Below are 60948 nucleotides of genomic sequence, written 5' to 3'. Positions count from 1 at the left end.
AGTTCAACTCTATCTTCCCATCTGTACACTTTTATGAAAGCAGTCCTCTCGTCCATGTCTCACCACAATTCACACCTGTTTTTCTTCTTGAGGTCTTCACACATACACATCCCCTTCTCCCTCTCTATTCTCTCACTCCTTTGTGCTGTCAACCAGGAAGGCAAATGTAATCAACTAATCAACAGAGAATGCTGTGGTGCTGTGTGTGGAAAGCTCTGGTCATGGCTGGGGATGGGCCACAGAACCGGGTGTGGGCTCTCCGTCCCCGCTGGAGCTCCGACTGAGGGTCAAGGTCTTGCCTCTCAAACACCTTTAAATAGTGCTCTCTGCCCCCGCTCTCTTTGTTTTTTAAGAAAGCTGATGTTGCCGTGGTCCATTTTAATCGCTAAGCATTCTCTAGTCCATTTCTTTAGCCTGATTCCTCAGTGTTAACTTCTTCTTGTCTCTTTGACAACTGTGGTAGACGCCCCCAGAGCATGTTAGAGAGGGAAGTAGAGTCCAGTAATCAACCCCAAGAATGTCATTCTGAAAGTAAAGTACATTAGAACAGGTTACGCTTTTAGTTTTTTACTTCATTGAAGGGCTTTCATTTTGATTTTTGTCTTAGTTCTGAACAAAAAATTATTCTATCAAGTGAAATGGCTATACTATAGTAGCAAACAGAGTTAATAGCGTGTAAACAACTGTGGGATTGGCGAGAAATTCACTGAAAGAAAAAGAGAGCTGTAAGTCCTAGTGTGGTTTAAATGTAAAGCGGATAATTATCCGCTGTAATGAAGAATATGACTATCCGGGCTAAAGAGTGAAATCCAGCAGAAATTCCGTCAGCAACGGAGCAATCCCGGAAGTGGAACGTCGTGGATATAGACGACAGAGCCCCAAGCTCCCAGGAGCCACATTCTAATTAATAATGTGAACTATTACTGCAGGTTCTGTTGTGGTTGTGTATACTTCTGTTGGGGTTGTTTAGATTTCGGTTTCCTGTTTGTATGTTTCGGTTCCTGTATTTCCCTATTGATTGTTTATGTTTCTGTACTGTGGGTTTTGTTTCCTGTTGATCGTGTATGTTTCGGTGATGTGTTTCCTTTTCCTGTTTTATTTTGGTAGTCTGGTTTTCTGTCTTGTCTTGTCTAGTTTTACTTCCTGTGTTTTCCCGCCTGTCTGATTTTTGCCCCGCCCTTATGTGTTTCACCTGTTGTATCACCTGTTCCTTGTTTGCTCGTTACCTTTTGTATTTAGCCTCTGTGTTGCCTTTGTTTTGTGTCAGATCATTGTGTTTGTTCCTGTCATTTCTTCCCATGTCAGTTTGAGTCAAGTTCTGTGCTTCCTGGATTTCCTACTACCTTTGTTTTTTGGATTCCCCGTTCCTGTTTTTCTGTTCATTCTGGAAGAAGTTTTTGCCTGCAGCACTCAGGACTCTTTCTGTTGATTTGTACTTTGTGTGGAATAAACCCTCCTGCTCAACCCACTTCTGCCTCCTCTCTGCTTTTTACGGTGGCCGGGAAGTGCAATGCAACATTACAAAGAATGAAACACTTTTACAAAGCTCGAGACAAATTTACATTTTGGAAAACAAATTTACATTTTGGAAAACAAATTTACATTTTGGAAAACAAAATAACATTTTAGAAAACAAATTTACATTTTGGAAAACAAAATAACATTTTAGAAAACAAATTTACATTTTGGAAAACAAAATAACATTTTCGAAAACAAATTTACGTTTTAGAAAACAAATTTACATTTTGGAAAACAAAATAACATTTTCGAAAAAAATTTACATTTTAGAAAACAAATTTACATTTTGGAAAACAAAATAACATTTTCGAAAACAAATTTACGTTTTAGAAAACAAATTTACATTTTGGAAAACAAAATAACATTTTAGAAAACAAATTTACATTTTCGAAAACAAATTTACATTTTCGAAAACAAATTTACATTTTAGAAAACAAATTAACAAGATGCAAAACACTTTTACCAGTCCCGAAACAAATTTACAAATGACAGATTCTTCACGGAAAGGAAATGTTACCACATACATACGGAAGTGATGAGGTGTTGTTGGTGGCGCGCGTCAATTTGTGTTGTTGTGAGTGAGTATATGGCGTCGAATGAAGTTTATGGTGACTTTACGTGTGGTGTTTGGTTTTATATGGCGATGCGGACCTGACGGAAACATTGGAAAAACAGGGGAACTATCGACAGCCGCGGCGATCGAGGCTACAGCAGGGGGCAGCTGAGTCCGTCTGCAGCTGCAGGACCTGGAGCTCACTGCCCATTCCTGGGAGCCAAAACCGACACCCGCAGCGCTGGAGACCCAGGCCGTATTGCTGGGCCCGCTGGAGGGAAGGGAAGCCCGGAGAATCAGATCCAGGACTAACGGAGCGCGGACTGTCACAGCCTGCTGAAGTTTAAATCACAGGTTTCCTAAAGGGAGTCTGGCGGGACTCGGACTGTGGACGGCCGAAACACGACTTAAAGTCTCGTTAAATAAATAAATACATGCAGAAATAAATGAATCATTAGTGGGGGAGTGAGCCTGAACATTTCGTCTGTTTAAACTTCACTTTGAAGCAGAACCTCTTAGTTCAGAAGGGTGAAGTTTCCGTTTGTACTCATATCTGTGAACTGATTATAATAAATATTCTTTGTATTAACACATTAATTAGTCTCTTTGTCTTTTTGTTTAAAAAACAAGAACATCGCATGAGATTTGTGACGATTTATAGTGATTTTATTTCCGTTAGACCTTTGCCTACATTAACTGCTGATGCATTAGGGCGGCCCATAGACAGTATATAAGGCAGTGCCTCCCTGTTCCAAGATGGCGGCTCTATTGACGCGATTCGATCCATAACTGCCGTAGTCAAAGCGACATGTATACAAAAACTCATCACTTCCGGTATGGTACATTCCCTTTCCGTGAAGAATCTGTCATTTGTAAATTTGTTTCGGGACTGGTAAAAGTGTTTTGCATCTTGTTAATTTGTTTCGAAAATGTAAATTTGTTTTCGAAATGTTATTTTTTGTTTTCCAAAATGTAAATTTGTTTTCTAAAATGTAAATTTGTTTTCCGAAAATGTTATTTTGTTTTCCAAAATGTAAATTTGTTTCTAAAATGTTATTTTGTTTTCCAAAATGTAAATTTGTTTTCTAAAATGTTATTTTGTTTTCCAAAATGTAAATTTGTTTTCCAAAATGTAAATTTGTTTTCTAAAATGTAAATTTGTTTTCTAAAATGTTATTTTGTTTTCCAAAATGTAAATTTGTTTTCTAAAATGTTATTTTGTTTTCCAAAATGTAAATTTGTTTTCCAAAATGTTATTTTGTTTTCCAAAATGTAAATTTGTTTTCCAAAATGTTATTTTGTTTTCCAAAATGTAAATTTGTTTTCCAAAATGTAAAAGTGTTTCATTCTTTGTAATGTTGCATTGCACTTCCCGGCCACCGTAGCTTTTGGGTCCTCAACTTCTCTGAATCATAAGAGGTTCACAGTATTCAACATTTGAATATGAAAAGATAAAAGGAAACTGTGTACTTACAGTCCCTGGAAGAAGTGAGGCAGGCCTATGAGGAAACCGCCATGATCACACAGCCAATTCCAATCATCCTGGGACGATGGAGCTTAGCACCAAAGTAGCTCACAAAGGCTACTACCAACAGGTTACCTGTAAAGGTCAAAATAATTACAAAATAACTATGAATGAATTATTCCTCAAAGAAATAGTGAAAATACACATTCAGTTTCTTATATAGAGTAAGATCATTAGACTTGTGTAAATGTGAAGCTAAAGTCAGTAAGCATAGCTTAGCATAAAGTCTGGCCTGGCTCTGTCTAACAGCAACAACATCCACTAACCAGCACCTATAAAGCTCACTAATTAACATTTTACATCTGGGTTTCATACAAAAACTAGTCTCCATCTCCAGACCTTCCTCCACAGCGCTGCGGAGGAGGGTCTTGCTAGTCTACACAGCATTTCGGGATGAGAGGAAAAACCTGTTCTGGTTTATTGGCATTTCTTTAAACCAATGACGATCGGTGCCTCTGCTAAATAGCCTCGGAAAGGAACTTGTTTTGGTGGAACGTGCTCGTTCAAAGGATGTTTTAGTTGTGCAACAGTAAACTCAGATTGGACAGTCAGGCTAGCTGTCTGGATTTACCCTGCAGAGACCTGAGGAGCAGTTAACCATAGTCCTAATAAATCCATCGGAGTTTAGAATGCCAACACAAAAAGGAAGGTGACAGACATCCGGCTGAAATGAGGGAAATCCGGTCGAATTTACGGCGGCACCTGAACAATCCCGGAAATGAAACGTCAATATTATAGACTATACAAAACCCAATCCATTAAGTGTTTTTTTTTTTTTTATAAAAGCTGCACATACCCATTTCGAAGCTGCCATCTCTAACCCCTATGAGGGAGCTGGGGACATTAAAGCGCCTCTCAATCTGGGTGATGGAGCTCTTCATATAGGCTCCACCAAAGGCTTTGGAAAAGAATACAAATGCCAGAGAGGCCAGGAAAAGAGATATTTTCCTTATTAGGTTTAGTTAAAAGGGTTATCTATGGGGCCATTATTGTAGCAAAACTATTTGCAAATGTGTGTGGAGAGTTGAGTAACCATCTCAATCCATTTTTTAAATATGGAAATGTGAAAAATACAGACAAGTCATCGGTTACAACTCAGTAGGCATCTCAATCGACTTTTGCTACACTTCTGTCATGGCAGAGATCTACACATCGTTTTGTCTACACATTTACAAATCACAGTACACTTGTCAATCTGAATAAAGAATTTGGATTTTTTTTTTAGACATTTGTAAGAGGCTTTTGAATGACTGTATTAACAGACTCCTCCTCCCATGATGGATTAGGATCACACACACAAGACCTACAGTACTTCATACCTTCTTTCAACATTGATTGGATTTACTTTTATTTAGATTAGATTGGTTTGAATGTAATTAATGTAAAACATGTTTGATTCTTATCTTCATTTTGACATCATGATAGACAAAGATTTATTGATACAATATAAAGTCTGGGTTGTGGAGAAATGTTTAGTGAAATCTTAAATCTTTCTTTGCGTTACCAGTAAATCATACTTGTGTGTGCAGCCGACCAGCCGTAACCTTACCACAAAGATATTAGAGATTTAAAGGGATTCACACTGAGCTATAGGTCATAGACTATTCTGTTAATTTGTTACAAGAACAGATGAGGCTCCACAGGTACACAAAATTTAATTTCCGCCACAGTAATAAATCAATGTTATCAACCTATATTAATTGCTAAATTTTTTCATATGATCACAAAGCATGTAATAAACTATCACCTTATTAACAAAGTGAACCAATAAAAAATCAACTCACTAATGTAGGCCCCTGCAACCATTTTTCTTCTTAAAAAGCACTTTACTGATTCTCAAATTTCATTTCAAAATCTCACATTTTATCGGATCAAGAGAAAAATTAGGCTTTTTTTTTGTTAATGCTTTCCCCTCATCAGGTGCACCATTTGTCTTTCACAGATAATACTGACAGAGAAATGAAATACCAAGACAACTGGGTAAAGAAAATCTTTACAATGAGATTTTAAAACTAGGCACAATCACATATCCATTTGTGTTCACAAACGTGGATTTAAAAGATTAAGGCTGTACATGAAGTAGTGAGTGATATTCCCTGACAATTTTAAATACTAAGTAAGGGTAACATGTTACCGACCTTGAAGTTGGAGCAGCAAGCTGTGTTTTTATAGACTCTACACTCACGATGCTGCCGTTTGCTCAACGGAAAGGAATTAGAAAAATACACCGCCAAAGGACCTGCAGAAAGACACCAAGATTATGAGCATTCATCTGATTTTATCAAATCGATTTCTTCAAAATATACATGTCAAAATGAACTACTTTCTTTCTTAACGTTTTCTTCTTTCTTCAGTTAAATAAGGTAACTGGTTAACTGGTAACTGGTCAGTGTGTGTAGCAGTGTGAAGTTATAATTATAATTATTATAATTATTGTCAAAGTTTTTATAAAAGTAATTGTGTGCACATCCCACCTTCTGGCAGGTGCAGGACAAATGAAAAATACTAAAGTGAAAAAACGTAATGTCCGCAACACTGCTTTAAACTCCCATATTTATTACAAAAGCAACGTTTCGACCCTGGTGGGTCCTCTTCAGGCAAATGGTGGACACATTTGATGAAGGGATATATGTAGGCCTTACAATCAGCTGACCCACCATATGACTTCAATTAGTTTGATTAGGTCTAAATAGCCCCACTAAGTTTAAAGCAGTGTTGCAGACATTACATTTTCTTCACTTTAGTTATAAGAATTGTCCCTAACCTGTCATACTAGAAGCTTAGAATTTAAGATTTGTTACAAACTTTACATTGTTAGTCATTTTTCTGATCACAATACTGACAATTTACCAGTAATTTACACTGAAACACAGGTAAATAGTACAATATTTCCTCAGTGCATCTTAAAAAAAGACCTTACTGTAGAGTTAGAAGGGAAAAAACAGAAAAAGTATTTACCTGAGATGAGGCAGTGGTAAAGTAGCGACTACAAACTTTGGTGATGAGAAATGTATTTGGTTTATTTGATAGGAAACAGATTCAGTATTTGCTTCAGTTGAAGGACAGATGGATTTTTCATTAAAATTGAATACATTTGATTTGGAAATCTAAAGGATACATTACAAAATGTTCAATGTTCAGTACAAGCTGTCCGTACTGTCAGGTTAGCCTTAAGCTGCTTCCAAACTGACCAGACTGCTGACCGTTGACAGAAAAGCAAGTCGAAATGATCAGTCTCCCCGTGTTGGTCCAAAAAGTGCCACAGAACACACCAAAAAGACGAGACGAGACGTAATACATCTCTATAACAGCAGGCGGCGCTAATCTGTATTGTTGCCCAAGAAATGAAAACCGGCAGTTGATAGGACGAATGCGTCACATGGGTTTGTTTTCTAATTCAAAGCCAGACTGTCATGGCGGCCGTTGAGAATACGATCTCATATTGTACTAAAATAGTTCACTGAAACATGTTTCTGAAAACATTTTAAGTGAGAAATAGGCCATGCAGTTGCTGAATCTGTCTTCATTTCAGCTCAACAAAGGTCAGTTTAAAAGATTTTCGTCAGATTTTGAGAGAGACTAGTCACCTCATTCCGCTCCCCATTTCCGGGTGAGTCCCGACTACCCTGTCTCCGACTAAACGTGTCAGGTCGGCCAAAATGAACGCCGACAGCCCCCCAAACTGACGACGGCACGGGACACACCAAACAGATTCGAGTCACTGACCTCGCCAGACGGTCCAACGGCCGCTAATCGGCCCTGTGTGTCAGCACCTTTACAAGGAAAATGACATGTTGTAAGCCATGCTAGGTCTACCGTAGAAGTTATGGGCTAAAATTGGGAAATTGTCAACTATGTTACCTTTCAACTACAGGGCTACGCATTTCGGTCTTTTGTCACGCACTCCCGCCACACATTGTATTTCTCACGCGTAAAAATTATTTATAATAAATTCAATATGCCGCAGCGCCCAACATTTCTCTGGCTGCGCCGCTCTCACTATGGAACCGGCAGGAATCAAACGCGTCTGGCCGTTTTACAGTTGTGCAGAGGCTCCACGCAGAGCTCTTGCAGTAGTCTACATAAGTGGCCTGATGTTTATGCTTGTGCGCTGGTGTGTGATTCGAGCCACATGTGTGTGTGGGGGGAGTGTGTGGTAGAGGGAGAAGTGAGAGAGTGACAGCGATTATCTTTGGAGCAAGTACCGACTCTAGAGTCCTAGTGAGAGAAACAAAGTGTCTCCTCCTGTTCTTTCTGACCACGGCGGGAAATCTGTAGCAGGAAAAGTTAACCCTCTCCTTGATTTCATGTTGTTTATGGAGAAATAGAACCAGGAAACGAGTCAGGGGAAATGCAACGCTACCAAGGCCATAGACCGTGACCAAGCCACGGTAGCTTACATTTTTAATGTCTAAATCGAGCCTGCCACTTATCAGCCAAACAAAAAAAAGAAAGGGGCTACACAATAGCCAATCAGAAAATAGCACTATTTTATCTGGGTAAGATTTAATGCAGCAACCAATGAAAAAAAAGCAAAGCATACAGACACTTCCCTAAACATTCGCTCATTCAGAGACCAGAGACCCAAACGGGGCTCTGTGTCTGTCAGAAGGTCTGAGATCTACCGTATCAGCAGAGCAATCACGTAACAGACTATGGTGCAGGTAGATTATTTTCTGAAATATATTGACTATTATAACTTTATTTTTCTCAAAGTATCATGACTCCTCCAAAACTCAGATAAAAGAGATATTTTGAACGTGCACAAAGTTTTGAACATGAGCAGAAATCTTGCTCTAACAAATCATATTACAGTCCAGGGGTTTATTAATTCATTAAAATGAATTAATGTGACAAGGTGTCACTCTTGCTTGTCTTCAAAACTTGAAAGCCCTGCAACTAGGTTACCCAGAAGTTCCAACTTATCATGAGTAAAATACTTTTTTCTTAATGTGAAATTTATCCTCAATTTAAGCTGCCCACCTGTAATCGTATGACTCAGGATGGATGTGTAAACCAGGTCCAAGTTGGGTTTAATACTACACCGAAAGAAGACACATACTTGTATGCATATTTGGTTTATTTGATTGGAAACAGATGTAGTAATTGCTTTAAATACAGAAAAAAGCATGTTCAATTGGAGGGATTTTCGATTAGTAATCCATTAAATTTGAATACATTAGATTTTGATTTGGAAATCTAAAGGATACCTCCAGTCTGAGCTGGCAGTACTTTTCAGCCCAGTATGCTGCAGGCTCGGCACTCACAGCTGGTGATGTGCTTGTAGGTGTAGGGTCTGATCGTGCGGTCAGAGCACTGCAGAGTCGCTGGTCTCTTCTCTGAGCTCGACTCCTGACAGCATACGCACTTCTGCTCCACCTGCAGCTCACTGTGTAACAACACGACACTGTTGCAATGAGCCAAGGCACGGGGGGTGGGGGGGGAGAGAGACAAGATGTGTTATTGTAATTTCACCAAGGCAAGGCAAGGCAATTTTATTTATATAGCACATTTCAACAACAGGTTAATTCAAAGTGATTTACATAAAAAATTACAGAGCAATTAAAAACAAATAAAAGATGTAAAATAGATAAAATACGAGAATAAAATTCACAGTGCAGTATAAGACATGAAAGAAAGGGAACATCAAAAAGAAACGTCTTCAGCCTTGCTTTAAAAGAACTGAGAGTTGCGGCGGACCTGCAGTTTTCTGGGAGGTTGTTCCAGATATGTGGTTAAAATTAAGGAAAGTCTGAGTCAAGGCATAGGTGGAGTAGGGAGGGAAGATGGAGGAGAGAGAGGGAGTGAGACAGACAGAGGCAGGAATAGAGATGTGTTATTGTGTCCTTAACCAGAGTTCAAATTCAGGAAAGTCTCTAAAATCGACATGGGAGTCCTCAGTACGAACACTAAAAACCTCAAAATGTGTTAATTGCTATTCATAAGTGACAGGGATATATTTCTTACCTGGGCTGAGACACACATTGGCCCTGACACACAGGTATCTGCATGACGGTGGTACAGTTGTCTACGGTAACACTGATACTGGTCACCTTCGGAGCACACCTCTGGTTACCTGGAGTCAGGGGAAATTAATACGGGTGGCAATGTAATGTGTGGGAGCAAAACACTTGGGAAAATGTGAAGATGCCGTTTTCCTCTTTATTAAGTTAAGACTTGACTTACATGTAAAGCAGCAGTGTTGATCATCCCAAATTCTGTCCTCCTGATGAATAGATCACAACAGCTAAATGTTAAATGTTTGTTGTTCTACCTATTCTTTACACACTTAACTATGGCTTGGTTCTAGTGTATCAGCTTTTGATCACTTTTCATATGGTTTACCATCCCCTTAACCTTTTACATTTCATTATATAGCCCGTGTAGCAAAAATGATTTTTTTCCCACACCCGATAAATATGAATGAAAAACTTGTTTTAGCTGGTAGGAATTGCAGTAATACACGAGTTATGACTGCAGAATAAGGCTTGTAAGATGTTACAGTTATGAGTTTTAAGCAACAGCAGGGGGTGTGCAGTACCTCCTGACACTCTACTGTGGGACAGACTCTAGTCTCAGTCTGAATACCCTCTATGCTGCAGTTATATGACATGCAGGGATGGGCAGCATCCGTCCATCTGTCTCCAACCTACACACACAATGACAGATATCATGACAAGACACAACAGTACAATGATTCATTCCAATGTAAAGTCTGCAAATGTGTTTTTTTTCCATCTAAGGGAGAAGAAACACCTGCCTTTACTGTTAGAAGATTAGACACAACATACCTTGTATGTTTTTCCATGATAACTGCACGTCTTCTCAACTGAAAAATGAATGGTGGCAGAATCAAGTGAGGAAAAGAAAGTCTCTGAGATTAAACCAATTATTGTAAAGTATTATGACGTACTAGTGCTTACCACAAATCTGATCACCACAGCAAGAGGTGTTTACCAGCACAGCATTGGGGCTACAGGAGGGAACAGGCACAGGAGGTTTTGGAACACACTTCTCTGTGCGAGTCTGGTTGTTGCATGTACACATATTACAGCCGGACTGCCATACCTCACCAGGCTGGAAGACAGGTATAGAAATACTTTTTCAATCTAGAATCCAATCTAGAGTCAGAGATTTTACTATTTCGGCACTGATGAGACAAAGATACACACCAGTTTGGGCTCACCGAGTGGTCCTTTACAATCTGATGGAAGAGCCACAAACTCTACATTAACACTAGTTATGACAACATATGTCTATGTGTGAGTGTCAGCCTTATAGGCCATGTTACTCACAGGCACAGTCAGACACACAGATGTCAGAGTGATTTCCTGCCCTGAAGAGGCCGCTAGGACAAAAACAGCCTGCCTCGTTTTTCTCGAGGGAGGCTCCTGGATATTTTCTCCTGTATAGCCAAATAGGAAGACAAATAGAAATGGTGGAACGCTTGACAGGGGAACATTTAAGGGTGTAAGGGTGTCATTTAGTAAAAGTAAACTTTGCAAACCCTCCATCGCAGAAGTCATCCAGCTTGTTATGACATTCTCTGTAAGCCAATCCTTTTGGACATGTCACATCTGAAACATGAACAAGAACAAGTTATCATTGACATTTTTAATCAAAACATCATTACAGGTCCATAAAAGACAAATGTGTGAAAAAACATTAAAAGATACTGTACGTACCACAGCCTCCATCAGTCAGTCGTCTCCAGTCAATACAGAAACCAGCCTTCTTGCATTCATCAACAGCTTGTTCTAGTGAAGAGCAAGGACCATTTCTGCATGAATCAAACTCACAGTTCTTCTTTTTAGCGGTCAGATTCATGTACCTGCTGCACTTTGAAAAGACTCTGGGGAAACAGAATAGGATAGATTGTAAGTCAATAGTTAAAGAATATACCAATATACAACGTACAACAACTCAAAACATACACAGACAGACAGACAGCCAAGGTTAAACACCACTGAATATACAAGAAACAATATAGAACACTAGCATATGTTTTCTAGGGTGGTACTAGTTGGTAGCTGGGTCACTACTAAGCGGTTGCTTGGAGGTTGTTAAGCTGTAGCTTGGGTGTATGGGGTGACTCTGGGTGCTTGCTAATATGTGTCTGCATTAGTCACAGAAGTAGCTCTTAAGTAAAGGAGAAGATTTGTGCCTCTCTTTCATGATATACAGTGTGAGCAAACACACCGATTCTCAATTCTACCACCAATTCCCTAAAGAGGTGTGTGTAGCTTACGGGTGGTCTAGCAGATCGCATAGTCTGCTCGCAGTGCAGGGGGTTGGAGGGGATGGGGTAGGGGGTACATAGGTACAAGGTATGTCCCTTGGTGCAGAAGCACAGGCTGGCTTCAGCGGGTCAGCATACACCCAGTCAGAGGCCGTCTTATCACAGCAGCTGTCTTTCTCGATCTGCCCTCCTTTACGGATGCATGATCCACCACCACATACACCTGGAGAGAAGATGGATAGCTGCAATCTGATGTCTAACATACACATATACATTTGAATTGATATAAACACTCTATATACAGCTTTTAGCCACATTTAGCACATTTTTATGTTTCTCTGGCCCACATGTAGGCCATATAAACTGTATGCAGACATTCCAGCAAACAATCCTCAAACATGCAGCATATATGCTATCTAAAAATAACAGAAAGTGGCTGGTGAAAAAAAGTAGGGGTAAAATGTGAGCAAGCAAATTGGGTCACAGACAACAAGTTTCTTTGGGATTAGGGTTTCTTTCTGCCCTCTAGTGGTCAGAAAGTGTTTAACACAGCTTTAAGCTAAACATACTGTTTGGCTTTTTTAGCCTATAAGCTCATTGCAGCATATTTTAAAGGGTTTTTGCATTAACTGAAACTCTACACACAAACACCTACTGTTAAAATGGATATACAATATGCACTTCACCACACACATGGACCATCTCTTTTAATCCATTACCCACCACATTGTCCCTGGGTGTTGTTGAGGAAGTGCTCCATAGCCAGACTGACCACCAGGGTATAAAACGGACTGAGGGAGACATAAGAGCGGACCTCTGGGATGTAGATTGACACTATGTACCTCGTGGTCTCAAACTTCAACCCATGCTCCTCATATGGCGGCTCAATGGTTACGTTGTTCAGAGTGGCCTAGGGCAGATTTCATCAATAGCAAACCAACTTGCTCATCCTTTCAATAGAGTATAATATTCTTAAATAGAGCTTAAGTAAAAAAACATTCTTTATCAAAGATAATGATTATCAGCATCTTTGTAGCCAAATAGAAAATCTATTGTTTAAGGAGGAATGGTGACATAACATACTATAAATAAATACAGTTGTATTGTATCTTACCTGTACTTTAAACATATCGGGAAGGATACTGAGTGTAGCTATGTTGTTCTGATATTTCAGGATGATGCCTTTAGCACAGGAGCCTTGGAGGCCCTGCACACAGTAGAAGTTGTCCACAGCAATGGTCAGATTATGACGTGGGGACTGCTCCTCCACCAGGATGTAGGTGCAATCGTTCAGGAAATCAAAGGTTACACCTTGGAAAGAGATGTAGTGGGGATCTCCATATAGCTCACAGCGACCTAGAGAGGGTAAGAGGTGATTTTAGTAGGTATGGACAGAAAAAGAGAAATCTATTTAAAAAAGGATTAGCCACGTCAGCAGCATGGCTCTAGGGATGGCCTTTTTGGTCGGTAAATTCACCACTTTCGTCAGGACTACAATATCTTAACAACTATTGGATGGATTGCCATTAAATTTAGTATATACTGTACATTCATGTTTCCCAAAGGATTCATTGTAATGACCTTGGTGATCCCTTACTTTATCTCTAGTACAATCATCTGATCAAATTTTACATTTGTCCGATACATCATTACCCAACACCTGCGAAACATTCCCATTAGCCTCAACTGTACGCTGTGGTTCATGCTGAGTGGCAAAAGTTAAACAAAGATGGTGACCATAGTAAACATTACCTGCTAAACATTAGCATGTTAATGTTGTCAATGTCAGCATGTTAGCATCAGCATGTTGATGTTAGCATTTAGTTCAAAGCACCGATGTCCCAAAGTACAGCCACACAGAGGGTGGCATTATAAGGAGATACGTACGTCAGTGCGGATTGGTTTAAGGGAATTGGGAGCAAGATTACTTGATGATCTTGCAGCACTTTTAACTCTAGAATAAAATACCCTGCCTAACCACACACAATAAACACTCATATATTCAGTAGATATGAAGAGGCAAATATTGAACATAAAAAAAGATGAAGGAGGGATAAATGAGGGCTAACAAGAGAAGTGGCAGAGAGAACAAGGACACACTTACAGTCACACTTCCATGTTTCACAGCATCCATCTGAGACTCTTGTGCGCTGGCCTCTGGGGCAGTTTGGAATTGAAGAATTTGGACAAACCACCGAAGTCAACTCTATCTTCCCATCTGTACACTTTTTATGAAAGCAGTCCTCTGTCCATGTCTCACCACAATTCCACTGTTTTTTCTTCTTGAGGTCTTCACACATACACACTTGTGGAGAGGATGATGGGTTGCTTGTAGTGGGAGTAGGGTTGGTGATGGGTGTAAGTGTAGTGGTGGTAGGTGTAGTGGTGGTAGGTGTAGTGGTGTAAGGTGTAGTGGTGGTAGGTGTAGTGGTGTAAGGTATAGTGGTGGTAGGTGTAGTGGTGGTAGGTGTAGTGGTGTAAGGTGTAGTGGTGGTAGTTGTAGGGGTGGTAGGTGTAGTGGTGGTAGGTGTAGTGGTGTAAGGTGTAGTGGTGGTAGGTGTAGTGGTGGGAGTGGTGGTAGGTGTAGTAGTGGTAGTGGTGGTAGGTGTAGTGGTGTAAGGTGTAGTGGTGGTAGTGGTGGTAGGTGTAGTGGTGTAAGGTGTAGTGGTGGTAGTGGTGGTAGGTGTAGTGGTGTAAGATGTAGTGGTGGTAGGTGTAGTGGTGCTAGGTGTAGTGGTGTAAGGTGTAGTGGTGGTAGGTGTAGTGGTGGTAGGTGTAGTGGTGGGAGTGGTGGTAGGTGTAGTAGTGGTAGTGGTGGTAGGTGTAGTGGTGGTAGGTGTAGTGGTGTAAGGTGTAGTGGTGGTAGTGGTGGTAGGTGTAGTGGTGTAGGTGTAGTGGTGGTAGGTGTAGTGGTGGTAGGTGTAGTGGTGGTAGGTGTAGTGGTGGTAGGTGTAGTGGTGGAAGGTGTAGTGGTGGTAGTGATGGTAGGTGTAGTGGTGGGAGTGATGGTAGGTGTAGTGGTGGGAGTGGTGGTAGGTGTAGTGGTGCTAGGTGTAGTGGTGGTAGGTGTAGTGTCGGTAGTTGTAGTGGTGGGTGTGGTGGTAGGTGTAGTGTCGGTAGTTGTAGTGGTGGGAGTGGTGGTAGGTGTAGTAGTGGTAGTGGTGGTAGTTGTAGTGGTGGTAGGGGTGTAGTGGTGTAAGGTGTAGTGGTGGTAGGTGTAGTGGTGGGAGTGGTGGTAGGTGTAGTAGTGGTAGTGGTGGTAGGTGTAGTGGTGTAAGGTGTAGTGGTGGTAGTGGTGGTAGGTGTAGTGGTGTTAGGTGTAGTGGTGGTAGGTGTAGTGGTGGAAGGTGTAGTGGTGGTAGTGATGGTAGGTGTAGTGGTGGGAGTGGTGGTAGGTGTAGTGGTGCTAGGTGTAGTGGTGGTAGGTGTAGTGTGGGGTAGTTGTAGTGGTGGGAGTGGTGGTAGGTGTAGTAGTGGTAGTGGTGGTAGTTGTAGTGGTGGTAGGTGTAGTGGTGTAAGGTGTAGTGGTGGTAGGTGTAGTGGTGGGAGTGGTGGTAGGTGTAGTAGTTGTAGTGGTGGTAGGTGTAGTGGTGTGGGTGGTGGTGGTAGTGGTGGTAGGTGTAGTGGTGTAAGGTGTAGTGGTGGTGTGTAGTGGTGGTAGGTGTAGTGGTGGTGTTAGTGGTAGGTGTGTGGTAGGGTGGTGGTGGTGTAGTGGTGCTAGGTGTAGTGGTGGTAGGTGTAGTGTGGTAGTTGTAGTGGTGGTAGGTGTAGTGGTGTAAGGTGTAGTGGTGGTAGGTGTAGTGGTGGTAGGTGTAGTGGTGTAAGGTGTAGTGGTGGTAGGTGTAGTGGTGGGAGTGGTGGTAGGTGTAGTAGTGGTAGTGGTGGTAGGTGTAGTGGTGTAAGGTGTAGTGGTGGTAGGTGTAGTGGTGGGAGTGGTGGTAGGTGTAGTAGTGGTAGTGGTGGTGGTGTTAGGTGTAGTGGTGGTAGGTGTAGTGGTGGGAGTGGTGGTAGGTGTAGTAGTGGTAGTGGTGGTGGGTGTAGTGGTGTAAGGTGTAGTGGTGGTAGTGGTGGTAGGTGTAGTGGTGTAAGGTGTAGTGGTGGTAGGTGTAGTGGTGTAAGGTGTAGTGGTGGTAGGTGTAGTGATGGGAGTGGTGGAAGGTGTAGTAGTGGTAGTGGTGGTAGGTGTAGTGGTGGTAGTGGTGTAAGGTGTAGTGGTGGTAGGTGTAGTGGTGCTAGGTGTAGTGGTGGTAGGTGTAGTGGTGTAAGGTGTAGTGGTGGTAGGTGTAGTGGTGGGAGTGGTGGTAGGTGTAGTAGTGGTGGAAGTGGTGGTAGGTGTAGTGGTGTAAGGTGTAGTGGTGGTAGGTGTAGTGGTGGAAGGTGTAGTGGCGGTAGGTGTAGTGGTGTAAGGTGTAGTGGTGGTAGGTGTAGTGGTGGAAGGTGTAGTGGTGGTAGGTGTAGTGGTGGTAGGTGGGGTGGAAGGTGTAGTAGTGGTAGTGGTGGTAGGTTGTTAGTTAGGGTAGTGTGTGGTAGGTGTAGTGGTGCTAGGTGTAGTGGTGGTAGGTGTAGTGTCGGTAGTTGTAGTGGTGGGAGTGGTGGTAGGTGTAGTAGTGGTAGTGGTGGTAGTTGTAGTGGTGGTAGGTGTAGTGGTGTAAGGTGTAGTGGTGGTAGGTGTAGTGGTGCTAGGTGTAGTGGTGGTAGGTGTAGTGGTGTAAGGTGTAGTGGTGGTAGTGGTGGTAGGTGTAGTGATGTAAGGTGTAGTGGTGGTAGCTGTAGTGGTGGTAGGTGTAGTGGTGGGAGTGGTGGTAGGTGTAGTAGTGGTGGAAGTGGTGGTAGGTGTAGTGGTGCTAGGTGTAATGGTGGGAGTGGTGGTAGATGTAGTGTCGGTAGATGTAGTGGTGGTAGGTGTAGTGTCGGTAGATGTAGTGGTGGTAGGTGTAGTGGTGGTAGGTGTAGTGTCGGTAGATGTAGTGGTGGTAGGTGTAGTGGTGGTAGGTGTAGTGGTGGGAGTGGTGGTAGGTTCTGTGTAGACACAAAATATACTTTTAATTTAAAACATTTAAAAAGCTAATTGCCAGAAAACCCCATTTAATATTTGTGTATTACTGCCTGGCAATAGATGCATGCAGTAGTAAATGTAGAGGTATAATTCATACTTACGACATTTTATTGATCCATTTTCACAGCGGCTAACAAGGATAACATAAGAGAGTCAGAAATATCAAACTATCAATGTACCAGTAATCTTCTAAAATAATATTTTTATCATATTGGTTACAATGAAAATGTACATATTTAGACATACCGGTACTGTATATACATTATGAATGGCCTAACTTACCACTTTATAGAGTGTATCATCACCGCTGCCCCAGGCTGAATGACAGTGTCATTAAAATAACAGGTGCAGTTCCTCAATTTAGTGCATTCACCAGTATTTTCATCATAGTATGGCACTTCTTTTGAACATCTGGGGTAGCAACCTTTCAAGAATAAACAAAATGTGTTCTTTATGGTTGCAAATGGATTACTAAACACTGACTAGAAAAAAACATTCAATAGATATCAAAATTTTGAAGATTTCATTTAAATGCCAGGTTTGTGTGCAATACTGCCAAAATTAGACACAAAATAATTTACATTAGGACATTATTTTGAATACAACTGAAAAAGTCTGGTTACCTTCCAACTTGTGATTGATGTAGTTGTCTTTGCCACAGGTTAGCATCTCACCACATGCTTCATAGTGCCAGCTACACTGGCCTTGCTCGTTGTAGAAGTCACAGTAGACGGCTAAGGTTTAAATTATCCCAAGTTAAATTGTTAAAGTTTATGTTTTGCAAACATCCAATAATAATTGACACTTTTCATCATATGAATTGTTGGCTATATTGATTGATTATTTATGTGTCTTGCACAGTGTCAGTCCTCTGCATAATGACAAAGAAATATTTTAATATTAATAAAACATTATGTAAAAATATATAAAGTATGTGAAATACTAGTGAAAAGAAACTTCGATATTTACTTTCAAATTGTCTGACTGTAATGTACTGTGTGTGTCAAGATATTGAAATCTTTAGCACAAAAGTAAACTTAACGGAGAGGTGATGCATCTTTAGCATTCTTAGCATAAGCCTCGAAAAAAGTGAGTTTTGCCTCGTGACGTGACAATTTAGGATCAAGACTCAAGTGACTAGTGCTGATCTAATCTATGTTCTTTTTTAAGGATTTAAGTTTAAAATTGTTATTAAATGTCACATTACTGTTACCTCCCTCCCATCTGAAAAACTATGGCTTTTATAGTTAAGTTTAAACTAATGTTAGTAAGGGGGGAAAAGGGTCTTAACTTACGGCACAAATCAGGTGTCCTCCATTTTACACACACATTGTGGTCGCTGCAGGCCTCTGCGTAGGCTGCCACAGCTGTGCAGAAGCCCAGAAACTTTCCTTCAAACTCACAGGTCTCTTAAGGGGCCCCCCACAAAGAGTTGTAGTAGGGGTGTGGCTCCCCCTGGGGGTTGGAAAAAAAACCAAAAAAAAGGTTAAGCTCTCTTAAAGGGTATTACTAAAGATATAGCTACTCTGGATGGTATTGCCCTGGCCTCCAGCACTACTGTCAGAAATTTAGGAGTTATTTTTGATCAGGATATATCCTTCAACGCCCACTAAAAAACAAACCTCAAGAACAGCCTTTTTCCATCTTCGTAACATTGCCAAAATTAGGAATATCCTGTCTCAAAACGATGCTGAAAAACTAGTCCATGCATTCGTTACTTCTAGACTAGACTACTGCAATTCCTTATTATCAGGTTGCTCAAATAAGTCCCTTAAGACTCTCCAGCTGATCCAGAATGCTGCAGCACGTGTTCTGAACGAGAACTAAGAGAAGAGATCATATTTCTCCTGTATTGGCTTCTCTGCACTGGCTTCCTGTGAAATCTAGGATCGAATTTAAAATCCTCCTCCTGACTTACAAAGCTCTAAATGGTCAAGCACCATCATACCTAGAAGAGCTCTTAGTACCTTATTGTCCTAGTAGAGCACTACGCTCCCAGAATGCGGAGCTACTTGTGGTTCCTAAAGTCTCTAAAAGTAGACTGGGGGCCAGAGCCTTCAGCTATCAGGCTCCGCTCCTGAGGAACCAGCTCCCACTTTGGGTTCGAGGGGCAGACACCGTCACCACATTTAAGAGTAAACTGAAAACCCTCCTCTTTGATAAAGCTTATAGTTAGGGAGTGAGGAGTTGCAGCGTCCACCTAACCCGGCCCACCTGCTTCTCTTCGTAGTCATCAGTTTTATTTATTATATAATTAATAATATAGCGAGAGTAGAGGGAGGCAGGCCAGTACAGCCCGATCCGGTTGGGGAGAGTTCTAGTCTGACCAGGCACCTCTCTTTAACCTGCCTCTCTTAGTTATGCTATTATAATTCTAGACTGCCGGGGAAGCTCCTTCCTTCCTATGACACACTGAGCTGCTCTCTCATCTCTACTTGTTACTTTTGTATGTATCCTGTCCTAGAAATGCTTGTTACTAATCTAGCTCTGGGGAGTTTACTCCCCGGAGTCCTTATGTTTCTTCTTCTTTCTTCTTCTTTCACATTCTCTGCAATTCCCGGCCGCATCCTGCTGCGTCCTGCTGCATCCTGCTGCATCCTGCTGCATCCGCCGCATCCACCCATGCTCTGCAGCGCCACGTTACATCCCGCAACGCCCTGCTGTGATGTTCCTATGCACAGAGTAGTCAGGATCGGTATAGGAGACTGCACTACTCAGTATGACACGTTGTGCCCTGCTATGACATGAACTTCCCACGACTTCGCCAAGTCACTGTTCCATTATCTTTAATGTGACTATTATTGCCAGTGTTCATACACACCCCAACCGCGCCCAGACACATCGCCCCACCAAGAGCTCTCGGTCTCGCCGGGTTTTCTTCCTAAAAGGGAGTTTTTCCTTGCCACTGTCGCAATAGCCACTGCTAATGCTTGCTCTTGAGGGAATTACTGTAATTGTTGGGGTTTTGGAATTTATAGAGTGTGGTCTAGACCTACTCTATCTGTAAAGTGTCTCGAGATAACTCTTGTTATGATTTGATACTATAAATAAAATTGAATTGAATTACTGTACGTGTTGGTAGCATGATAAATATGTAAAATGCATACTTTTAAGTGGCAATCTTTGAATGTGTCTCCTGTAATGATCATACAGCGCCGCTGGGCCCAGGCTAAGCAGTAAGAGTTGCGGTCACATGGAAATATCTCTTTGGTCACATCAGAGCAAGGGGGTGTGGCGGCTTTCCAGCTGTTACCAAATGCCAGGGGACTGGACACCACTAAAAGAATAAATTCTTGTGTTATTTTGACCACCATGACAAAAGTAAAAGTCCGTCATAAAACAAAGAGAAGACCCATTTACCTGCTGAGCCACTTATCTGTAGGTCATTCATCTCGTTGAAGTCAAAATTCCCACAGAGGCCGCACACTCTGTTCTGCAGGAGAGAGGGTTAAAAAGTTCAGAAATTACACTTAAAGTTAAAGGAAGTGCTGACTGGATGGATCTATCAGCGATGATCAATGCTGAAACATAATGTTTTGTGATACTGCCAAAGTCGGACAGTTTCAAGCAAAAAGACATTAAGCAATTGAACAAAATGTGGATTTTAGATTTTTTTTTTAAGCGCCCATATTATTATTTTCAGGTTCATAACTGTATTTTAAGGTTGTACCAGAATAGGTTTACATGGTTTAATTTTCAAAAAACACCATATTGTTGTTGTACTGAACAGCTCTCTCTCACTGCTGCAGATCCTCTTTTCACCTGGTTTCTGTTTTAGCTACAGAGTGAGACCTCTTTTCATCTTCTTCTTCTGTACTATCTTTGATTGCACTCGCACATGCGCAGTAGCTCAGATGTAGAGCATGTCAGCTAGCTAACTCTAGAGACAGTAAAAGAAAAATGTTTCTTCAACTTTGGTCAGTTACCATAGATATATACACTAGATGTCGCCTTGACTACGGCAGTTCATTGGAACGAATGCGTCAACAGAGCCGCCATCTTGGAACAGGGGAGTCACTCCTCTTTAATGCATCAGCGTCAATGTAGGTAAAGGTCTAACGAAATAAAATCACCATAAATCGTCATGAATGCGATTTTCTAGTTTTTGTGGTTCGTTCCAAAGGTCAGACATGTATTTATGATCGAGTCCAGAGAAAATTTATCTTTTGATATTAATATAATCTACTTTGTTCAAAATGTAATGCCTAGTGCCTGTAAGCCTATGTTTATAGTCCCATTCTTCCACTTGATACTGCTTCCACTTAAGTAAACTAAAAGATGAACTATCGACTACAAAACAAAGAGACTAATTAATGTGTTAATACAAAGAATATTTATTATGATCGGTTCACAGATCTGATTCCAAACGGAAACTTCACCCTTCTGAACTAAGAGTTTCTGCTTCAAAGTGAAGTTTAAACAGACTGAAATGTCCAGGCTCACTCCTCCACTATTTATTTCTGTATGTATTTATGCGTTAAATATAATTTTAACGGGCACTGAGCTCCAGATCCTGCAGCCGCAGACGGTCTCTGTTGCCCCGCTGTAGTTTCTCTCTGTCCGCCTGCCGCCGGCAAACTTAGTGGAACTTCCTGCCGATATCGACATACAGTTCGTACTGGACTACGTGTAAGATCCCGATCACCACTCTGTCTTTGGCTGGTCCGATCTGGATCAGCGGGGACCGGCGCAGCAGCGAGGCGAAGCTGTGTTTTTGCCCGGGGGAAGAGACGCTGCGGCCAGCCACGGAGCTCTCCGCCTCCCGCTGCCGCCGGAGCTCAGATTGCTGGTCGAAGGCGGCATATATATATCATAAAACACATTGTCACCTGTTAGATGTTATCTCTTGCAGTTTGTTCTTTTCATTTCCTCTATCAAACATCAATAAGCAGTACTAAAGTCCAGCATCTTTAGCGTTGATCTGAATGCGGGAAAACTTCGGACCCCTGTTCCAAGATGGCGGCGGTTTTGACGTATGCTTAGAATCTCAAGGAGACATCTAGTGTATATATCTATGGTCAGTTACAAGGCAGGATTAGCTGGGAGACTTCTAAATGAGGGCGCACATGTAAGTAGTTCTTTTGTAGATTATGGTGAACTTGTGTGTGTTGTAGCAGTGCTTTGCTATTGAGAACGACGTAGCATGCTAGCGTTAGCGTTAGCGGCTAATTAGCGACGACTAACGCCTCTGCTGGTTGTGGTTATAGCTCTTTCGGACTGTGACATCACAGTCCGAGGCCGATTTTGAACAGCTCACTAGGAGACTGAAGGCAGGACACATTCAGAAACCGTATCTCACTCAAAACAGCATGGATGGATTTTTTTTCAAAGTTTGTATGTGTGTGGAAGCACCAGAGACACAAAAGAACACCCCAAATCCCAGAAAAAGTGTTTTTTTCATAATATGGGCACTTTAAAATCACCTTATGTTGAGTAGTTTCTAATATTAATGTATACTGAGGATCAAAGTGTGTAATCACAAGTGATACATTAACCACTACATTTTAAAATCACTTACCCTCCAGTTTTCATGCAGCTCTATGGTGATCCGGGTGTGTTTGTCCCAGATGAGAGTTATCCCTCTGCTTGGCACTGAGATTATGATGTAGAGTCCCACAGTGTGTGTGGAGTAAAGTGAATGGTCCTGCAGAGTCCAGCCTTCATGATGGCGTCTGGTCACCTTCATGTCACTCAGTGTCAGGGTGACCTTGCCCTTTTAGGACAACACAGGTACAACTCATTATGAGGAAAAAAAATTTAATTGATAAAGGAGAAGTTACCAGACTTTACTGATTCTATTGATCTGCCATAAAATCCAGCATATATTTATTCTTTAATGATGACTGAATGATCCGAGTATGTAACAACTTATTTGACTCGTAAAATGTGTGAAGATGAAAATGAATGAATAGAGGAATGGATATTACAGTCAGATGATAAACATGTGGACAATAGCTCAGGGTCTTAGTGAAGAAAAATGTGAATCCCAGAAAGAGTCGTCCACCTGCAGGTTGAGGACGATAGAGCGAGAGCAGGTAAGCGCCTCATCACAGCAGGGGACACTCTCCACTCTGACAGAGAAGGTGCCGTTTCTAGTTCCACAGTCATCCTGAAATAAAAAGATCACAGTTAGAAAGATATGGTCAACTTTATCTTTTTTTTTAAATGCCCTGTAGTATTTTGTTGATATACTGTGTCCTTTACTGTGTCTGTGATGCATTGGAGGCCAAGGCTTCAGCAAAGAAACATGTGAGCAGTGGATTTTGTTTCCACTTTCATGTTTGGTCTCACCTCTACAAGTGTGTACTGACATTGTCCATCATAGCGGTACCATTTGGAGTCAAAGGTCTGGTAGTGTCCATTTCCGTAAACTTGACACTTCCCAGGACATGGCTCGTCTTTGCAGTCCCACTGACCCTGACCACAGACACTGCAAGATAGAGTGATGTAAGCCGTTCAGTCAGCCTCTGCATCATGGCTTTATTAGCTTTTCAAGGAAAAAAAGACTTTTTGAGTTAACAAATAAGAAAGCAGCAATAATGCAGGCGTTACCATGTTTTACAGTTGGTTTTGACATGCTGTCCTGCACTGAATACTTTGCCACTGTACACACAGGTGCAGTTGTGCAGAGAAACACAGTTTCCACGGTGATCTTCGTACTGTTATTTGGGCAGTAACAGCCACTCTCACAGTTCATTGTGGCATACTGGAAATCACACCAAAAGAAAATCTTTTAGCTCAAGGAAATGTTTTACCCTCCATCACAATTAAAGGAAACCTGTTTTGGACAAAGGGGATAGTTTACGGATGCAATTCGCTGACAGGAAGTTTATGTAAAAATTTAAATGACAGATTTCAGAAGTAGTTGCTCTCAAAAAAAAAAGCATCACATAACCACAAAAATATGTTAAGTCATAATATATTCTATAACAATACAAGAATAAGCAAGCAGTGTACATAATTATATATATATCTGTTGACCTACCATTGGTTTGCTGAGACTGTCACAGGTTTTCTGAGCTGTGTTAACAACATTCTTGGAGCAATGAACACAAACCTTCCCATTTCTGCACCCTGGTGCAAACAATCATGAAATTAAAACATTATGATAGAGTTAAAAGGATTTTTTATTACCATAATTCTGGGTGAATTTCCAACAATGGAGCAAATGTAACGAAGGATCAGTATAATTTAGATATGTTTATGATAAAGGAATATGTATTTATATTTACCACAATCCTGAGAACATTTCAGTTCTCCATTCTCACAGACACTGCAATAGACACAGCATTTGGTTACAGATATAAAAGATATACAACAAGTATGTGTACATCACGGGGGTTTACTACACAATTGAGCATACTATAACAGCATTGGGAAGATTTAATTAGGGGCGGAGCAGTGAGTAATAGCCTCAGCCACTGGGAAAGTAAACTACAGATGTAAAATGTTAAGATAAATAGTATTCAAGCATTTTAAGTGTCCGTAATCTGTACTTAGATGGTCAGCTACCACTGTATCGACTGTCGACTAACAACAGGACCTCGAGAGTTATGCGCAGTAGTGACAATTGCACTCTGCCTTTGGGGAACAGGTGTCTCCTTGGTTCAGGTGAGTTCCCGCTGGACAGCCACAGCCCTCCACAAGAGCGTCTTCCAGCCCACAGCGAGGGTCAGGGCCAGACAGGGAACGGCATGTGTGGTTGCAGGCTTGCATGTTGTAGGAGAATACTTGGTTCTTCTCACATTTCAATGCTGCAACACAATATTGTGATTAGCGTTAAATATGCCACTGATTTGTATTACTACTAGTATTAATATGTGACATTTTCATCAACAAACTTCCACTCTTGGCAATTGTAACACGGTTGTTGATTCAACCTAGCTGTACCTAATCATGCTTTTATCATTATCGCAAAAGTGAAAAAATAACAAGAGAATTGTTTTCAGTGGACTGTGAACAATAAAGTGGGACGATGCAGACAGAATAAATTGTATATTTATCAAAGTTGAACTCACTGCAGTTGGTGGCTCTCCTCCAGTCACCAATTACAACACCCAGATTGGCACAGGCTTTGGCATAGCTGCCCAGGGCAACACACAAGCACTGCGTCAGACTGCTGCCACAGTTACATGTTCTTTGGATGCAAGCCTGAAAATAATTTTCTTTTTGTTAACAAGTCGCACATTGATATGTCAATGACAGTTAATTGTTAAAAATGACAAAACTTATTAAAGGTTAAGTTCAGTGCAAGTCTTACCGTGTGGTAGTGATCAATTGGGATATAACCATGGCATGGAGCAAATGCTCCAGTTGGGTTGTTCAACACAGAGCACTTTTCATCAGCAAATATTTCTGAAAAAACACATATTGAGATCCGAGATCATGAAACATGTTTGTTTTACCTTGTATTTAAAGATATAGTGCCTAGTTTCTGTCACCCCCATGAGGAATTCAAAGTAATGACAACAAAACTGTCAGCGTGTCCACATGATACAAGCCCCCAGGTGCAAGTAGGTGCAAACTAATTAGCAAATTCCAGTGTTTTAATTCCAAAGTGTAATATATTTTTTCATGTTTGATTTTTTTTAGAGAAATAAAACATTATGTATGAATTTATACACATATTTCTAACATTTTAAAGTAACATTTTTATTATTAATTGGTACCATTGTCTTTGTTGATGCAGGTGGTGGGTATGTTCACCGGACAGTCACCCACACTCCAGGACTGAGCAAAAGGTTGAGCCGAGTTCTCGATGATCCTGCTGCTGGTGGTGAAGTCGTCTGTGGTGTCACTGTTGTCGTTTCCACAAAGACCTGAATGACAGACCGACTATGATTAACCATGCCAGAGCATATAGACGTTTTTTTTGGGTAATTTCTTAGCCACGATGGAATTGAATCCCAAAGAATGTCGATGTCAATATATTTAGATTTGTTAGTGGACTGAGATCCTAACCTGAGATCGCCTCTGTGTGGTTTCTGGGTGGGGTAATGTACAGCTGGATTTCAGGAGACATCTGGACTTGGATCTTCATACCAAAGGATGTGTGGACCTGGACATACATGGAGGACTGCCAGAAAACCAGAGCGTGATCTGACAGGTGACAGAGTGGTAAGTGATTGGGTGAGTGGAGACATATAACATATTTCAAATTAAGGTCCAGTCAACGGATGCAATGGACAACAATTCTTCCCATTTTGTATTTTTCTTACCAGACTGATGAAGTTCAGTGATCTTCTCCTCTCCGAATTTAACCATGTTGTCTGAAAACATATACATGTCCTGCAAATCCAAAAAAGAAATACATTAGCATTTAGTGACTGTACATAACTGTTGCTTGACATTTGTTTGACAGAACTTATTGTTTTAATGGGGTGATAGAATGCAAAACCGATTTTACCTTGTCATAGTTGAATAATGACAGTTTAGTGGGTAACTAGGACATACATAGAACCTCTAAATCCCTTTGACACCTCTTTCCTCTGCAAATCTCACAATTTGAAACTGCCTCTGAAAACGGGCAAATCTCAACGAGCCGCCTAGTTGACTTCAACTCGCCGGCTCCTCCTCATTTGGCTCTAGTCTCTCTCTTTGTCACGCCCCAACATTTACATAGGCTACACAACTGACCTCAGATCAGCTAGTCTTCTGAATCTAGGTCGTGCAGATCTCAGAAATTGTATACATTGTTCTTCTGCTATTTTACCATTCAATTCACTTCAGATACTTTTTTATGCGAGAAATCAACTATGTAGAGGTCAAATATGGGCCGTTTTACAAAAATCTGTATATTTGCAAATTTTGTCCGACTGTGTGTCGGAGTTCAGCGGCCGGTGCTGCCTGTGTTGCTGCCTCGCCGCCTGGCCTGCCTTCCTTCATTGACCCCGGCCTGCTGTGAGCTCCATTGAGCTCTGTCACGGCTGGCAGCCCACGGCACTCCATACCCACGCAAAGTCACCGTTTTTTGGGTGAATGGACTACCAAATGGCGCTGCCTGGACAGAGCTCCAGGGCCTGCAGCTCTCCTCTTCCTGATAAATGCCCGTGTGTGCGTTGAGTGAGAGCGCGGTCAGCGAGCTTGTTACGCCAGCAATCTCTTACCACGGGTTCCAGTTAATCTTATAATGTGTGTAATTATAATGTGTTGAGTTATTTAAACAAACGATCGGTGAAATAAACGCCAGTCTCATTGATAGATGGATGGAGCTCTATCAATGAGAGCTAGCTAGCCTCCTCTTAGAATTCCTCTGAAATTCGCAAAAAATTATAAAATTGAAATCGGACACCATTGTTAGCTTTATAAGACCTTGCGGTAGAGGTTATATAAGTGGCGTGACGAAATTCAAACTGTAAATATACTCTATTACGCCAAAAATGAAGCTAACTAGCCGCAATCTGTAAACATAGGATTGAAGGGACAGTTGCAGCTAATGAAACCCCTAGCTAGTGTTCACAAAAAATCATTAAATTGAAATCTGACACCATAGTTAGCTTTATAAGACCTTGGGGTAGAGGTTATATAAGTGGCGTGACGAAATTCAAACTGTAAATATACTCTAATTACGCCAAAATGAAGCTAACTATCCGTGATTTGTAGCTACACATAGCTAGGATTTAAGGGACAGTCGCAGCTAACAAAACCCCTAGTGTTCATAAAAAAGTCATTAAATTGAAATCTGACACCATTGTTAGCTTTATAAGACATTGGGGTAGATGTTATATAAGTGGCGTGACGAAATTCAAACTGTAAATATACTATAGTTATGCCGAAAGTGTAGCTAGCTAGCCGCAAATCTTTTCCCATTGTATTGAATTGGACATATAGCTAGCTAGCTGCTCCTCCTAACAAAACGCCTAACGTTAAAAAAAATGCCTTACACTGAAAACAGACACAACGTTAGCTTTGTAAGACCTTGGGATAGCTGTGCTATAAGTGCCGTGACAAAATTGTGTAAATATATTATAGTTATGCCGCAGCCGGCCGCGGAGTCCCAGTAGTGCAGTGTAATCCACAAAGGGTGACTTTGCCCTGGGTATGGAGCCCAGCAGGCTGCCGCTTTCTCGTCAGACTGTGTGGAGCTCCTAAAGTCCGACACGTCTTTCCAAGTTCGCAATTAGCCATCAATTTTTGTAAAACGGCCCATATTTGAGATTTATATAGTTGATTTCTCGCATAAAAAAGTCTCAGAAGTGAATTTGGTAAAAAAACATTTGCAGTGTCTGGAATATGAGATTCTGTCGCGTCTCTAATGTGTGTGTATGGGGATTCACTCAACCAATAAGCGTGCAGCTCATCTAAATATTCATGAGCATACCATATTTGGAAAAAAAGCTCTTGTTACAAATAGGGCCAAAACACAATGATGCCTAAGGGCCAATAAAATATCAACCAGGCCATTTTCAGCCCAACCAATGTTACATACCCCATTAGGAGACCATAAGGAACAGTGTGAAATACCCGATGTAATCATTCTATCACCCCTTTAAATTCAACTCTCAAAGACTTGTACCTGAGAAAGCAGAAGAGTGACTGTTTCCAGAAAGGGTGCCTTATCAGAAAATTTGATTGTTATCGTCCAGTTGAGACCCTTAAAGAATAATTTAAAAAAAAACAGTGAGTATGATAAAAAAGACAACATTGGTTAATGTTATATAGAGGGGTAGTGGGAATAATATTCACCTGTGAAGCCACATATGTACATTTACCGGGGAGGGCATATTGTTTGCCATCAAATGTTCTCACAAACTGCCCTTCAATGAGACATCTGGTGGGGCAGTTGTTTTCAGAGCATTTCCATTTCCCACTGTCACACATACTGTGGAAAGAAACAAGGATGAAATGTAAATCAAAAACTTCAAATAGGATAATTATATTGATCCCAGATGGAAATTTGCAATTCATGGATATTCAGTAGGTTTTTCCACTGACTTACCATGACTGACACTTGGATGTGCGCACGTCTCCGGGTGAGTATCTCCTACCAGCAAAGACACAGGGGCAGCTGGACACACTCACACAGCTGAAGCCATCTGCGTGATCATTAAGCACCTTGCCTACAACACAAATTAATATACCTTTTATTATTTGGCTCACGCAAGCAAAAAAAAAGCAAAAATGAAACAACATGTGAAGAGCTACATGATGAAGTCAGGCAGTGCTCACCCTCTGGGCAGACACAGGAGCTGGTGAGTTCTTGTTTGGAGAATCCAGGGTTTGGATTTGAGCAGCTGGGAACAAAGGCCGCGCCCTGTTCCACATAAACCAGGTCTCCTGAACAACTTGGTTCCGCTGCATTAACCCACAGAAACATGCTCATCAAGTGTCCAAACATGAATTTGAGCCAAACAATTTGAAGATCTTTAAAATCTAGTTTTAAAGAGCACCTACCACATTTGGTTAAACTTCTCCATATATTCCAGATGTAGCTGTTGTTTCCACACTGTTGGACAACTTCACTGAAGAAAGCACAGCCGATGTATTTGCTCATTTCATAGCCGTAAATGTTCTCTTCACAGAGGAGGTATTATATTGAGGTGCCATGCCTTGCAGACATTCGAAGGTGTTGGAAACAAACTGCTGGCATACCTACAAATATCATCAGAGAAACCAACTGAACATCTGGAACTAGGACGTACATTGTATGGTGTGAGTGTTCAAACTATTTTATGTTTAAACACATTGCCTCACAAAAACGTAAATTTACTAAAAAAAGTTTGCAGTATGACATTTGTGACACAATATTTTGGCATTACAGTATGTTTTTGGATTGTCTCTAGTGTATTTAATTCATATCCTGTGTTCTTCTTTCCAATGAGTGAAAAAAATCCAAAGAAAGTACATACAGAGGAGCAGTACCAAAATTCACTTGGTTGTGTTTGAAATCGTAACACTTAGTTGTTGCAACAGTTAACTTACTGGATTCAGAGTGGACACAGGATCTCGGGTTTGACATGTGTCCTCAGGAAGGACGCTCTCCTTAATCAACTGCTTCTTGTCACCTGATTTCATGACAATTGTACATTCTTAGAGCAAACTGTACGCAAACAAATATCAAAGGTTTGCATAAACATAATGTGTGCATTTGTATAATCAGCTATAGTAGAAAAACTCACATTAGCATTAATTTTACACTTATGGTATCACTTTACTTTTGAAATGTTCTCTTTTTTTAATTTAACATCACAAACAGCTAAACAAAAGCTTACCAATTCCATAGAAAACTCATGTATTGACTATTATAATCACTATTTGTACTACTGCTGCTACCACCAACACTATGTTTGCTGCTACTACTAAAAGATTTTCTGCTAATGTTACTATTTCTATAATACAATCTTGCTATCAATTCTAGTAGTTTAACCATCATACCTGGGACGTTGTTTCCACACAGTCCAGTCATGTCGGTGCTCAGCTCCTGCTCTAGCTCCACCTTAACAACAAGTATAAAAAAGATAAAAGGCTTCAGTGGGTGAAGGTACTGCTCGGCAGTACCAAACCAGTACCAATTACTAATTATTATTATATATTATATGGGATATGGGATATGGATGATGTGTTCATGCATCTGTGTGCCTGTGTTTATGCTCTTGTGTGTGTCTACTGTATGTTGTCAACTCACCCGCAAAGAGTCTATTCCTCCCGGTACATTGTGCCAGGTGACAGACAGAGGGAGCAGCAAGCTCTTCAGTTTAGTGTAGATGCCGTAGTGAAAGATGTGCTGGTAGGTGTGGTCGTATGGAAGGGAAACACTGTCAACAAATAAACATACAGAGATACTGTATCAGTAGGGATACAACTAGTTACATATTAAGTATTACAATGTCCACCTATTCACCTTGCAGAATTGTTGCAACACTCTTTATGTTTTCATTTAACTTAACTATGAGAGGCAAACTATTAATAATGCAGTGGCCCAGAGTCATATGGAGGAAATATTTATTCATAATTCAAATTGAAAGTCCAAAGAGAAATTGAAAGTCCAAAGAGAAAACAAAGCAAGATCAAATTAAAAGTCTCAGAAGTGAATTTAGTGGTGAAAAAGCAGATGAAAATTGTAAAAAGTTTCCAGTTGTTTGCTGCTGCTACTACTGCAAACTCCCGATCTAGATTATAGAATCGATAGCTTTTATAAATTTCCATCTGCTTTTTCACCACTAAATTCACTTCTGATACTTTTTTATGCGATAAATTAACTGTGTAGAGTTTGAATATGGGCAGTTTTACAAACGTTGATGGCCAACTGCACATTTTCTCCGATGTTGTCAGAAGCTTCAGTCTGACGGGAAAGCCAGCTGGTGGCGACCGGGATCGCCTCCCTGCTGGCCGGCCAGTGATGCTCACAGACACCGCTGACAGCTGGAAGTCTGAAAAAGTACACGGGCTGTACAAAAGGCCGTCAATCAGGAGTGATTGTTGTGAGTAGGCTACAAGTTGGAGAATAGCGCGGACACGCACCTCACACCGCGCGCACCACCCGGAGAAAAAAGTGAAAGAAAGAAAAAGGAGAGGTCGCCGTTCGGACGATGACTATCCGGTTGAGATTGTGTGTGTGTGCGTCCTCGAAATCTGTTTCTACTGTTGCTTAATTAAATAAAACATCAAAAGAGAAAAGTTGTCTGAGTCTGTGTTTTAAACAGACACACCTGGGGCGAAGTTGGGAACCAGAATCAGCTTTAAATCCAGTCCTAATCTAGTCCTCACTAACACGGGCCCAATTATAGTAACTACATGAAAACTTCACTGTTGTTGCATGAAATGTCGTTTGTGTTTAGCCTACATCATCATTTTCTATCATGTGAAATAAGAGGCCATCAAGCCTGAAGCCGCAGACAGATGCTCCCCAGCAGTCAGCTCCCCCTGCTGTTCATAAGGTGCCTCTGCACCCCTTTCGTTTCAGACCCTCCCACCAGCCTTTGGGCCACGCCTCCTCATTTACATTGACATGTGTCAAGTCCAAATGAAAAGGCAATGTTAAATGGAAATTGAAATGCCAAATATTAAATGAAAATTAAAAGCCAATGTTAAATTGAAATTCAAAAGCCAAATATTAAATGAAAGTTAAAAGCCAATGTTAAATTGAAATTCAAAAGCCAAAGCCAAATGGAAAATTAAAAAAAAAAATATATATTTTTTTTTAATTTGATCTTGCTTTGTTTTCTCTTTGAACTTTCAATTTCTCTTTGGACTTTCAATTTGAATTATGAATACATATTTCCTCCATAGAGTCAAAGCCAATAATCAACTAACAATAATCACATTTAGAATGCATAAAACCACATGGATGTTTGGCTAAGTATAAATGTAATCTACTTTAAGTGAATGAGTTGTGCTTTTTGGCAAAATACTCACCTGCGGCATTCTCATACTTTTACTCTAAGTGTGGCTGATTTAGTCTTTATCCAGCTCCTTTCTGATCATGGATATGTAATGTGATATAGCAAATCATTTGTGGTTTGATTATAAAATGTGTCTGTGTCCTTGAGCGGAATAAAAACAAGTGTGAAGTGAAGTGAATAATGTGATTTATTTTTTTTAGATTATACATTGAGTGTATCAAACTAGATCAAACTGATTCATCATTTGGTTTTCTATGTGGCTGCGGTGCTCTTGTAATGAAGCTGCATCACCTTTTCTTCTCCACCAGGATGCTCCCATTCTGCACAACAGTCCTGACTTTGTTGATTATGATCTCAACATGGACCAGCAGCCCGTTGTCACCACGCCGTGTGGTGATATCACATTCCACCCGGTTGTGGGTGAAACGGGTTAGGGTGAATGGGCAGTTGGAGCGAACATAGAAACTTGAACCGCTGAAAGGCTGGACGACCCCGCTGCCAAATGTCCTGCAAGTGTCTAATCACAATGTACTGATTAATACTAGACGATGGCTCAAGACATGACTGAATTCAATAACGAAGCAATACATACATTTATGTGATTATGCTATTTAAAATAAGTGCTCTTCCAGTAAAGAAAATGTGTTCCCTCTAGAGCAGAGGTTAATTTTATTTTAACAGGAACTTTATACCTATACCTTTATATGTCATGCTTTCCACGTTGAGGCTTTGCTTACAATCTCTTCCAACAAACATTTATAGTACCTTGATATATAAGATAGTATACAGTATACTATACTATAGAAGCCTAGAAATCTAGTCACACCCTAGCAGCAGCAAATGTAATTTGCAGCCAGGGTCAGTCTAGCAACTCTCCATTGGCTTGTGAGCAGAAAAAAAAAAAAATTCTGGTCAAGCCAATCACATCGTGTATCGAGCAGGTGGGCGGGCTTGACATGAGGACGGCAGAGTTGCGACGGTTCCGTGTGAATTCCCTGCTAAGAAGATGTCTGCTGCTGCTGGCAAACAGCGAATGAGATTTGATTTTTGAACAGTGAATGAGATTTTTGATAAATCATCCATAATGTGGATACAATGACTAAGTGGTTCAAGGCAAATAATGGAAAAGCTGGAACAGTCTGGTAAGTTCAGAAAATTACATCACTTTACTGTGATGCAGGCATTAAAACCAATAAAAGATATGTCATATTAGGATATTACGATATCCCAAATCTAAGACAATATCTACTCTCATATCACGATATCGATATAATATGGATATATTGTACTATTCTATCCAAGGATGGTGTCAGACTAACATAAAACATTAATACATTCACATACACAAGCCACATACATGCCCTTCCAGTGTAGAAAACGTGATAAAGTGCCCTCTAGGGTGCCCATGTCCCAACAATTCAGAACTCAATAATGAAATCTAATAGCTTTGAATTTCTTTTTGATGATGCTTTTCGTAAATTTTTTATACTGAACAGTGAATTTTATTCTTGTATTTCATATCGTATAAAATTATAATACGGAACTGTAAATTTTCTTTTGGGATTTTTATTCTCGTATTAATTGTTATACTGAACTATGATTTTTATTTATGTATGTTATATGGTATTACATTTGTATTCGTTAATATTTTTATTCTTATTTTTAATCCCTATTTTGCTTTTTGTTTTTTAATGTTTGATGTTTTGTGTAAAGCACTTTGAGTTGCCTTGTGCTGAAATGTGCTGTATAAATAAAATTGCCTTGCTTTGCATTGAATTACTTTTGTATTATTCCTCCAATCATGAAAAACAAAGCAAATTCACTTTTTGTTTATTAAAGTGCATTATAAGATTTTTGAGAGTACCACTTTAAAATGAATGTGCTACATGATCAACTATTATTTCAGGTCTATACCTCACATATCACGTTACAGTACAACATGCAGTGTAATTAGCTTGTGCCTAATCAATATATATATATATATATATTAAGAAATATAATAGAATAAATACTATTGGATAAAATAAAACAAATAAAATAAAAAAATATACAGCCCATTCATATAACATAATAATGAAGTTAAAAATGTATCCGTATAATTAACTGATCTGATAACTGAAGAGTGATTGATTCACGTATACTCACATTTCTTAGCTTCTGATGTTGTCACCGATTCCCCTGGGCTTAAAACTAGGAGAGAAATACTGAGTCAAAGTGGAATTAAACATGATTCATAATATCAGTGTAAAAATAATTAACTAATTATATTATTGGACTATTGAGTGGTACTAAGTGGTTTAATCTGCAACAGTGCATCATATTTTATACGATCATCGTAAATTTTGTGTAAACTCTAAATTTGTAAAGCAACTATTAACTGAAGCTGTCATATACTGTAAATGTAGTTAAGTAAAAAGAACAAATTTCTGTTTTTGAATTGTACGGCAGCAGCATGAAATTGACAAGTACCCAAAATGTGTACATAAGTACAGGTTTGGAGTAAAATGTACTTTTTTTTATTTCACCACTTCATGTTACACTGATGCACATCATTTTTTCCAACTCCAGACTGGTTTAAGAAAATAAAGATAAAAATAGTGAAAACAAGCATGAAAAACAACATATAATTTTATACAATATGGCAAATTTTAAAATACTGCATCTTAATCATTTTGCTGTTAATGCTGCTAAAATTCAGTAGTAGTTTTTTTTTTGGACATATTGTAGCATTTCGATTTTGAAATATTCTTGTTCCCTGGCTTTTTCTGATTAGAAGAATTAAATAGTAGTCCAATGATTAAATAAACATTTGCATGGTACCTGAGGCCAGTGAAAAGCAGAATGCCAGCATCCATCGCTGTGAGGTCATGCTGCCTGATGCTCTCGCTGTGAAACCAGGAGGAACTGCACAAACAGTCCACCAAATGGCTTATATATGCAGTGTCCATACGCACACACCCCACCCTGTACCAGGATCTAGATATAAAAAAAAATAACTAAACATTACTTGGTAATTCAGCAGAAATGTTTGCCTAGGATCTGGTGTCAATCAGGCTACAGAAATGTGGAAATTATCACAAAATGCTGAAAAATGAATGAATTCCAAGTATATCCTGCTTATCATATTGCATTTACAGTTTTAATTTGTCTATTTCATGCAAAAATCCCTCTATTTACTCCCGTGGGAAATTGTGAGTGTGTGAAAGAGATAGGTGAGGATGGATGCAGAAACACATTACAGAAGACTCAACATGAACTGCTAAAGAGAGTTTGAAACTTAAGCCTGTTCTTTTACAGTAATCCTTTATACCTCTTGTTTTCTGTCAGAAATGTTAGAATCCGTGTCATTATCTCACACATAATAGGTGAAATAAGAATTCCTGTATCATGAACAAAGAGGTGCTGCCTTTAGCAAACACTGATGAACTAGACCTTGTCCAGATGAACAAAATGATAAATGTGCATGAACCAGGATGTAGTTAGTTGTTTTTCAGTTTGACAGCTGAGGGAGAGTACCCCATGATGTTTGAAGACCTGCAGCTAGATTTCTTTTCATGCAAAGATTAGACTTGGAACTGCAAACTGAGTTAAAAAGCTTCTTAACCTATATCAGTGAGGTGGTAAACGGATGAAGTGGCTTATCAACACATCAGCAGGCTTTATTAAAGCCGAGCTTTATCACCCTAACCCTCCACCCGTCAATTGAGATATTTTGAGCCAATTAAATTGTGTGTAGATATTATTTGTACTAATGTGTACTTTCACTGCATGTAACTAAACTGTAACTAAAATAAGATAAGATTAACCTTTATTGATCCAAAGAGAGGACATTTTATTTAAATAAAAGGTATATGAAAAGAAATATGGACACGGTAAAGTGACAGTGGCACAGTATAGTTAAAGTTACAGTAGTGAAAGTCTGTTACCAGACTGATGACATGATTCAATGATGGCACTTAGTGTTTGTCTGTATTAAATATGTAATATCACTGTAATATAGAATATGACACACAAATCAGAAGAAGAACATATTAACATAATATAGTATAATATGATAAATTATGACAGATAGTGGCCTTGCCAAATAGTGGTTACCATCCCAGATAACAAACAGTCACTTAAATCAACATTCCACTGAACTCTGATGTTGATTTTGCGAGCGGGTGATGTTGATTCAGCATAATTTTGCATCCTCTTTTAATACTGAAACAATGTTGAAATCCTGTCCATAGATCAACAGACTTTCAATGGTATTTCAATTATCAGGAATATTGAAACAATGTTGAAATTTCAACTGAACTAAGGATCACCGTGATTTCAATGGAATTTCAATCGTTATTAAGCCATAGGAAATGATTGCTCGGTATATGAAAATGTAATTCCCTAAATTAAATAGCCTATAATGAATATCCTGCTTTATCTACAGCCAGGATGTTAAAATGTGATGGAACATTTGAAAGCTTGTATGCCTATAACCTAGCCTAAAACACTGACCACACCACACTATTTAAGGTAAAAACTAATTCATTTTATTAGCCTCTTATTTCATTATTTGTCATCTTTAGCCTATTTACAGTTCATGGTCCTCTGACGTCCGACCAGTTTGTCGTCCAGTCCCTCCCGCCCGGTCTGGCGCATAGCGCAGCCACTTTTGCACAGCCTGGCCAAAAGTAAATTGGGTGATGGCAGCTGACGGCATGTATGCACACTTGGAAACAAATTCAGTAGCCTAGGCCTAGGATTTTTCAATGATCGGATAAGGCAATTTGTCCAGTGTTGTAGGCTAGCCCAGTGGTTCCCAACCTGGGGTCCTGGCACCCCTCAAGGGGGCGGCAAAGATCATAGGGGGTGCGCAAGTACAAACACATTACAACACCATTAGAGCAACAAATACAGTCATATTGTTGGGTTTTAAAAAGTTAAAACAATGCTTGAGTTATAAAAACAATGTACTTTTTGGTTTAAATGTAGGCCTACTTTATGTACCCTGCTGCTATCTAATCAACTGAGTAGCCTTAGTTAACGTTTGACTGCCTCATTCCAACCCAAACTTCTAAAGTGTTGTTAATTACATCAAAACTAGAGCTGCACTGATATCAACTTTCTAGGCCGATTCCGATTTCCAATTTTCTTTGAGTTAGGCCAGCCGATACCGATTTTAGCCGATTCCGATTTCATTTTTTCTTACCCCTTTACAGCACATAAAAATATGTATTTTCTATCTTTTTTTTATTAGAACATTTTGCACAGAACATAGAAACGTTTTTGAACAGATAATGGATCACTATAAAATAGAACTATATAAATTACTCCTGGGGTGGGAAATTCACACACATCTAAAGTCATCCATTTCCTTCTTTTCACATCCAATATCCAACTAAAAAAAAGTGATTTTGGTTTTTGGTGTCGTTCCTCCACGCCCTACTTTCTCCTTGCAGGTGTTGCATATTGCAAACTTGTTATCTTCTGCACACACGCTGAAGAATTCCCAAACAGCTGACATGTTGCAGGTTAATTCACGAGGTTCCCTACATGTGCGAGAATAGCGCGGACACGCGCTTCACACCGCGAGCGGTTACGCGCGACACACGGCGGGAAAGTTGAGAGAAAGGAAAACCATGCGTTCATGGACATCGGAAAAAAACAAATTTCCAGTGAAAACGTCACCATTCACGTAACGTCCTGTGGGAATCAGAGGTGGGAAACTCGGGCTGAATTTTGATAACCGAGTTTCCCAGTTGGTGACGTGTTGTTGACAACTGACGTTTGATGGAGGCGACTTTGGTTCACTGAACATATTTCAATGACAATAAACTGTTTATTGTGGACAAATGTACGGTGGCCCTGAGAGGCCACAGCACACAACAATAAGACAACACGTGCAAATAAACCACAGCACGCACTAATAAGACAACACGTGCAAATAAGACAACACGTGCAAATAAGACAACACGCAAATAAGACAACACGCACTAATAAGACAACACGTGCAAATAAGACAACACGCACTAATAAGACAACACGTGCAAATAAGACAACACCTGCAAATAAAAACAAGCCACACATAGACAACACGTGCTAATAAACCACAGCACGCACTAATAAGACAACACGTGGAAATAAGACAACACGTGCAAATAAGACAACACGTGCAAATAAGACAACACGCACTAATAAGACAACACGTGCAAATAAGACAACACCTGCAAATAAGACAACACGTGCAAATAAACCACAGCACGCACTAATAAGACAACACATGCAAATAGCCCACACCACAACGGAAGTGTTTCCAGGGGACACTTTTAAGTGATGCACATGTGCCTCAACCATTGGCTTTGCGGTACATAGACAGACCAACAACAGGACAATTTTAACAATTTTCGCCATTTTTATTCATCACTAAATTCACTTCTGAATACGTTTTAGCGGGGAAATGAACTCTTTAGATTTCGAATATAGGCAGTCTTGCGAAAATCGTTGCCGAATTGACAATTTGTTTCAAAGTTTTCGGAATTGAGAGCTCCATAAAGTGACGCGACAGCCAGCTCGCCTGCCGGGCGTGCTCGTCGCTCAGTCCTGCTCAGAGTCCCCGCTCTAAGATGGAGGTCTCTCAGACCACTCTCGTAAATAAGAGGCTTTTATTTCGCCGTTGATGGATTATTTGTTTAAGTATCACAACACATGTCCATTTTAAGAGTAACCTGTGGTTAGCTGCATTTTCGAGTTAAACTCCACAGCGGCTACAGCTTTAACAACTTGCTGGCCGGCCGTCCACACACACACACACACACACACACACACACACACACACACACACACACACACACACACACACACACACACACACACCGATACATAATAATAAAATACTGAGCACCCTACATGTGCCAGACTACCAGTAGGTTACGTGCCAGTTTAACTACTACTCTCCAATCTTATCTGTATTTGTGAGAAGTGGCGCTGTCCTGAGTTGAAAGCCTATTTTATGGCTTTATTATCGAGTTAATAGGTGTGTGTGTTCGCGTCGGCCACTGGCCATTTCCTAACGTTCTGAAATGCAAACAATTTTTTCTTTTTTTTTTTGGAAGGCGTCGCCCACTTTTGGAAAACATAAATCCACCTCATGCAGACACACACACACACACACAAAAAAAAAAAAAAACACACACAGCCCAAGCGCAATGAACACGATGCGGGAGACTTGTTTAAATTATGACATAGGCTATATACATTAGATTTGGTATTTAGCTCATACGTTTTTTGTTGGTGTATTTGTCTTCTGATTTATTAGAAGTTGAGTTTCAGTCTGTATGATAAATGAACAGTTGTACATAAAGTGGTAACATGCTATGACATGTTATGTAGACTAAAGGGGAGACACCAACCTTTATTATTTGAATTGCTAATTTCCATCTGTTGTCCCTAGGCATTTACAGTGCACTACAATAATATATAAATGATAATTCCACATAACACTAATAGGGACACCTAGGACACGCCAGTGCATAGGCCTACTTCTTTTTATAATTTAAACTGACATAAACTAATACACTAATACTAGTAGGGATCGCGTTCCACTCTTTTGAATAAGTTAGGGGTGTTAGAGCTAAACCATAAACAATAAAATTAAAGCTAATAATAATTTAATTAATAATAAATAATTTAAACAATTCTCCTGAAGAGAAACGGGTATCTCTCCCCCCCCCCCCCCGCGCTATGGCTGTGTGTGTGTATGTGTGTGTGTGTGTGTGTGTGTGTGTGTGTGTGTGTGTGTGTGTGTGACGCGGGCCCGCAAGGTTGTTTAAAGCCTGCAAGCGCTTGTGGAGTTTAACTCCGAAAATGCAGCTAACCACAGGTTACTCTTAAAATGGACATGTGTTGTGATACTTAAACAAATAATCCATCAGGCGGAAATAAAAGCCTCTTATTTACGAGAGTGGTCTGAGAGACCTCCATCTTAGAGCGGGGACTCTGAGCAGGACTGTCTGAGCGACGAGCTAGCGCCCCGGCAGGCGCTAGCTGGCTGTCGCGTCACTTTATGGAGCTTCTCAATTCCGAAAACTTTGAAACAAATTGTCAATTCGGCAAAGATTTTCGAAGACTGCCTATATTCGAAATCTAAAGAGTTCATTTCTGCCTAAATGTATATTCAGAAGTGAATTTAGTGATGAATAAAATGGCGAAAATTGTTAAAATTGTCCTGTTGTTGGTCTGTCTATGTACCGGAAGAACCAATGGTTGAGGCCATGTGCATCACCTAAAAGTGTCCCCTGGAAACACTTCCGTTGTGGTGTGGGCTATTTGCCGTGTTGTCTTATTAGTGCGTGCTGTGGTTTATTTGCCGCGTGTTGTCTTATTTGCCGTGTTGTCTTATTTGCACGTGTTGTCTTATTTGCACGTGTTGTCTTATTAGTGCGTGTTGTCTTATTTGCACGTGTTGTCTTATTTGCACGTGTTGTCTTATTTGCACGTGTTGTCTTATTAGTGCGTGCTGTGGTTTATTTGCACGTGTTGTCTTATTTGCACGTGTTGTCTTATTGTTGCGTGCTGTGGCCTCTCAGGGCCACCGTACAAATGCCTCTGCCAAGAAACATACAGACATAACATGTTTAAAATTATTCATAAATAGGCACATGTATAAAAAAAAAAAAACCTTATCCGTGTCTTTTGTTCGTTGTCCTGCAGATAACATAAACAAACACCTGGCGATGTGCTGTTTGGATGCTTGCATAAGAAAACAGCAGCAAATCTTCTGTTATTGCGGCCTCCATATTTTCACACACCTGATGCTCTAGGCTACGGCCAACCGTTGGTGGCAGTCATGGAAAAAGTTGTTATGCCAAACGCAAATATAACAGAAGGAGAAGAACACGCATCCCGACCACTGTCTATGATCCCGACCATGTGAACGCTCCCAGTCGGAAAAACAACGTAACCACGGGGGCGGTGCCTGTTATTCCGAGGTGACCTGAATGCACCAATAGAGACTGTCCTGTCGCGTCCGTGTGTGCGTGCGTGCGTACTTGAGAATGGTTAACTCATATAAGTTATGTTGTTAGTTACTTGTAGCCAGGGGCGATTCCAGGATCTGACCTTTGAGGGGGCTCAGCCCTAATGAAAAGTTGATAGCAGTTAAGCTTTAAACCCTTAAATCATGACTTCTGGTAAGTTTTGGGGAAAGAAATAGACAGATTGAGACATGCAATTATGACAAGCTATCAACAGATTCAAGGCATCTGCTGTGAAAAAAGATGGCAACTACAAAGCATGATTATTGCAGCACACATACCCAGGGGCGTCGGACTGGGGGGAAAAAGGGGACTGAGTACCCAGGGCCCTCATGTGAGGAGGGCCCAAAAAGATGCTAGAATGAATAGCTGTAGATGCAGGGAGGGGCCCATAGAAAATGGCTATCTACAGGGCCCAGAATTTTGAGCTACTTGCACATACCTTGAACTGGTAAAATAAGCCTTAACATATTTTTAGACAGGATTATTCATGGTTTTTTTCTGCTGTTAATTTTCAACTTTTTCATTTACATCATTGATAGAAACTGATATGGTTATAAAGCTAAATTATGCATAATCTAATAATGCCTCTGAACCAGATGGGGAAAATCCAACATCTCTTTTTCTTGAGAGCCTAGTCTTCCATGAAATGCATATGTAAATATAATGTGAATGGAATATTTAAAATGTTTTTGCCCATATATGTCCACTTTCTCACCTGGTTCTTCCAGGTCCCTCTCTTTGTCCACTCTCTCTCCATCCTCCTCTCTCCCTCCCACTGTCATATCACTGACAATCACATACAAAACATTTTGTAATACATTTTCTCTACAGCTATTCATTCTAGCATCATTTTGGGCCCTCCTCACATGAGGGCCCTGGGTACTCAGTCCCCTTTTTCCCCCCAGTCCGACGCCCCTGGGTATGTGTGCTGCAATAATCATGCTTTGTAGTTGCCATCTTTTTTCACAGCAGATGCCTTGAATCTGTTGATAGTTTGTCATAATTGCATGTCTCAATCTATTTTCCCCAAAACTCATATATATATATATATATATATATATATATATATATATATATATATATACACACACATATCTTATAGGCTACCTAGCCATTTTCTCACCTTGTTCATCTTGCTCTCTCTGCCCTTCTCCCTCTCTATTCTCTTCAGTCCTTTGTGCTGTCAACCAGAAGGCAAATGTAATCAACAGAGAATGCATTGTGTAGGCTACCAAAGGTTATACATTCACCTATTTATAACATATGTGAATATGGGGTTGCTGTTCAGTGCAGTGGGATAATGTTAAAGGCTTATCTTATAATTTCTCACCTGATCCTGGCTGTTTTCTTTAAAAAAAAAAATAGCCTATGATTGTAGCATTGACCGGCATGATGATCGGCATATGTCAGACTGAACTGCCGGTCGCCGGTCACCAGCCGATCTATCGGTGCATCTCTAATCCAAACCAAACAATTAACGAAAGAAGAATTACAAAGAGGAAAGTTTAGAAGTTTTTCAAGGATACTGAAAATTAACCATGGTCGTAAATACAGTGTTCCAGGCTGTAGGCCTACAGGGAATGCTATGAAGGTAAATATTGTGCAAAAGGTGAGAGCTTGTAGAATGCAATGTGAGAAATGCAGAACAAAAAATCTGAACTTGTATGTTAAAATTTGCACTAGTAAAAAAAAATATATATATATATATAATTGGGGAATGGGGAAAGCAGGGTTTTTTATCGCCAGGTCTGTCCGGCTTACTTATGTAGCATGGAAGCTTGGTGGAATAGCAAGCTAGCGTTAACTAACTAGCTAACTAACCAACCAGCCCGCTTCTAAATAAATACCTTTTAATTATCTTAACAGTTTTTAACAGTCAAACTGAAACACTCGCGGTGAGCTCCAGGTCCTGCAGCCGCAGACGGACCGTCATCAGTGGGGATCGGCCAGCGTAGCAACATTGCTATTGCCAGAAAGCTTCGCTGCCGATCTCGACCCTCAGTCGGAGCTCCAGCGGGACACGGAGAGGAGAGCCCCGCACCCGGTAGCAGCGGCACATCCCCCTGGAGCTCACCGCCAGTGTTGGTGGAATAGCAAGCTAGCGTTAGCTAACTAACCAACCAGCCCGCTTCTAAATAAATTTTAGTTATCTAAACACTTTTTAACAGTCAAACTGAAACACTGGCGGTGAGCTCCAGGTCCTGCAGCCACAGATGGACCGTCATCAGAAGGGTAACACGTGCCAAGTTCCACATCCCTGCCGAGACTTGCATCCACAAGGGAAAATAATGATTTTATAAGGCAAAGTAGCTACTGTTTAAAAGCTAGGCTATATACATTTATTTGTCATGTTCATCAATGATGATTATAATTTTAGAACGTTTAGAGACATCAGTGTTTTATCAGACTGTATCATTTCCTTGCTACCTGGATGCAATTTTCAGTAGCAATGAGGGTTAAGAGATGCATTATTTGGCAGAAATTAATGTTGCTGCCCACGAGGTGGATGTAATTCTCAGCATATATGAGTGTTAAGGAACACTCATTCTGCAGAAATTATTGTTGCTGCCCAAGCGGGTGCAATTCTTGGCAGGGATGCAAAATGTGGGCACAACATCAGCAATGCAAGCTCTGGTCATGGCTGGGGGATGGGCCGCTGCAACCGGGTGTGGGGCTCTCCGTGTCCCGCTGGAGCTCCGACTGAGGGTCAAGGTCTTGCCTTCCTCAAACACCTTAAATAGTGCTCTCGTCGTCCCCGTCTTCTTTGTTTTTGCCAGTGCTGATGTTGGCGTGTCCATTTTCCATCGCGTTACCCTCTTGTCCATTTTCTTTAGCCTGATTCCTCAGTGTTAACTTCTGTCTCTTGACAACTGTGTGGTAGACGCCTCCCCAGAGCATGTTAGAGAGGAAGTAGAGTCCAGTAATCAACCCCAAGAATGTCATTCTGAAAGTAAAGTACATTAGAACAGGTTACGTTTAGTTTTTTACTTCATTGAAGGGCTTTCATTTTGATTTTTTTGTCTTAGTTCTGAACAAAAAATTATTCTATCAAGTGAAATGGCTATACTATAGTAGCAAACCGAGTTAATAGTGTGTAAACAACTGTGGGATTGGCGAGAAAGTCACTGAAAGAAAAAGAGAGCTGTAAGTCCTAGTGTGGTTTAAATGTAAAGCAGATAATTATCCGCTGTAATGAAGAATATGACTAAATCAAATGCGTTAAGCTACCGAAGCAAGATGCTCTCAGCTTACCGCTGCACGTCAGCCAAGCAGGAGGCAGGACAGCTGAGCCGGTGCAGACAGTTTAAAGATTAAAGTGGAATCCGCTCCACATATGCATAGTTATGTCCAATTACGTGTTCAATGTAGCCAGCCTGTCAGACTGGGGATCAGATCGCATATCTGTGATCTTGAGTAACCACGATTCGATGATTTGAAAATATAAGCGATCCCCTAAGCCTATATGAAAGTAAATATGGTGCAAAATACGAGCCCGTGCCGCACCCTACTAGGGCTTAGTTGGGGTCAGCAGCAATACCTTTCACTCAGTCTGGGCAACACGTGTCTTTTAATCTTAATATCTACCTAACAACAACTTTCTCTATAGCCCCTAGTCTCGCATTGCCACAGCACTGTGGAGAAGGGTCTGGCGAGTCCACACAGCATTCCAAAAGTTGTTTTATTTTGTTCTATCTGTCTGGATTTATTCTGCAGAGATCTGAGAGAAGGTTGACCATAGTCCTCATAAATCGACTGGAGTTTAAAATGCCAACACAAAGGAAGCCCAGGGCAATGGATATCCGGGCTAAAGAGTGAAATCCAGCAGAAATTCCGTCAGCAACGGAGCAATCCCGGAAGTGGAACGTCGTGGATATAGACGACAGAGCCCCAAGCTCCCAGGAGCCACATTCTAATTAATGATGTGAACTATTACTGCAGGTTCTGTTGTGGTTGTGTATACTTCTGTTGGGGTTGTTTAGATTTTGGTTTCCTGTTTGTATATTTCGGTTTCGGTTTCCTGTATTTCCCTATTGATTGTTTATGTTTCTGTACTGTGGGTTTTGTTTCCTGTTGATCATGTATGTTTCGGTGATGATTGTGGATGTTTCCGTTTCCTGTTTTATTTTGGTAGTCTGGTTTTCTGTCTTGTCTTGTCTAGTTTTACTTCTTGTGTTTTCCCGCCTGTCTGATTTTTCTGCCCCGCCCTTATGTGTTTCACCTGTTGTATCACCTGTTCCTTGTTTGCTCGTTACCTTTTGTATTTAGCCTCTGTGTTGCCTTTGTTTTGTGTCAGATCATTGTGTTTGTTCCTGTCATTTCTTCCCATGTCAGTTTGAGTCAAGTTCTGCACTTCCTGGATTTCCTACTACCTTTGTTTTTTGGATTCCCTGTTCCTGTTTTCTGTTCATTCTGGAAGAAGTTTTTGCCTGCAGCACTCAGGACTCTTTCTGTTGGTTTGTACTTTGTGTGGAATAAACCCTCCTGCTCAACCCACTTCTGCCTCCTCTCTGCTTTTGGGTCCTCAACTTCTCTGAATCATAAGAGATTCACAGTATTCAACATTTGAATATGAAAAGATAAAAGGAAACTGTGTACTTACAGTCCCTGGAAGAAGTGAGGCAGGCCTATGAGGAAACCGCCATGATCACACAGCCAATTCCAATCATCCTGGGACGATGGAGGTTAGCACCAAAGTAGCTCACAAAGGCTACTACCAACAGGTTACCTGTAAAGGTCAAAATAATTACAAAATAACTATGAATGAATTATTCCTCAAAGAAATAGTTTGACATTTGTGAAAATACACATTCAGTTTCTTATATAGAGTTAGATCATTGGACTTGTGTAAATGTGAAGCTAAAGTCAGTAGGCATAGCTTAGCATAAAGTCTGGCCTGGCTCTGTCCAACAGCAACAACATCCACTAACCAGCACCTATAAAGCTCACTAATTAACATTTTACATCTGGGTTTCATACAAAAACTAGTCTCCATCTCCAGACCTTCCTCCACAGCGCTGCGGAGGAGGGTCTTGCTAGTCTACACAGCATTTCGGGATGAGAGGAAAAACCTGTTCTGGTTTATTGGCATTTCTTTAAACCAATGAAGATTGGTGCCTCTGCTAAATAGCCTCGGAAAGGAACTTGTTTTGGTGGAACGTGCTCGTTCAAAGGATGTTTTAGTCGTGCAACAGTAAACTCAGATTGGACAGTCAGGCTAGCTGTCTGGATTTACCCTGCAGAGACCTGAGGAGCCGTTAACCGTAGTCCTAATAAATCCATCGGAGTTTAGAATGCCAACACAAAAAGGAAGGTCTACACATTTACAAATCACAGTACAATTGTCAATCTGAATAAAGAATTTGGAGATTTTTTTTAGACATTTGTAAGAGGCTTTTGAATGACTGTATTAACAGACTCCTCCTCCCATGATGGATTAGGATCACACACAAGACCTACAGTACTTCATACCTTCTTTCAACATTGATTGTATTTACTTTAATTTAGATTAGATTGGTTTGAATGTAATTAATGTAAAACATGATTGATTCTTATCTTCATTTTGACATCATGATAGACAAAGATTTATTGATACAATACAAAGTCTGGGTTATGGAGAAATGTTTAGTGAAATCTTAAATCTTTCTTTGCATTACCAGTAAATCATACTTGTGTGTGCAGCCGACCAGCTGTAACCTTACCACAAAGATATTAGAGATTTAAAGGGATTCACACTGAGCTATAGGTCATAGACTATTCTGTTAATTTGTTACAAGAACAGATGAGGCTCCACAGGTACACAAAATTTAATTTCCGCCACAGTAATAAATCAATGTTATCAACCAATATTAATTGCTAAATTTTTTCATATGATCAGAAAGCATGTAATAAACTATCACCTTATTAACAAAGTGAACCAATAAAAAAACAACTCACTAATGTAGGCCCCTGCAACCATTTTTCTTCTTAAAAAGCACTTTACTGATTCTCAAATTTCATTTCAAAATCTCACATTTTATCGGATCAAGAGAAAAATTAGGCTTTTTTTTTTGTTAATGCTTTCCCCTCATCAGGTGCACTATTTGTCTTTCACGGAATACTGACAGAGAAATGAAATACCAAGACAACTGGGTAAAGAAAATCTTTACAATGAGATTTTATAACTCGGCACAATCACATATCCATTTGTGTTCACAAACGTGGATTTAAAAGATTAAGGCTGTACATGAAGTAGTGAGTGATATTCCCTGACAATTTTAAATACTAAGTAAGGGTAACATGTTACCGACCTTGAAGTTGGAGCAGCAAGCTGTGTTTTTATAGACTCTACACTCACGATGCTGCCGTTTGCTCAACGGAAAGGAATTAGAAAAACACACCGCCAAAGGACCTGCAGAAAGACACCAAGATTATGAGCATTCATCTGATTTTATCAAATCGATTTCTTCAAAATATACATGTCTAAATGAACTACTTTCTTCCTTAACGTTTTCTTCTTTCTTCAGTTAAATAAGGTAACTGGTTAACAATGTCAGTGTGTGTAGCAGTGTGATGTTATAATTATTGTCAAAGTTTTTATAAAAGTAATTGTGTGCACATCCCACCTTCTGGCAGTTGCAGGACAAATGAAAAATACTAAAGTGAAAAAAATGTAATGTCCGCAACACTGCTTTAAACTCCCATATTTATTACAAAAGCAACGTTTCGACCCTGGTGGGTCTTCTTCAGGCAAATGGTGGACACATTTGATGAAGGGATATATGTAGGCCTTACAATCAGCTGACCCACCATATGACTTCAATTAGTTTGATTAGGTCTAAATAGCCCCACTAAGTTTAAAGCAGTGTTGCAGACATTACATTTTTTTCACTTTAGTTATAAGAATTGTCCCCAACCTGTCATACAAGAAGCTTAGAATTTAAGATTTGTTACAAACTTTACATTGTTAGTCATTTTTCTGATCACAATACTGACAACTTACCAGTAATTTACACTGAAACACAGGTAAATAGTACAATATTTCCTCAGTGCATCTTAAAAAAAGACCTTACTGTAGAGTTAGAAGGGAAAAAACAGAAAAAGTATTTACCTGAGATGAGGCAGTGGTAAAGTAGTGACTACAAACTTTGGTGATGAGAAATGTATTTGGTTTATTTGATAGGAAACAGATTCAGTATTTGCTTCAGTTGAAGGACAGATGGATTTTTCATTAAAATTGAATACATTTGATTTGGAAATCTAAAGGATACATTACAAAATGTTCAATGTTCAGTACAAGCTGTCCGTACTGTCAGGTTAGCCTTAAGCTGCTTCCAAACTGACCAGACTGCTGACCGTTGACAGAAAAGCAAGTCGAAATGATCAGTCTCCCCGTGTTGGTCCAAAAAGTGCCACAGAACACACCAAAAAGACGAGACGAGACGTAATACATCTCTATAACAGCAGGCAGCGCTAATCTGTATTGTTGCCCAAGAAATGAAAACCGGCAGCTGATAGGACGAACGCGTCACATGGGTTTGTTTTCTAATTCAAAGCCAGACTGTCATGGCGGCCGTTGAGAATACGATCTCATATTGTACTAAAATAGTTCACTGAAACATGTTTCTGAAAACATTTTAAGTAAGAAATAGGCCATGCAGTTGCTGAATCTGTCTTCATTTTTGCTCAACAAAGGTCAGTTTAAAAGATTTTCGTCAGATTTTGAGAGAGACTAGTCACCTCATTCCGCTCCCCATTTCCAGGTGAGTCCCGACTACCCTGTCTCCGACTAAACGTGTCTGGTCGGCCAAAATGAACGCCGACAGCCCCCCAAACTGACGACGGCACGGGACACACCGAACAGATTCGAGTCACTGACCTCGCCAGACGGTCCAACGGCCGCTAATCGGCCCTGTGTGTCAGCACCTTTACAAGGAAAATGACATGTTGTAAGCCATGCTAGGTCTACCGTTGAAGTTATGGGCTAAAATTGGGAAATTGTCAACTATGTTACCTTTCAACTAGGTTACCCAGAAGTTCCAACTTATGAAGTAAAATACTTTTTTCTTAATGGGAAATTTATCCTCAATTTGAGCTGCCCACCTGTGATCGTATGACTCAGAATGGATGTTTAAACCAGGTCCAAGTTGGGTTTAATACTACACCGAAAGAAGACACATACTTGTATGCATATTTGGTTTATTTGATTGGAAACAGATGTAGTAATTGCTTTAAATACAGAAAAAAGCATGTTCAATTGGAGGGATTTTCGATTAGTAATCCATTAAATTTGAATACATTAGATTTTGATTTGGAAATCTGAAGGATACCTCCAGTCTGAGCTGGCCGTACTTTTCAGCGCAGTATGCTGCAGGCTCGGCACTCACAGCTGGTGATGTGCTTGTAGGTGTAGGGTCTGATCTTGCGGTCAGAGCACTGCAGAGTCGCTGGTCTCTTCTCTGAGCTCGACTCCTGACAGCATACGCACTTCTGCTCCACCTGCAGCTCATCGTGTAACACGACACTTACGTTGCAATGAGCCAAGGCACGGGGGGGGGGGGGAGAGAGACAAGATGTGTTATTGTAATTTCACCAAGGCAAGGCAATTTTATTTATATAGCACATTTCAGCAACAGGGCAATTCAAAGTGCTTTACATAAATTATTACAGAGCAATTAAAAACAAATAAAAAATGTAAAACTAAAATAATATACGAGAATAAAATTCACAGTGCAGTATAAGAAATTAAAGAAAGGGAACATCAAAAAGAATGGTATAGAGATGTGTTATTGTGTCAACCAGAGTTCAAATTCAGGAAAGTCTCTAAAATCCACATGGGAGTCCTCAGTATGAACACTAAAAACCTCAAAATGTGTTAATTGGCTGTGCCATAACTATTGCTATTCATAAGTGATTTCTTACCTGGGCTGAGACACACATTGGCCCTGACACACAGGTATCTGCATGACGGTGGTACAGTTGTCTACGGTAACACTGATACTGGTCACCTTCGGAGCACACCTCTGGTTACCTGGAGTCAGGGGAAATTAATACGGGTGGCAATGTAATGTGTGGGAGCAAAACACTTGGGAAAATGTGAAGATGCTGTTTTCCTCTTTATTAAGTTAAGACTTGACTTACATGTAAAGCAGCAGTGTTGATCATCCCAAATTCTGTCCTCCTGATGAATAGATCACAACAGCTAAATGTTAAATGTTTGTTGTTCTACCTATTCTTTACACACTTAACTATGGCTTGGTTTAGTGTATCAGCTTTGGTTTAAAAAAATCTGTTTTCACATGGTTAACTAATTATGTACCCCGTGTAGCAAAAAATATTTTTTTCCCACACCCGATTAATGTGAATGAAAAACTTGCTTTAGCTGGTAGGAATTGCAGTAATACACAAGTTATGACTGTAGAATAAGGCTTGTAAGATGTTACAGTTATGAGTTTTAAGCAACAGCAGGGGGTGTGCAGTACCTCCTGACACTCTACTGTGGGACAGACTCTAGTCTCAGTCTGAATACCCTCTATGCTGCAGTTATATGACATGCAGGGATGGGCAGCATCCGTCCATCTGTCTCCAACCTACACACACAATGACAGATATCATGACAAGACACAACAGTACAATGATTCATTCCAATGTAAAGTCTGCAAATGTGTTTTTTTCCAACTAAGGGAGAAGAAACACCTGCCTTTACTGTTATAAGATTAGATACAACATACCTTGTATGTTTTTCCTTGATAACTGCACGTCTTCTCAACTGAAATATTTATGGTGGTGGAATCACGTGAGGAAAGGAAAGTCTCTGAGATTAAACCAATTATTGTAAAGTATGACGTACTAGTGCTTACCACAAATCTGATCACCACAGCAAGAGGTGTTTACCAGCACAGCATTGGGGTCACAGAGGGAAGCTGGCTCAGGAGGTTTTGGAACACACTTCTCTGTGCGAGTCTGGTTGTTGCATGTACACATATTACAGCCGGACTGCCATACCTCACCAGGCTGGAAGACAGGTATAGAAATACTTTTTCAATCTAGAATCCAATCTAGAGTCAGAGATTTTATTATTTCCGCACTGATGAGACAAAGATACTCACCAGTTTGGGCTCACCGAGTGGTCCTTTACAATCTGATGGAAGAGCCACAAACTCTACATTAACACGAGTTATGACAAAAAATGTCTAGGTGTGAGTGTCAGCCTTATAGGCCATGTTACTCACAGGCACAGTCAGACACACAGATGTCAGAGTGATTTCCTGCCCTGAAGAGGCCGCTGGGACAAAAACAGCCTGCCTCGTTTTTCTCGAGGGAGGCTCCTGGATATTGTTTCCTGTATAGCCAAATAGGAAGACAAATAGAAATGGTGGAACGCTTGACAGGGGAACATTTAAGGGTGTAAGGGTGTTATTTAGTAAAAGTAAACTTTGCAAACCCTCCATCGCAGAAGTCATCCAGCTTGTTATGACATTCTCTGTAAGCCAATCCTTTTGGACATGTCACATCTGAAACATGAACAAGAACAAGTTATCATTGACATTTTTAATTAAAACATCATTACAGGTCCATAAAACACAAATGTGTGAAAAAACATTAAAAGATACTGTACGTACCACAGCCTCCATCAGTCAGTCGTCTCCAGTCAATACAGAAACCAGCCTTCTTGCATTCATCAACAGCTTGTTCTAGTGAAGAGCAAGGACCATTTCTGCATGAATCAAACTCACAGTTCTTCTTTTTAGAGGTCAGATTCATGTACAAGCTGCAATTTGAAAAGACTCTGGGGAAACAGAATAGGATAGATTGTAAGTCAATAGTTAAAGAATATACCAATATACAACGTACAACTCAAAACATACACAGAGAGACAGACAGCCAAGGTTAAACACAATTGAAAATACAAGAAACAATATAGAAAACTAGCATATGTTTTCTAGGGTGGTACTAGGTGGTTGCTAGGTCACTACTAAGCGGTTGCTTGGAGGTTGTTAAGCTGTAGCTTGGGTGTATGGGGTGACTCTGGGTGGTTGCTACTATGTGTCTGCATTAGTCACAGAAGTAGCTCTTAAGTAAAGGAGAAGATTTGTGCCTCTCTTTGATATACAGTGTGAGCAAACACACCGATTCTCAATTCTACCACCAAGTGTGGTAGAATGTAAGTGTAAGTGTGTAGCTTACGGGTGGTGTAGCAGATCGCATAGTCTGCTCGCAGGGCAGGGGGTTGGAGGGGATGGGGTAGGGGGTACATAGGTACAAGGTATGTCCCTTGGTGCAGAAGCACAGGCTGGCTTCAGCGGGTCAGCGTACACCCAGTCAGAGGCCGTCTTATCACAGCAGCTGTCTTTCTCGATCTGCCCTCCTTTACGGATGCATGATCCACCACCACATACACCTGGAGAGAAGATGGAGAGCTGCAATCTGATGTCTAACATACACATATACATTTGAATTGACATAAACAATATATATACAGCTTTTAGCCACATTTAGCACATTTTTATGTTTCTCTGGCCCGCATATAGACCATATAAACTGCATGCAGACATTCCAGCAAACAACCCTCAAACATGAAGCATATATGCTATCTAAAAAAATGCGAGCAAGCAAACTGGGTCACAGACAACAAGTTTCTTTGGGATTAGTGTTTCTTTTTGCCCTCTAGTGGTCAGAAAGTGTTTAACACAGCTTTAAGCTAAACATAATATAAGCTCATTAAAGGTGCACTATGAGTTCCTGCATGACTTCACTTCTGTTGACGTTCCAAGTAAATACCAAACAAAACAGAGCAAGCTCGTCCCTCCCCCGATGTTTCCCTAACTGTCATGACTAACTGTCACTAAGCCCCACCCCTCCCCCAACCATCTTGTAGGTGATTCACTGGAACTGATTTGTTGTATTTTGGTGCACAGCCTGTGCCCCTATTGTTTGTTTGATGTATACGACCCCTGTGTTGTCTCGCGAGACCGGGCTTTTTCACAGTGTATTCAGGGGGCAAGAAGTTAGCGGATCAAGGAGAGATGCCTATGATTTAAGACAAAAATGAAATTGCGCTGAAACCATACAGGAACTCATAGTGCACCTTTAAGCAGCATGTTGGCTACTGTTGAAAAAATGACAGACAAGATTAAACTAAAATTCCCAATAATCTGTGAGATTTTAAGGGTTTTTGCATTAACTGAAAATCCACTCTACACACAAACAACTACTGTTAAAATGGATATACAATATGCACTTCACCACACACATGGACCATCCCTTTTAATCCATTACCCACCACATTGTCCCTGGGTGTTGTTGAGGAAGTGCTCCATAGCCAGACTGACCACCAGGGTATAAAACGGACTGAGTGAGATATAAGAGCGGACCTCTGGGATGTAGATTGACACTATGTACCTCGTGGTCTCAAACCTCAACCCATGCTCCTCATATGGCGGCTCAATGGTTACGTTGTTCAGAGTGGCCTAGGGCAGATTTCATCAATAGCAAACCAACTTGCTCATTCTTTCAATAGAGTATAATATTCTTAAATAGTAGAGCTTAAGTAAAAAAAAACATTCTTCATCAAAGAAAATGATTATCAGCATCTTTGTAGCCAAATAGCAAATATATTGTTTAAGGAGGCATAGTGACATAACATACTATAAATAAATACAGTTGTATTGTATCCTACCTGTACTTCAAACATATCGGGAAGGATACTGAGTGTAGCTATGTTGTTCTGATATTTCAGGATGATGCCTTTAGCACAGGAGCCTTGGAGTCCCTGCACACAGTAGAAGTTGTCCACAGCAATGGTCAGATTATGACGTGGGGACTGCTCCTCCACCAGGATGTAGGTGCAATCGTCCAGGAAATCATAGTTTACACCTTGGAAAGAGATGTAGTGGGGATCTCCATATAGCTCACAGCGACCTAGGGAGGGTAAGAGGTGATTTTAGTAGGTATGGACAGAAAATGAGAAATCTATTAAAAAAAAGGATTAGCCACGTCAGCAGCATGGCTATAGGAATGGCCTTTGGTAGGTCGGTAAATTCACTACTTTCGTGAGGACTAAAATATCTTAACAACTATTGGATGGATTGCCATTGAATTTAGTATATACTGTACATTCATGTATCCCAAAGGATTAATTGTAATGACCTTGGTGATCCCTTACTTTATCTCTAGTACCATCATCTGATCAAATTTTACATTTGTCCAATAAATCATTACCCAATACCTGCAAAACATTTCCATCAGCCTCAACTGTACGTTGTGGTTCGTGCTGAGTGGCAAAAGTTAGCACTCTAAACAAAGATAGTGACCATAGTAAACATTACCTGCTAAACATTAGCATGTTAATGTTGTCAATGTCAGCATGTTAGCATCAGCATGCTGATAAATGAGGGCCGACAAGAGCAGTGGCAGAGACAACAAGGATACACTTACAGTCACACTTCCATGTTTCACAGCATCCATCTGAGACCCTTGTGACTTGGTTTCTGGGGCAATTTGGAATTGTAGACTCTGGACAAACCACCGAAGTCAACTCTATCTTCCCATCTGTACAGTTTTTATGAAAGCAGTCCTCTGTCCACGTCTCACCGCAATTCCACTGTTCTCTCCTCTTCAGGTCTGTACACTTACACACTGGTGGAGTGGAAGTGTGCAATGTTTTTTCTGCCGTCACTGTTGTGCCTGATTCTTCAGAGGTTGTCAGTTCAGTGGTAGTAGTACCATTTGTAAATTCTTCCATTGTTGAAATCTCTGTGGTATATGTTGTTGGTGGACCCACGGTATATGTAGATGTCACTGAATGAGACTGTGCTGTTTCTGGGAAGGTAGCGGGAGAGGTCAGTGTTTCAGTTACTTCAGTCGGACCTGAGGTTTCAGCAGATGTAGCATTGGTTTCAAAGGTGGTTGTTGATTGAAGTGTTGTTGCTGTTGGCTGTTTTGTTGTTGGTTGAAATATGCTGGTATCCGTTGGTATAACTATCTCTGTGGGCTGTGATTCTGTTGAGGCAGCAGTTGTCATTGAAGTAGTGGTGCTCATTCTAGTCGTAGATGATGTGGTGCTCGAGCTAGTAGTGGTTCCTGCTGTGTTTGTCACTTCTGTAGGGGCTACTGAGGGTACAGTGGTAGTTGAGGTAGTTGTTGGTTTAGAAGTGGTGGAAAGCCCAGTTGACCATTTTTCAGTAGTAGTTGAGACATTGGTGATCGTTGTCATTGGTGTAGAGGTGGTGGGGGGCGTTGTTAACCGTGTTTCAGCTGTAGTTGTTGGTGTAGTGATGGTGGAAAACATGGTTGGTTCAGTGGTAGTTGAAGCAGCTGTGGTTGCTGGTACAAAGGAGGTGGAAAGCACAGTTGACCATTTTTCATTAGTAGTTGAGACATTGGTAATGGCCGTCATTGGTGTAGAGGTGGTGGGGGTCGTTGTTAACCGTGTTTCAGCTGTAGTTGGTTTAGTGATGGTGGAAAACACGGTTGTTTCAGTGGTAGTTGAAGCAGTTGTAGTTGCTGGTACAGAGGTGGTGGAAAGCCCAGTTGACCATTTTTCAGTAGTAGTTGAGACATTGGTGATCGTTGTCATTGGTATAGAGGTGGTGGGGGGCGTTGTTAACCGTGTTTCAGCTGTAGTTGTTGGTGTAGTGATGGTGGAAAACATGGTTGGTTCAGTGGTAGTTGAAGCAGCTGTAGTTGCTGGTACAGGGGAGATGGAAAGCACAGTTGACCATTTTTCATTACTAGTTGAGACATTGGTAATGGCCGTCATTGGTGTAGAGGTGGTGGGGGTCGTTGTTAACCGTGTTTCAGCTGTAGTTGGTTTAGTGATGGTGGAAAACACGGTCGTTTCAGTGGTAGTTGAAGCAGTTGTAGTTGCTGGTACAGAGGTGGTGGAAAGCCCAGTTGACCATTTTTCAGTAGTAGTTGAGACATTGGTGATCGTTGTCATTGGTGTAGAGGTGGTGGGGGGCGTTGTTAACCGTGTTTCAGCTGTAGTTGTTGGTGTAGTGATGGTGGAAAACATGGTTGGTTCAGTGGTAGTTGAAGCAGCTTTAGTTGCTGGTACAGAGGAGGTGGAAAGCACAGTTGACCATTTTTCATTAGTAGTTGAGACATTGGTAATGGCCGTCATTGGTATAGAGGTGGTGGGGGTCGTTGTTAACCGTGTTTCAGCTGTAGTTGGTTTAGTGATGGTGGAAAACATGGTTGGTTCAGTGGTAGTTGAAGCAGCTGTAGTTGCTGGTACAGAGGAGGTGGAAAGCACAGTTGACCATTTTTCATTAGTAGTTGAGACATTGGTAATGGCTGTCATTGGTGTAGCGGTGGTGGGGGTCGTTGTTAACCGTGTTTCAGCTGTAGTTGGTTTAGTGATGGTGGAAAACACGGTCGTTTCAGTGGTAGTTGAAGCAGTTGTAGTTGCTGGTACAGAGGTGTAGGAAAGCCCAGTTGACCATTTTTCAGTAGTAGTTGAGACATTGGTGATTGTTGTCATTGGTGTAGAGGTGGTGGGGGGCGTTGTTAACCGTGTTTCAGCTGTAGTTGTTGGTGTAGTGATGGTGGAAAACATGGTTGGTTCAGTGGTAGTTGAAGCAGCTGTAGTTGCTGGTACAGAGGAGGTGGAAAGCACAGTTGACCATTTTTCATTAGTAGTTGAGACATTGGTAATGGCCGTCATTGGTATAGAGGTGGTGGGGGTCGTTGTTAACCGTGTTTCAGCTGTAGTTGGTTTAGTGATGGTGGAAAACATGGTTGGTTCAGTGGTAGTTGAAGCAGCTGTAGTTGCTGGTACAGAGGAGGTGGAAAGCACAGTTGACCATTTTTCATTAGTAGTTGAGACATTGGTAATGGCTGTCATTGGTGTAGCGGTGGTGGGGGTTGTTGTTAACCGTGTTTCAGCTGTAGTTGGTTTAGTGATGGTGGAAAACACGGTCGTTTCAGTGGTAGTTGAAGCAGTTGTAGTTGCTGGTACAGAGGTGTAGGAAAGCCCAGTTGACCATTTTTCAGTAGTAGTTGAGACATTGGTGATCGTTGTCATTGGTGTAGAGGTGGTGGGGGGCGTTGTTAACCGTGTTTCAGCTGTAGTTGTTGGTGTAGTGATGGTGGAAAACATGGTTGGTTCAGTGGTAGTTGAAGCAGCTGTAGTTGCTGGTACAGAGGAGGTGGAAAGCACAGTTGACCATTTTTCATTAGTAGTTGAGACATTGGTAATGGCCGTCATTGGTGTAGAGGTGGTGGGGGGCGTTGTTAACCGTGTTTCAGCTGTAGTTGTTGGTGTAGTGATGGTGGAAGACACGGCTGTTTCAGTGCTAGTTGAAGCAGTTGTGGTGGGAGTGGTGGACGTAGAAGGGGTGGCAGGTGTAGTGGTGGGTGGAGGTGTAATGGTGGGTGGAGGTGCTGTTGGAGTAAAGGTGGAATTGAGGTGTGGTGTTTTTAAAACAGGTTCTGGACCCATAATATACTGTAATCTAAAACATTTAAAAAGCTATTTGCCAAAAAAAACCATTTTATATTTTTTGTATTACTGCCTGGCAATAGATGCATGCAATAGTAAATGTAGAGGTATAATTCATACTTACGACAGTTTATTGTTCCATTTTCACAGCGGCTAACAAGGATAACATAAGAGAGTCAGAAATATTCAGTACAAAGTACTGGTCATTTTCTAAAATTATATTTTTTCATATTTGTTACAATGAAAATGTACATATTTAGACTTACTGTATATACATTATGAATGGCCTAACTTACCACTTTATAGAGTGTATCATCACTGCTGCCCTGGGCTGAATGACAGTGTCATTAAAATAACAGGTGCAGTTCCTCAATTTAGTGCATTCACCAGTATTTTCATCATAGTATGGCACTTCCCTTGAACATCTGGGGTAGCAACCTTTCAAGAATAAACAAAATGTGTTCTTTATGGTTGCAAATGGATTACTAAACTAAAACTAATAGATATCTAAATTGCCAGGTTTGTGTGCAATACTGCCAGAATTAGACACAAACTAAGTTACATTAGGACATTATTTTCATTTTCTTTAAATTCAACTGATGACTGATAATTAAGTTATGTTCTTATATTTGAATACAACTGAAAAAGTCTGCTTACCTTCCAACTTGTGATTGATGTAGTTGCCGCAGGTTAGCATCTCACCACAGGCTTCATAGTGCCAGCTACACTGGCCTTGCTCGTTGTAGAAGTCACAGTAGACAGCTAAGGTTTAAATTATCTCAAGTTAAATTGTTATAGTTTATGTTTTGCAAACATCCAATAATAACCGACACACTTTTCATCATATGAATTGTTGGCTATATTGATTGATTACTTTATTTATGTATCTTGCACAGTGTCAGTCCTTTGCAGAATGACAAAGAAATATTTTAATATTAATAAAACATTATGTAAAAGTATATATATATATATATATATAGTATGTGTATGTTTACTAGTGAAAAGAAACTTCGATATTTACTTTCAAATTGTCTGACTGTAATGTACTGTATGTGTCAAGTTATTGAAATCTTTAGCACAAAAGTAAACTTAACGGAGAGGTGATGAATCTTTAGCATTCTTAGCATAAGCCTCGAAAAAAGTGAGTTTTGCCTCATGACGTGACAATTAACTATCAAGACTCAAGTGACTAGTGCTGATCTAATCTATGTTCTTTTTTAAGGATCTAAGTTTAAAATTGTTATTAAATGTCACATTACTGTTACCTCCCTCCCATCCGAAAAAATACGGCTTTAATAGTTAAGTTTAAACTAATGTTAGTAAGGGGAAAAAAGTGTCTTAACTTACGGCACAAATCAGGTGTCCTCCATTTTACACACACATTGTGGTCGCTGCAGGCCTCTGCGTAGGCTGCCACAGCTGTGCAGAAGCCCAGAAACTTTCCTTCAAACTCACAGGAGCAGGACTCCTGCACACAGGCTTGGTAGTAGGGATCTGGCTCCACCTGGGGATTGTAGAACACCCAGAATAGACGTTAAGGGCTCTCTATAAAGGGTATTACTGTACGTGTTGGTAGCATTATAAATATGTAAAATGCATACTTTTAAGTGGCAATCTTTGAATGTGTCTCCTGTAATGATCATACAGCGCCGCTGGGCCCAGGCTAAGCAGTAAGAGTTGCGTTCACATGGAAATATCTCTTTGGTCACATCAGAGCAAGGGGGTGTGGCGGCTTTCCAGCTGTTGCCAAATGCCAGGGGACTGGACACCACTAAAAGAATAAATTCTTGTGTTATTTTGACCACCATGACAAAAGTAAAAATCAGTCATAAAACAAAGAGAAGACCCATTTACCTGCTGAGCCACTTATCTGTAGGTCATTCATCTCGTTGAAGTCAAAATTCCCACAGAGGCCGCACACTCTGTTCTGCAGGAGAGAGGGTTAAAAAGTTCAGAAATTACACTTAAAATTAAAGGAATTGCTGACTGGATGGATCTATCAGCGATGATCAATGCTGAAACATAATGTTTTGTGATACTGCCAAAGTCGGACAGTTTCAAGCAAAAAAATAGTAAGCAATTGTAAAACAATTTGGATTTTAGATTTTTTTTTAAATCAACTTATGTTGAGTAGTTTCTAATATTAATGTATACTGATGATCAAAGTGTGTAATCACAAGTGATACATTAACCACTACATTTTAAAATCACTTACCCTCCAGTTTTCATGCAGCTCTATGGTGATCCGGGTGTGTTTGTCCCAGATGAGAGTTATCCCTCTGCTTGGCACTGAGATTATGATGTAGAGTCCCACAGTGTGTGTGGAGTAAAGTGAATGGTCCTGCAGAGTCCAGCCTTCATGATGGCGTCTAGTCACCTTCATGTCACTCAGTGTCAGGGTGACCTCGCCCTTTTAGGACAGCACAGGTACAACTCATGACAAAATATTTTTTTAATTGTTAAGGAAGAAGTTACCAGACTTTACTGATTCTATTGATCTGCCATAAAATCCAGCATATATTTATTCTTTAATGATGACTGAATGATCCGAGTATGTAACAACTTATTTGACTCATAAAGTGAGTGAAGCAATATGATGAAAATAAGTGAATAAAGGAATGGATATTACAGTATGATGATAGTTACTGTAGATAGATAATAAACATGTGGACAATAGCTCAGGGTCTTAGTGAAGAAAAATGTGAATAAGAATGTACAAAAAAACAGTCGTCCACCTGCAGGTTGAGGACGATAGAGCGAGAGCAGGTAAGCGCCTCATCACAGCAGGGGACACTCTCCACTCTGACAGAGAAGGTGCCGTTTCTAGTTCCACAGTCATCCTGAAGTAAAAAGATCACAGTTAGAAAGATATGGTCAACTTTAGCCTATCTTTTTTTTAAATGCCCTGTAGTATTTTGTCGATATACTGTGTCCTTTACTGTGTCTGTGATGCATTGGAGGCCAAGGCTTCAGCAAAGACACATGTGAGCAGTGGATTTTGTTTCCACTTTCATGTTTGATCTCACCTCTACAAGTGTGTACTGACATTGTCCATCATAGCGGTACCATTTGGAGTCAAAGGTCTGGTAGTGTCCATTTCCGTAAACTTGACACTTCCCAGGACATGGCTCGTCTTTGCAGTCCCACTGACCCTGACCACAGACACTGCAAGATAGAGTGATGTAAGCCGTTCAGTCAGCATCTCTGCATCATGGCTTTATTAGCTTTTCAAGGGAAAAAAATACTTTTTGAGTTAACAAATAGGAAAGCAGCAATAATGCA

General features: G+C 40.5%; 2 protein-coding genes and 1 long non-coding RNA gene across 6 annotated transcripts in view; all 3 read right to left on the bottom strand.

Annotated features, from left to right (window-relative positions):
• Positions 1-487: 487 nt before the first annotated feature.
• On the bottom strand, positions 488-5841 carry LOC120553383. The gene is made up of 3 exons (XR_005638160.1): positions 5735-5841; positions 3546-3671; positions 488-525 (listed from the first exon to the last, which is right to left on the bottom strand). It is a non-coding gene; the product is annotated as an uncharacterized LOC120553383 (long non-coding RNA).
• A 2817-nt stretch (positions 5842-8658) lies between these two features.
• LOC120553744 (mucin-2-like) lies at positions 8659-35143 on the bottom strand. Its single transcript, XM_039792440.1, is given in 44 exon segments — positions 8659-9003; positions 9564-9672; positions 9783-9822; positions 10138-10245; positions 10388-10425; positions 10520-10673; positions 10769-10800; positions 10892-11001; positions 11104-11173; positions 11282-11448; positions 11845-12058; positions 12559-12745; positions 12950-13191; positions 13940-14882; positions 15554-16854; positions 16993-17021; positions 17174-17315; positions 17515-17625; positions 18187-18346; positions 19999-20168; positions 20252-20324; positions 22410-22604; positions 22896-23000; positions 23183-23321; positions 23444-23555; positions 23558-23597; positions 24449-24645; positions 24910-25042; positions 25152-25246; positions 25561-25710; positions 25853-25990; positions 26110-26179; positions 28401-28484; positions 28577-28712; positions 28830-28950; positions 29060-29185; positions 29285-29414; positions 29417-29482; positions 29813-29895; positions 30266-30326; positions 30516-30645; positions 32524-32749; positions 34378-34422; positions 35053-35143. Coding segments are annotated over 44 exon segments (7203 nt in total). The 5' UTR covers positions 35102-35143; the 3' UTR covers positions 8659-8831.
• An 8231-nt stretch (positions 35144-43374) lies between these two features.
• Positions 43375-60948, bottom strand: part of LOC120553630 (mucin-19-like) — a 31809-nt gene continuing 14235 nt past the window's right edge. For 2 of the 4 annotated variants that reach the window (XM_039792259.1, XM_039792255.1), the window contains 26 exons: positions 60693-60831; positions 60402-60506; positions 59882-60076; positions 59521-59593; positions 59268-59437; positions 59014-59170; positions 58324-58428; positions 57963-58104; positions 57791-57819; positions 54660-57608; positions 53902-54143; positions 53506-53692; positions 52410-52623; positions 51845-52011; positions 51667-51736; positions 51455-51564; positions 51332-51363; positions 51083-51236; positions 50954-50991; positions 50705-50812; positions 50364-50403; positions 50145-50253; positions 49610-49746; positions 47534-47634; positions 45847-45972; positions 43375-44190 (listed from right to left, as the gene is read on the bottom strand). In XM_039792259.1, coding sequence (XP_039648193.1) covers positions 45958-45972; positions 47534-47634; positions 49610-49746; positions 50145-50253; positions 50364-50403; positions 50705-50812; positions 50954-50991; positions 51083-51236; positions 51332-51363; positions 51455-51564; positions 51667-51736; positions 51845-52011; positions 52410-52623; positions 53506-53692; positions 53902-54143; positions 54660-57608; positions 57791-57819; positions 57963-58104; positions 58324-58428; positions 59014-59170; positions 59268-59437; positions 59521-59593; positions 59882-60076; positions 60402-60506; positions 60693-60831 — 5788 coding nt within the window. In that variant the 3' untranslated portion in view covers positions 43375-44190; positions 45847-45957. Of the gene's footprint in view, positions 44191-45846; positions 45973-47533; positions 47635-49404; positions 49747-50144; positions 50254-50363; positions 50404-50704; positions 50813-50953; positions 50992-51082; positions 51237-51331; positions 51364-51454; positions 51565-51666; positions 51737-51844; positions 52012-52409; positions 52624-53505; positions 53693-53901; positions 54144-54659; positions 57609-57790; positions 57820-57962; positions 58105-58323; positions 58429-59013; positions 59171-59267; positions 59438-59520; positions 59594-59881; positions 60077-60401; positions 60507-60692; positions 60832-60948 lie in introns of those variants that run through there. The other 2 variants (XM_039792256.1, XM_039792257.1) reach the window with 2 other exon arrangements.

This window comes from Perca fluviatilis, chromosome 23 (assembly GCF_010015445.1).
Source record: "Perca fluviatilis chromosome 23, GENO_Pfluv_1.0, whole genome shotgun sequence".
Lineage (NCBI taxonomy): Eukaryota > Metazoa > Chordata > Actinopteri > Perciformes > Percidae > Perca > Perca fluviatilis.
Note: the sequence above shows the minus strand (reverse complement) of the source record. Positions and strands in the feature narration are given on the sequence as shown.